Source organism: Myotis yumanensis, unplaced genomic scaffold, assembly GCF_028538775.1.
Source record: "Myotis yumanensis isolate MYYU_CA2020_CCGP unplaced genomic scaffold, mMyoYum1.0.hap1 SCAF_10, whole genome shotgun sequence".
NCBI classification, from domain to species: Eukaryota; Metazoa; Chordata; class Mammalia; order Chiroptera; family Vespertilionidae; genus Myotis; species Myotis yumanensis.
Window position 1 is genome coordinate 18,295,584 of NW_027223761.1, and position 72,089 is coordinate 18,367,672.

A 72,089-nucleotide genomic window follows, 5' to 3' on the forward strand; every position below is an offset into this window, starting at 1 on the left:
TGGACTTATAAGCCTATTTCTTTCACTAGGTAGGGGAAGTTTTCTGTCATTGTTTCTTCAAATAGGTTTTCAATATCTTGCTCTCTCTCTTCTTCTGGCACCCCCATAATGTGAAAGTTGGTAGACTTGAAGTTGTCCCAGAGGCTCCTTACACTATCTTCATTTTTTATTTTTATTTTTGCTCTTCTGGTTGGGTGTTTTTTGCTTCCTCACATTTCAAATTCTTGATTTGATTCTCAGAATCCTCTACTGTACTGTTGAATCCCTGTATATTATTCTTTATTTCAGTCAGTGTATGCTTAATTTCTGACTGGTCCATTTCCATGTGTTTGGCATTTTCATTAAGATCCTTAAAAGTCTCACTAAGTCCCTTGGAGGTTTCTAGAAGATTCTTGAGTAACCTTATAACTGTGGTTTTGAACTCTATATCCAGTAGTTTTCTTTCTTCCATTTCTTTCATTGTGACATGTTTCTTTGTCTCTGCATTTTGACTGCTTCCCTGTGTTTCTATATATTGTGTAGAGCTGGTATGTCTCCTTGAGTTGGTAGAATGGCCTTGTTTAGTAGGTTTCCTATAGGGCCCAGTGGCTTAGCATCCTGAATCATCTGAGCTGGGAGCTCTAGGTGCACCCTTGTGTGGGCTATGTGCACAGTCTTGTTGCAGTTGAGTCTTGATTGCCGTTGCCATCACTGGGAGGAATTGACCTCCAGACGAATTGGCTGTGAGGACCAGCTGTGACTACAGTGGGAGAGCTGCTCTGCAGTAGACACCCCTATGGAGCAGGACTTGCTTTAGTGGGGCTTTGGTGCTCACTGAGTCTGCCCCTTGAGTGAGTTGCTTATGGATGTGTAGAGTTTTAATCTGGTATGGTCTGATACTAACCCCTGGGTGCACTGGCTCTTGGGTCTCCAGGGAGGTACAAAGTCAGCCACTGCCTGGGGCCACCCAGCAGGAACTACAGAGATATCTACAGATTCCTCCTCTTTGTATTTTGTTTGGAAGTGCCCAGATGAGGCCCAGCTGTGAAGTAAGGCAGGCTGGTGCTGGTGCTGTGTCTTGGGCCTTTTATTGGTAGGTTTGGGCCTCCCTGACCTAGCTGGTGGTGTAATTCATTCTGGGTTGCACAGCCTGAGAATTGGGAGATGACAGTGTGGCCCTGTCTGAGGCTGAAAGCCTGAGAACAGGAGAGCTGAAGTCTGTGGGCAGCAGCAGATGGACATCCCAACTTAAGCAGAGAGTAAAAATTTAAATTTGCCCCCTTTTCACCTTTTTGTTCTATTCAGGCCTCCAATGAATTGGATGCCCACCTTGTAGAGGTGAGGGTGGTTTTCTTTACTCAGTCTATAAATCAAAATGGAAATGTCTTAGAAAAATCTCCACAGACCCACCCGTAAATAATCTTGACATTCCTTAGTCCAGTCAAATTAACACCAAAATTACCATCATAACAAGTAAAAGCAGATCTCTTCATAAATCAACCTAATGATAAAAAATATTATAAAAATCCTACTACTTGTAACTGAGGTCCCTGACTCAGCAGCACCAGCGTCATCTATGAGTTTTGTAGATGTATGGAATCTTAGGCCCCATCCTAGACTTACTGAATCAGAATCCATTTTAACAAGATCCTCAGTTTATGTGCTCATTAAAGTTCGAGAATTACTGATTAAACCACACAGTCTTAGTTCACAGACAGAGGTGGGGGAAAGCAGTGAGTTTATCCAAAACGCTTGTGTGACTTCTGAGTACCTTCCCTACATGCCTCTAGCCTCAGTTCTGGGGCTCAGGACCTCTAACCCTGGTTCTTGCATGACCTTTTAGGGGAAGTATTAGAGTCTCTCTATGCATGTTTTTGATTTTTCAAGATGCTACACCTGCTCATAAAGTTCTGATTTTTTTTCTTGCTCTCTTGGAGTGGGAGCTTTCTTAAAGTGAAAAAGAATTGTTCCTGACTAAGTATCTAGTTGTGCTGTGTGAACAGGGAAACTGATTGGCCCTGATCGCCAGCCGGGCCTATGGACCCCACCACTGCATGAATTTCGTGCACTGGGCCTCTAGTATTATAATAACTGTATATGGTGCCAGGAGGGCACTAGACTTATTTGGGGACTTTGTAAATTATATAAATATCTAACCAGTATACTATTCACCTGACACTAATATAAAATAATACTGAGTGTCAAAAAGAACATAGCTGCACAAATTCATTATGTTTAAAAAACTAGTGACACATATGCATTTCTGCCACATTAATACCACTGAATGTAGTGAGTATTTAGGTATGTTTGTTAGTTGTCTAATTTAGTGACAAAATCATTTTTGAACTTCTCCACTGAATTTTACTGTATGAACCTTTATTTAGCAAAAAATAACATTTCTTCAAGAACATAGCTCTTATTTGCCCTTCTCTATAAAAAGAAATGTATTCATTCGCATCCATTCAAGATATTAATATTTTTAATATTTTTCTCTTTTGCCAATTATTTCTTCTCTCTCAAACATTTTTAAAAAATCTATAATAGTCAGGAAGGACAATGACAAATAAAAGGATTTCTCAATTTCTGTCTCAGCTCTTCACTTATAATAGCTTTAGGGTTACCCAATTTCTGCTTGGAAATTTTCTTGGAATTTTTTGTTGTTATTATACTATTCTTTTATTCTTAGATTTATATAGTTTCTAAAAGTTGTATTCTCTGAGATTCTTTGTGACTCATTAATTACTTGCTTTGCTCCTAGCCAGGGTCAATTTTCTTTCTTAGATTTATTATCAGGGTTTCATCATCTGACTGTTTTCTTCCAGAGAGAAAGTAATACTACTCTTGCCCACCTACATGGAATGAGTCAGGCTCATATAAATGTGAACAAAATTGATATTTTTTAAAATGAGACAAAAGCTTTAAAAACATTGCAAGCTTCACCGCATTTTTATTTTTAAAGTTTTTAAAAAAACATATTTTTTTGCTAATAATTCTTTATTGTTGAAAGTATTACATATGTTCCCCTCTTCCCCCCCATTGAATGCCTCCAGCCCACCCCCGTCAAGCTTCACCACATTATTTTTAATTTTGAATGTCTCAGTTCTTGGTACTGTGTCTCAGGTTCTGGTACCGCAAGATCTGTTGCCTGCCTGTATGAAGGATTCATTAGATAAGCATGGAAGTTTGAAAATATTTTAAATAGAGAAATAGCACACACAACTAACCATTAGGATTTTCCTTATTCACTATGAATATAAATTTATTGTTTGCTTTGTATGATTACATAAATATTACAGGTTTATTGTAATAAACTGCAAACTTGCAGTAAAACAAAAGAAAAATGATGGAATGATTTACTCTGAGATTTCCATAGTTAACATTGATGATTATATTTTTATTGATCATTTTTAATGTGTGTGTATATGTGGCATATAAAGTATGTGTTTGATACCTGTGCTTTTATAGGAAATGTTTATATAAACATTTATTTTCTTTTCCCTAGTTTTCTTATTCCAACTATCATCTCTAGGAAAATATATTTAAAAATAATAACATTCCCATGGCTACTTCTGAGCTCTTATTTTTATATGCAAAAATTTTAATAACAATAGTTGTTTTATCGTATTATATGACAATATTTGTTATATACATAGCCTAACATTCACTAGTATCTTTATACAGACATCATTATAAAACTACATTCCTAAAGAAAGGTGCTTATATATCTAAAAAATAATTTCTCTGTAGAGTCATTGCCTGGCTAACTGTATACTATATTACACTAGAGTCTGTTACATTGATCCTTGTCAGAAGTTCTTATTGAGAATGAACATTTCACAATAAAATTACACAACTCCCAAAACAGTGATTTGCTATTTGTAGACACATACATAACTACAGATCTGAAGACAGAAAAGTATCTCAACATTATAAGTAACTTCCAATTTGGAAATAAATAAATAGAGTTTAAGATAAATAAATAGCTGTTTAGATTGTAATAAAAATCTCTAAGATATCAATTCCTGTAAATGGACTAATTTTTTTTTTAATGTAGGGAATTACTTACCTAGCAGTTTTCTCAGTGCCTTTATGACATCCTTGTTCCTTAGACTGTATATCATGGGGTTAAATAAGGGAGTCACGATAGTGTAGAAAAGAGACAGCACTTTGTCAGTTCCTGCTGAGTCTTGGGTCATGGGTCTTAAATATGTGATGATACCCGATCCAAAGAATAGTGCCACCACTATAAGATGAGATGAGCACGTGGAGAAGGCTTTGCCCCGACTCGTGGCCGATGGCAATTTAAAAATTGTGGAGATGACTTTGCCATAGGAGAGTAGTATGAACAGAAATGGAACCATGACAAACAACACTGCCACTATGTAGACCATCATTTCATTTATAAAGGTGTTCCCGCAGGCCAACTTGAGTATTGGGGGGATGTCACAGAAAAAGTGGTTGATGAGGTTAGAACCACAGAAAGGCAGAGAGAAAATCTGGACGGTCTGCCCTATTTGGACTGGCACTCCACTGACCCAAGAGCCTGCCACCAGCTGGACGCAGACCTTGTGGCTCATCACTAGAGGGTAGTGCAGAGGGTTACAAATGGCCACGTAGCGGTCGTAGGCCATCACGGCCAGAAGGAAACACTCGGTGGCTCCCAGCATAAGAACCCAGCACATTTGTGTAGCACAAGCAACTAAAGATATTGTTCTTCGTTGGGTCCAAAGGTTCGTGAGCATTCTAGGGAGTGTAACTGACACATAGCAGATTTCCAAAAAGGAAAAATTGCCAAGGAAAAAATACATGGGGGTCTGGAGAGCAGGGTCCAGTTTGATAATGAGGAATATGGTGCTGTTTCCCATCAAGATAATGATATAGATGATTAAGAATAATCCAAATAGAAACCACTGGAGATGAGGAACTTCAGCAAAGTCCAAGAGAACAAATTCCATCAACTTAGTTCCATTTTCTTCTGGTGTTTTTTCTTGGTGTGTCATCTGTGGGAAGAGGAAATTTACTGTGTGCTTTTATTTTTATCTTCGTGGATCAGTGCCTGTTCTTTAAATTGTTGGTGGATGTTGAGATTGGTTTTCATGATCACTGCAATTATTGCTAATTTAAGAATATTACTATTGGTATATTCCCCACTCTCTCAGTGTAGATACTATAGGTTATCACTGTAAAATTCCTTGAAATTTCCTTTAAGATCATTGTTTGTATTTTCTGAATAGAACCCCAAATGAACCAAACTATGTCCTGCCCAGCATAGAGACTGGCAAAATTGGGAGTTGTTGAAGATAGACTCACAGCTTTGCCATATGATCTAACTTTTAATGAATTACAGCTCTTGATAATCCAGCTCTATGTCAAAAATTGTCTTCTGCATACATTTTCAACTGCCTGTGGCAACCTTTCATTTCTCTTCCATCACTCGATTATCTTGAACATACATGTCTTTATCGTACAGTTCATATTATTAGGTAGTTTACAAAAGAAGAGAGAATATTTTATTGTACATGGTGGTATAAAACAAATTAGTTTTTAGTAGAATACCGAGTGGGGAAAATAAGAGAGTTCTATTCTAGAAAATTTGCCTGGGGACACAGATAGAGATAGAAACAGTAAAGGGGGAAACTCTGGGGAGACAGAAATGGCCTGGAATGTGCATGTGTGTGGGCAGCGGGAGAAATGTGTTGCCTGTGATATTTACCCGGTGTGCCCCTCCACTATTTTTGTTGTTCCTTAAAACATAACACTTTAGGTAACCATTTCTCACTTTTTTTAGGGATAAAGATAATTGAAACTGACTAATGATGGCTACTTTGATCATTTGCACAAAGGTTTTATGATTGCAAGTCAGGGCCTAATTTTATTTTATTTTATTTTAATTTTTGTGTGTGTGTTTAATTGGACTTCAGTTTGAATCCTAATCCTAATTCCTAAATCTGTTAAGTAAAGTAAGTGTTTAATAAGGTTCGCTTCTTTATTTGTGATAATTAAATGAAATCATATTGGTAAAATTGCCCATCAATTTTAATTAAGATTCTATAATTATGAATATGATATTTATGTTCTTAAATTTTTAGTCCCCAGTGTCATATAAAATATTGCCTAGCAAAATATGTACTTAATAGAGTTATTGAGTTAGTTGGTGATTACTTTTTCCATTCTTTTCTTTCATCAGGGCAGAAATAAATGAAGTGAGCGACATCCCTCGGGTACAAAATTTAAGAGGCACTCACTCATTTTCAGGGCGGGCTGATTCTGCATGATACAATCCTGAAAGTGTGTTCCTCCTTAGATATTGCATCCCAAGCATCTCTTGGCTCAAGATGGGTCCCAGCCCTGCCTTTCATTTCTCTGTCCTGGTGAACCATGTTCACCAAACATAGGGAAACTATAGTGTCATGGATAAACAATATATTCCTACCAAGATGGACAGGATTTTAATTATAGCTTCCCACCTGCTAGCTGTGTGGCCTTATGCAAGTTGCTTAATTTCCCTTGGCTAACTAATGTATGAACACTTAGGATTGTTATATGAGTTAATGCATTTACGATATCCAAAGTAATTTGAAGCAGTCCTGGCATTTATGAAAGAATGGCTAAATGCTAGCTATTATTATTGTTATTTCATACTCATTTGAATTACATTTTACTATTAAATTTTCTAAGCTGCATGAAAAAAATACCCTCTAATTTACTTTTTCTTTGTAGCACATGTTTAAAGTGAGAAAAACTAAGATCTTAAAGCAATCAATCAGGGTGTTAAAACTTCTCCATTAATTCTCTGCCGATATTTTTGCTTATGTTATTATCTCTAATCTGTGGGGCTAATGCCAGGATTACTCTCACTACCCAGCCCATAGTCTTGCAACTTGGCTACTCCCTTGATGACTTTTCTTTTACCATCACTAATGATCTGGAGGCAAGGACTGTGACTATTTTCTTACCTGGGAACAATATAGGTCTTAGAAAATGCCTGATTCCCGAAGTAAGTAAAGCATCAGAAACTGTTTAAGTGAAATCATCATTCTTAAAAGGGAGAAAAGGATAAATATACAATGTAATAAAATTCCAATTTTTATGTATTGCATTTATGAATGGCAGCATTTAATAAAATAATTTAATCCTTATTTGAATAAAGTGATTTCTGGTACTAAAATATATATGTAGTTTCTAACTATACAAACCCAATTTTGGTGATGAAATCATAATTCTATTACATGAAACATGTCAGATTTGTTTATGTTTTTCTGAAGAGGGGAGCAAGGTTGAAAAAGAGGAGATCTACTTTTGTGCTTTAACAAAATTATCTATATTCCTCTAATTTCTTGTAAATATTTAAGTTATTAATCAAAGAAAATAAAATTCAGTGTTTAATGATTTTATTTTAAATGCCAGTCTCTATTCTTTGAATAAATCCAAATAATTAAGAAAATGTGTACAATATTATAATTTGTTAGCTATAAAGAACTAAGCAAGCTTCACACATATTTATATATTTGATATAAAATTTCAAATTAAACTTTGAAATTAATAAAACACCATATAAAACTTAAAAACATTTCTATTATATTAGAAGTCCTTAATTTAATTTTTTCTTTAAGATAAATATTTTTGAGATTTCCTAATGGTTGTACTTTATTCATGGATTGTTTTAATTTAAATCTCCTATTACTATATCAAGTTGAATACATAAATATTATACTTATTTGTTACATGTTGGCTCAAAATGAAGTATTTTATAATATTACCTGTACCTAGAAAATATTCTTCAATACTACAGTTTACAGTATTTCAAAATGATTTAACATCATTACTAGTTCATTGTAAAATTTAATAAAATTAGAATATGTAAGAGTTGCTTTAAAACAGACACATTTTCTACTGTGTTAAATATTAATTTTAAATTAAGAAATATGAACTAAAGCTTAATGTCTTATAAGTAGTTCATATTTACCTCTCTTATTTGGGATGTTGCTGATTTTTCCCACTATACAGGTTTTAAATATTTAAATTAAAGTAGGTGAAAATACTTGTTTCATCACAGATATTCCAGCCACCTTTAAAATATTCTTTTCTTTATAAATAAAAGGTGCTGTTTAAATAAAAGTAGTCATCTCTACCCCTGGGATCTCTTCCACCTAACACATTTAAGTTTTCAATTATACTTTCAAATTTTACTTCTAATAAAATGAGAATCTGGCATAACTCCAGGTGAGATAATGGAAAAGATGCCAAGAAAACAGGCTTCAATTCTGGGAAAGACAAATTTTTTTCAACACTTATACTGTTTTAAGATCGTGGGTTAGAATCAATTTCTTATAACAAAAATAAGCTGTTGCTTCCTATTATTTAGTAAATAGTGACTTCTAAGGGTTTATGCTTATGAAAAGAAAACATTTACAAGATAAGGAGCTCCTATAGCAGTGATGGCAAACCTTTTGAGCTCGGCGTGTCAGCATTTTGAAAAACCCTAACTTAACTCTGGTGCCGTGTCACATATAGAAATTTTTTGATATTTGCAACCATAGTAAAACAGAGATTTATATTTTTGATATTTATTTTATATATTTAAATGCCATTTAACAAAGAAAAATCAACCAAAAAAATGAGTCCGCGTGTCACTTCTGACATGCGTGTCATAGGTTCGCCATCACTGTCCTATCGTCATGTGATGCTGGAAAGTGACTAAGAAAGTTCATTACAAATTATCAGGAGCCATTTGTCATCATGGAAAACAGAGGAAGGTGGTGAGAAGCCTCAGAGGAACCAGATGGGACACAGCACAGCAAAGGGTTGAGAGCAGCCAGGGCTGAGCTACTGCAGATGCACAGCCAAGAAGCAGCTCAGCTGAAACGGAGTTCTGAGCCTGATAATGAGCACAGAGTAATATCATGCATGGATAGAAGGATCTGCTGATGCCACAGAGTATAAATTCCAGAAAATGGCTCAAAAGCGAGGATTTACTTGATGAAGAGAGCTTACCAATTGGCAAATTATGGACATATAAAATACTACTGGGACAAGTTAGCAGCCTTAGTGGGAAAAAAAGAAACCTTATATTATCTTAATACCTTATATTATAACCAGAAAAACTCCAAATAATACACAAGCTTAAAGGTTTTAGAGAGTGAAATGATAAAATTATTCTAAGAAAAAAAAGGTTTTTATAATTTTGGAGTAAGGAAAATTTAACTATAACTCAAAATTTAGAATAAAGGACACAAAAGTTGAAAAAACCCTTCCTATGTAATAATAAATAATTCTGTATGATAAAAAGAAACAAACTCCAAAAATAAAGTCAAATAGAATTCATATGATGGAAAAATAATTACAAATGCTATCTCAAATAAAGTGCTCTTGGCTTATTCTTAAATACTGAGGAACAGTCCAAATTATAAATAGAAAAATGAACTAAACAAATGAAGAAACATTTCACAGAAAAGATAGAAAAATAACCCCTTAAACATATAGACAGATACTCAACGTTATTTGTAAAATTTTAAAATTTTATATTTTAATCTGAAAATGATTTAGTTTTAAAAAATCTGAGATATTTCTTAAGCATCCTATCTAATAATAGAGAAACATGGTAATTAGCCATACCTCCGCTACCCTTCCCATTGGCTAATCAGGGCGATATGCAAATTAACTGCCAATCAAGATGGCGGCCGGCAGCCAGGCAGCTTGAAGCGAACAGGAGGCTTGCTTGCTTCAGTGATGGAGGACTCCAACATTTCCCGCCTGCCTTGCTGACCTCTGAGCTTGCAGTTTAAGAAACATTGTTACAAATATAGAAGCTAAACAAAACCCCAGAAACCTGCTTTCAGCCAGCCGGGCTTCAGCCAGCAGGTCCGCAACATTGTTTCAATTATAGAACAAACCCAGCTCCCTGCTTTCAGCCAGCCGGGATCTCAGAGCTGGAGTGAGCAGGACCGCAACAGTGTTACAATTATAGAACCCAAACAAACCAGATACCTGCTTTCAGCAGCTGAGGCCTCAGAGCTGGAGCCAAGCCTCAGAGCTAAAGCTGGCACAGAATAAAAAAAAAGAAAAAAAGGACAGGTTGGGAGCTTCAGTCACCCACCAGCCTGAAAACGGCCCTCAGCCCCTCACCCAGGCTGGCCAGGCACCCCAGTGGGGACCCCCACCCTGATCCAGGACACCCTTCAGGTCAAACCAGCCAGCCCCCACCCATGCACCAGGCCTCTATCCTATATAGTAAAAGGGTAATGTGCCTCCCAGCACCGGGATCAGAGGAGCCATGAAGTCTCCAGGCACTGGGATCAGCATGACAGGGGGCAGCGACCAAACCCCCTGATCGCCATGAGGTTCTGTGTTTGACAGGGGGTGGGGCCACAACCTCCCTATCCACCCTGCTCTGTTCGTGACAGGGGAAGGTGCCCCCGCCCCCTGATCAGCCCTGCTCTGTGCCTGATAGGGGGGAGCTCCCCAACCTCCTGAGCTCCCTGCAGCTCTGTGTGTGACAGGGTGTGGCGCCCCAATCCCCTGATCGGCCCTGTTCTGTGTGTGACAGGGTGCGGCGCCCCAACACCCCTCCCCCACCGGTCCTGCTCTGTGTGTGACAAGGGGTGGTGCCACAACCTCCCTATCGACCCTGCCTTGAGTGTGACAGGGGGCAGTGCCCCAACCCCCTGATCGGCCCTACCCTGAGCGTGACTAGGGGCAGCGCCCCAACCCCCTAATTGGCCCTGCTCTGTGCATGACAGGGGGCAGCGCCCCAACTCCCCAATTGGCCCTGCTCTGAGCCCGATCAGGGGCTGCACCTAGGATTGGGCCTGTCCTCTGCCACCTGGGAGCAGGCCTAAGCCAGCAGGTCATTATCTCCTGAGGGGTCCCAGACTGCAAGAGGGCACAGGCAGGGCCGAGGGACCCCCTCTCCACCCTGAGTGCACAAATTTTTGTGCACCGGGCCTCTTGTTATATATAAAAAAATGAAGCAGGCACCATTGACCAATTGTGTTTATTTTTTGATTTAATCACTAAAACACACATACATATGAAATTATGCAGTAATATAATATTGCAACAAGTTTGTATTTGCAAAAGATTTTAAACCAACTAAGTAAAAATAATCATGTAGGTTATCTCTTACTGACTTAAATGACCTTAATTTTGATATTTTCATGTATTCATTTTTCTTCTAGAGCTCATGATGCCTCTAAAATATGAGTTTTATAATTTATGCAAACTTTTCTAGTGCTTTCAACAGGAAGACTGGCTTGCTATGACTCAATGAATTGTAAGCAAATATGGACGTTATCTCTTTGTTTTAAATGTTGGAAAATATAGGTGGCTTGGTTTTCAGTAAGTTCTTACATAGGCTTGTTTCATTTATCCAAAACAAATCAGTACTATTGCCACTCTGGAATATATTTTTGTTGCTAATTATTTTTTGAGGTAAAAGGCAACTCATTTTTCTGAATTAGTTTCAGGAAAAATAGAAGTGTGGCATAAAAATAATAAAGAGTATTGGATTATGGTTCATTATAAATATAGGTTACATAACATGTAGAAAAGTGAAGAAAATATATGTAATGGGCAATTCTAAATATTGTCTTTTAACCTTAACTAAAAGGATATATACAGTAAGATTATGGCTTGTTTTTCTCAATAATATACTCGACCTATGTTGTATGTAATTGTGTTTTATTAATTTTTATCACTGTCTGGTTCTCCCCTGTATGAAGCTGTCAAAATAGTCTTTCATACTAATTTGAGAAGGATTTAACATTACAAATGATGAAATGATGAAAATTCTCAGATGTGTGCCTGGCACACATATGCATGTATTTCTGCTGTTACATGCCTGGGAGTAAGATTCTCAGGGGAATGCTACTCAGCCATCAGAAAAAGATGAAATAGTGGCATTTGCAACAACATGGATGGGTCTTGAGAATACCATGCTTAGTGAAATAAGTCAGACAGAAAAAAGTTATGAACCTTATGATAGCACTCATACATGCAAGGTAAAACTGAAAACAGCAAATGAACAAACAAGACAAACACACAAAACCTCATAGACACAGACAACAGTATGGTGTCACCAGAGGGAAGGAGGTGGGGAGTTTGAAGTAAAGGGCAAAGGGCGTCAAATAAATGGTGACAGAAGATTGTGCACTTGAAACCTATATAATCTTATTAACAAATATCACCCCAATATATTTCATTAAAAGATAGAGTACAGTAAAATTAAATTGAAAATAGTTTCTCCAGATGAAAGCAGCTTGTCTGCTAGAGTGCTGTCCCAACCCACATGCCTGCAGCCATGAGAGCTCCCATTGCTCCATACCCTTTACAGCTGCAGGATGGTTAGTCTTGGTTTATTCACTTACAACTTTTTCTTTTTCTGAGGAGTGTGTCATAGATCCCATTTGGTTTTAAGTTGCCTTTTACTGTTTACTAATGAGTTATTTTTATTTTCCCGGTCATTTGGATTATCCTTAATCTTGTGTAAAATCCCTAAACATGTTTCCTTTCAATGTTCCTCCTGAGTTTTCTGTGTTTTGAACTTGGAGTACTTCTTCATAGGTGGTGTCGTGGGCTCTCTGCATTGAAAAGTTCACTCTGAATGGCTTCTTTGGATGAGGAGTTACTTCATCATCAATTCTGTTCAACGTATCACTGTTTTTCACTATGGCTACTACTCTTATTTAAATGATTTTCCTCACAGGCAAGGCCATGAAAGTCATATACATAACCCTTGAAAAAAGTCATGTTGCATTTCATATTTAGGTTTACAAATTATAAGGATTTTTTTTCCTAAATTATGTGAAGTAAAGGTCATGTTCTTTTTTTTTTTTTACACATTATGCTCATTTCAATTAATGTAGTTTATTAAAATACCATCTTTTCTACACTGAAAACTTTTACATATTCAAGTGTCCTACAGTCATTCAACAAATATTCTCTAAAGGCTTTCCATACACTGTACTCTTTACTAGCTGATATCTTTTTTAAAGTAATTGGTAACAATAAATGGAGAGAAGAACTAAACTGTACACTACGGTTTTTAGAGAAACATATTGGGACATGAATTACTAGATAAAATATACTATATATTTTCTGTAAACAGTCTCAAATCAGCAGTGAATTTGTGCTGATGGAGACTAGTCCACTAAATATACAATTTTCTAAGATATTAGTTTTTTTTATTAGAAATACAATCACTTGGGATATAACTCTAATATCCAAAAGTCCAGCCACAAATGGCAAGTTCAAGAATGAGTAAGCACAATCAAGTCATATTACGGCAGAAAAGTACAAGATAATTTCTGGTTAGACAAAAGCCAAAGGGGAGTAGGGGGATAGATAATGCATTCAAATCAGTGGTTCATGTGTGTTTAATACTAAAAATTAAGAGAGACATTTTCTCAGCACCATCATGACATCCTTATTCCTCAGAATGTCTATCATGGGGTTAAACATCAGGGTAAAAATATGTAGAAAAGAGAGATAAATTTGTCTGTTCTGGAAAAGTGTTTGGATTTGGGTTATAAATATGTAATGATTTCAGATGCACAGAATAGAGCCACATATGTTGTGAAATGAGCAAGAGGAGAAAGCGTTTGTGACTTCATGATGGTAGAGATGATTTTACTGTAGGAGCCAAGTGTCAACAAAAAGGGGATCATCATCAACAGCACAGCAACTGTCAAGACCAGCATCTCATTCAGAAAAGTGTCCCCACGGGCCAACTTGAGCATTGGAATGATGTCACAGAAGAAGTGATTAGTTTGGTTAGAGCCACTAATAGGCAGAGAGAAAATATGGCATGTTTGCCCTAATATGACTGGAATTCCACTCATCCAACAGCCAGTCATCATCAGCAAGATACAGGGCTCATGGTTCATAACCATGAGCAGAATGTGACAAATGGCCACATGGTGGTCACAGACCATTAGGAGAAAGCATTCTGTGTTTCTAAGCATAAAGATAAAACATACTTTTGTGACATGGGCAGAGAAAAAAAGGATACTTTTCTGAGTCCAAAGATTTATGAATATTCTGGAAAGAGTAACAGAGACATAACAGATTTCCAGGAAGAAAATATCACTGAGGAAAAAATACATGGGAGTTTGGAAAGACTGGTCAACTCTGGTTATGAGAATAATAGTGCTTTTTCCCAAGAGTAGTATCACATAAGCAAGAAAAATGTCATAAAAAGAAACATTCCGTGATTGGGAATACAATAAAATCCTCAAAGAACAAACTCCATCATTGAAGTGAAATTTGATTTTGGTTGGTATTTTGTGGTGTTCCATCTGTAAAAATAGTGAAATTAATCATTTATCTTTTTTATTGACTAGAGAAATTGAGGGATATATATATATATATATATATATATATATATATATATTTCCTGTTCAAATTCCAGCATTTTATATCATAATATTAAAGAGAAAAACTGAATCCAATGGTGAACATATGCTAAATCTAAACATAGCAATACAATAAAATATACAGTAGGTTTGCATTTTAGTGGAATTGAAGGGTTCTAGAAGCACACATTTCTATTTTTGTTTGTGGATAGGGCTCAGTCTTTTTATTCACTTTTTATTCCACATATTACAATCTACAGCAGAAACATTTATATCTGCTATAATTCCCAATGGAGTGCTCACCATAAAAGTTTGAATTTTACTTTTTGGTAATACAACTCTTACATATAACTTTTTGTAAGTACAGTGTGTATCATTCCTTAACTATAATACTGCTATCGCTCTTCCTAACTGCATGCACTTTGCTCTGACATTTTATTTCTGTTTCATTTATCTGTCAAAATCAAATAAATAACATTATCGCTAGGCATTATATTTCAAGATCTTTCACTCACCCAATACCATCATGCAATAGTCAATAAATATATTTTTAACTAAAAGTGGTTAATTAATAATGAACTTATGAAATACATTGCATATATAATATTATTTCAGGAATGTTGTCTAGTCCATATAAACTGATATGATTAGTTGTTCTCATTTTAATAATATATCTGAGATAAAAAATAAAAAAACAAATTAAGTAGTATAAATTATTATAAAATATAATGATTAGACAGTTACTCCCCAAAAGTCAAATATTGAAGTATTGTCTTAAAGTTTTTAGTTCTCTTTTTAAGATATAAAGAGCTGTGAAAATTAATTTAGACAGAGCTACTTCAACATAGAGTCAGTGTTGCCGTCCCAGAGCAATTGCCTAACATGACTTATAGTCCTCAAACCTTTGGAATGTTTGACTGGGAAAAATAGCCTTTGAACTGGACCAAAGTAACACTGTATTCCAATTATTTTCAGAGCTAACAGGGAAGCAGAATCCTCACTACAGACTGAAAATTAGACAATCTTAGAAGTAGCACTACCATATATAGCTACTGATATACATTCTGAGGAATAAGGATGTCATGGTGGCCTTGAGAAAATGGCTCCATTAATTTGCATTAAACATGCACTAGCCTCTGATTTGAATGCATTATCCGTCCCCCCTTCCCATTTCAGCTTTGGTCTAATCAGAAGTTATCTCAAACATGGTAGTGCTAATTCTAAGATTGTCTTTAATTTGTTATATACCAATTATACCTCAATTAGAAAAATAAAAATTTTTCTTTGTGTGTTTTACATACTATAATTTCTTTGTAACAAGTCCAGACTCTGAATTTCTATAGGTGCAGTTTGGTTGCACCTATAGAAATTTCTTCCTTGGCTCATTAGCATCAATAGATATCCCTTCTATTCATATATTTATTTCCCTTCCATTTTACATAAATAACCCTTGCCTCTATCTCACAACCCCAAACACTATTTGGATTTCTGTCTTAATCAGTGCTACCCAAGTAGCTATTTTCCTTAACCTCAAATAAATTCTGTTACCTCTCACTTTGGCTCTTTATTTTTAAGGTTAACAGAAACCCATCTCCCCCAAAATAATAAGGTTGGTTGGAAAGAAAACAAAAAGTATGTTTTAAAGCACATAAACATACAAAGAGTAAAAAAAAGATGACAAAAAATGAGAAATTTCATGTTTGTATACTATTTTACACCTACTATTCTTAAGAAAAAATTACTTCTAAAAATATGTTTTAGTGAAAAAAATCATAGAATTAATCTTTAATGTAGCATATATATTTTTTCTATAGTAAGTCATAGAAACAGATATAAATAAAGAAAAACCAGTATCTTTTCTTATTAAAAGGGATTTGGTCCAAATTAGTTTCAGTTATTTACCTGATTAATTATTAACACAAACATGCTGTACTTATGTAGGATTCTATCATCTCCAAAATGTTTTATTATCAGATCCATTTCAATTTCCTGTATCATAATGAAGGTGAGAAATCCAAATTGTCAGCTTTGATTGGAGTGCAAATTTTGAGCTTACATCCATCTTCTTTACATAGTGAGTATGATGAATCTTGATTCTCAGAGTTCTACAGTGTTCTAAAATAAATGAAAGATATCAATACAAAAATCAGAGTGAAATAAAATAAGTCATCCTCTTTCTTTCATATTTAGTTATAGCTGCTTTTTTATTTGTTATGTAGTTTTTATTTACTGAATAAAAAGTTATATCTTTTGAGTTACATATTACATTATTTTTGTAATGGATCCAAACAATAAATAAAAACATAATAATAAATAAATCAGAAATTATTGGAAATCCGGCCTCTATGAAGAAGCCAATATTTTCTTTTTCTTTTAAAAATATATTTGTATTGATTTCAGAGAGTCAGGGAGAGGGAGAGAGAGATAGAAACATCAATAATGAGAATCATTGATCAGATGCCACCTGCACAACCCATACTGAGGATTGAACCCACAACCCAGGCATGTGCCCTTGACTGGAATCGAAGGTGGAATCCTTCAGTCCACAAGCCGACGCTCTATCCACTGAGTCAAACCGGCTAGGGCAAACAAATATTTTCTAAAATACAGAGAACAAAGTAGTTGGTGGTTGCCCAGGCAGGGTTGTGGGGTGGGCAAAATAGATGAAGGCGGGCAAAGATATAAACTTGGAGTTATAAGATCAATAAATCAGAGGATGTGACCTAGGTGACTATAGTTAATAATACTGTATTGCATATTTGAAAGTTGCTAGGTGAGTAGGTCTTAAAATTCCTCATCATAAGAAAATAATGTTTCATTACTATATATGGTAATGGATGTTAAGTTCTAGGTAAATATGGTCCTAGATTTATTGCAGTGATCACTTCACAATATACTAGTAGATGAACATCAACTCATTATCTTGTACACCAGAAACCAATATAATGTTATATATCAATTATAGCTCAATTAGAAAAATAAAGTTTTTTTTGTTTTACGTGTTATAATTTCTTTGTAACAAGTCCTAAATATAAATAAAAATATAATAATTAAATCAGAAATTGTTTGGAATTCTACACTGTGAGGAAGGCAATATTCTCTTCTCGTCCTCATCCTGCCAGATACTCCCAATGTGAATACACGCCCACTACTGACAAACTCATGCAAAATCCTACATCTATCCTTCTTTGTTTTCTAAACATAGAGCTATGACCTACACACATGTGCATTCTTTGTCATATGTCAACAAAGCTGGGTTGTCCTCAGAGAAGTGGATCTGATCCATTGTCTTGAGATGCTCTGCAGTGCTGCTGCTGCAGATGTTTTCCAGTGCGTTAGTGGGTTCCAGCTGAGAGGGTCTTCCCTTTGCTTCCAGCTTGCTTTACACAACAAAAAACCTTTAATAAGCATTCTTGAACAAACACATGTAATGCTCTTTCTTGGGCAAATATTATTTCTACCACTTGAGGTTACTTCTATGAAATTTTTTTTTAATTAAAAGGATAACTATTTTGATTTTACTTTCAAAAGAAAAAAAACCCCACCAAATTATTGTTTCCAAATGATACAGAAATCATTCCAGATGATTCACATAAAATCATTTTAATGAAGACTATTTACGTGGTGTATTACTTTCTTTGATCTACTGTAACAAATTACTACAGATTGAGTGACTTAACACAGCAAAATTAGGTCTCTCACAGTTCTAGAATTCAGAGTCCCAAATCACAGTGTTGGCAGGTTCTCACTCCCTCCGAAGGCTTTCAGGAAGAATCTTTCCTGTTTCTTCCAGCATTTGTTGGCTCTTGATCTTCTTGTCTGTATGGTTCTTGGGTGCATCCCTCCAATCTCTGCCTCAATCTTCACATGGTGTTCTCTGTGTCTCTATCGTTTTCTAAACTTTCTTTGCCTTTCTGTCTCATAAGGACACTGGTCATGGGATTTAGTGTCCACCTTAAGTCAGGATGATCTTATTTCCTAAATTAGATGCAACTGCAAAGGCCTTTTATTTTTCCAAATAAGGCCACATTTTCAAGTTCTAGGTAAATATGGTCCTATATTCAACCCAATACACATTGATATGGATAGGTTAGAGTAAAAATTTCAGATACTTCTAATACTAAGTAGATATTACTGAAGCAAAACTCGAAGTGGTAGGGGGAGGGATGATATTATCAGAATCAGTTAGTGCTGGAATAATAGAGGTGACACCCTCAGGATTGTAGTCTTAAAGCACCATGAACAGTAACAGGAGATAGAAACAAGGAAAATACACAAACAAACAAGCAGAAAACACACACACACTAGGATTCCCCTGCTTCCACCATCTCAGCTGCTGCTGGTTTTCCCTTGTTGGCCAAATATAATCACAATGCAGTAGAGGTCAGTAAATATATCTGAAGAAATGGAGAGGTTAAAGAAAATATATCACAGAACATGACTCTAATCTCTGGTTATATAACACTTGAAATACAAGTATCATTGTATTGCTCAGTCATCTCTTTCCTCACTAGTTCATAGTGACTGGATAAATCTTCAAATTAGATTGTTACAATTGAGATAATTTGTGCTCTGATTATGCAGAAGGCCTTTACTTAACTATATGAAACGAAGGCCCCTTAACATAATGTGAGGTTGCTATGATGATATTAATGATCATTACTTAAAAATGGCTGGAGGAGCAAAAGGGGAGAAATGGAGGAACATCTGTAATACTCTCAACAATAAAAACAAATTTTTAAGAAAATGCAGAAATATCTGAAAACAACAATATAGGAATGAAGCTAGATTTTTTCCTGTTGTATCTATGTGATAAATATATAAGCAAACCTGTTAGGAAGTTCAAGTCTTTGAGTCATCGTAAGAACTTAGTTGCTAGATTTTTCAGTGCCATCGTGATGTCTTTGTTCCTCAGAGTATATATAATGGGGTTCAATGTTGGGATCAAAATGGTGTAGAAAAGGGAGATCAGTTTCCCAGTTCCTTCAGATTGATTTGCTTTGGGCTGTAAATAAGTAATAGTACCCGTTCCATAGAATAAGACTACAACAATCAGGTGAGATGAACAGGTGGAGAAGGCTTTAGCCCTCCCTCTGGCTGAAGACAATTTCAGAATGCTGGAAATAATTTTGCCATAGGAGATAACAATCAACAGAAATGGAACCATGATAAATATCACTGCAACTACATAGACTGCTATCTCATTCACAAATGTGTCCCCACAAGCTATCCTGAGTAATGGTGGGATGTCACAGAAGAAATGATTAATTGTGTTAGACCCACAAAAGGGCAGAGAAAAAACCTGGCATGTTTGGCCAACCATGACTGGAACTCCACAGACCCAGGAGGCAGTCACCAGCTGGACACAGACCTTGTGGTTCATGACCAGAGGGTAGTGCAGAGGGTTACAAATGGCCACGTAGCGGTCATAGGCCATCACGGTCAGGAGGAGACACTCTGAGCCTCCGAGCATATAAACAAAACACATCTGTGTAGCACAGGCAAGCAAGGAAATGTTTCCTTTCTGGGTCACAAGGTCCATGAGCATTCTTGGGATAGTGACTGTTACGTAACAGATTTCTAGAAAGGAAAAATTGCTGAGGAAAAAATACATGGGGGTCTGGAGAGCAGGCTCAATTTTTGTTACCAGTATTATGATGCTATTGCATATGAGGATAGTCAGATAGATGACTAAAAATATCCCAAAAAGAATCCATTGGATATTGGGAATGTCAGAAAACCCCCAAAGAACAAATTCCATCATTGCAGTGAAATTTGAGTTTCCTGTTTTTAATCTGTTCTCCATCTGCAAATATGGTAAATTCAAGATGGTTAATTCATTGATGTTCTTGAACCACATCTCCCTGGTTTTTTAATTGGGTTAAATGCATGAAAGTATTTCTATAAACTCTAAAATTATTTCCATCATTACCTTGCTCTATTTCTAGGAAATGGTATTTGAAACTTCAGAAATGGACTGATATCCAGTTAAAATAAATCCAAGAAATAAAATCCTAATGTATTTTATACTAAGAGAAAAGATATCAAAAGGAAATGAGAAGTGTGCATTATTTTTTAGAGCTTATTGTGTAATATTAATATCTAATCATTGCACCACTTTTAATAGTGTAATTATGGTGCAGGCTTTTACATATCTATGTCTATATATCTATATCTATATCTATATCTATATCTATATCTATATCTATCATCTATATCTATAAATATATTATTGTTTACAGTTTACATGTGTCTCCCGTTCCCCCAATTGACACCCAACCCCTGCAGTGATGCAGGCTTTTTCCATTGTTTCTGTTTTGGTTCATCATTTTTATTCTGTATTGATTGACCTATTCCATCTTCTTTCAATGTAAAGCTTTTCTCTTACAGTTTTTCTTTATTCTTATTCAAAGTGAGCTTTAAGTCTTCCCAATTATATAATCAATGAGAATCAACTTTCTTAAAACAAATGATTTTAAGTTTGGGAATAATATATTTAATATTAATGTTCTATTCTATGTACCACACCTATCACTTAGGCTAAGTACAAAATGCAATTCTATCATCCTGTTAAATAACTTTCCCTATTAACATCTCATACACAGTGTATGCACTGTCTGATAACTATAAATAAACCTTTAACTCAGTCAAGAAATATGTCTGATTCACCCACAATTGTAACCAAATGCAATTTCCTTTTTCTCTTTTCCCTTCATAATTTTTTCTAATAAAATATAACTTTTATGAAACCCAATTATATGTTCTGGACATGCAAATAGCTGGAATAATGAATGATACTGAACACACACACACACACACACACACACACACACACAATCGTGCTTTAGTTTATGTTAAAGTCCTTCAGTATCAGACAGTCAACACAGTCTGACAATTTCTATTACACTTTATTAATATTTTATTTGTAACTTTCCAAAACAAATATTATGTTTTCTGATCTCATCAAATCTACTACACCTATTGCCACCTTCTAGCCCCATCAGCTGTTTTTGGCCTTAATACTTTGATAAACAAAACTAATAAGATTATTTCTATTTAACATATTTCTAATTTTACTATATAATTAAGAAAAGTAAAGAACTGCATGATTTATCCTAAGTAATTTTTAATTTTTAGATAAAGATCCTAGAATTTAAGTGCTTTCCTGTTTTATTCTTTGTATGTTGATCCTTAAGTTTATAACTATCTTTAAATTAAATAAGCTTGAAACACATATACCACTTACCTTTATGGATTTGAATGAACTTGACTTTGTGAGTGTAGGTGCTTTCTAACCTGTAAACTTTTTAAGTTCCTTGGTGCCTTGGTGTCAGTCACGGTAACTCTACAATTCTTGCTAGCTTCAACGCTGGCTGTTCTTAAATAGGAAGTAGCCATGCTCACCCTGGGGGACATCTTTCTCCCGTGGTAATTTCTAGGTGACTGCTTCTGTTTGGCAATCATCCGGGTTTATCACTTGACACTGCTTTCTCTGTAGATGACCTGTCTTCTTCAACCCCTTCTTGGCATAAAGCTCCCCAGTGTGGGGTAGCCCCTGGGTGAAGAAATACCACTCAATCACCTAGTTTCACTTTCAAGATAAATTTAAAAATCCTTCTATGTATTGTATTTCAGATCCTTCATAATTGGTGTGGATTGCTTTTCTTTATTTATTCTTATAATTCGTACATATCTAAAGCATCCACAGTTTTAGAAAAATGTGCACATGTTTTGTCACATGGACATGGCACACTTCCTCTCTTCCATACATTGGGCAGTTAGATCCCTTTTCAGAAGTGTAAGTCTCTGTCCCTAGATTAACTGTTGTGGAAAGTAGAGCATCTCGTGTGTGCTGGTAAAATTCTGGATGATTTTATTCATGTTATGAACAAAGGGAATATATTGAAATGATTCTGAGACACAGACAACAGCATGGTGTTACCAGAAGGAAGGAGGGTGGGGGGTTAGTAAAGGATAAAGGAAAGTCAACTATATGGTGACAGAAGATTTGGCTTAGGGAGGTGAGCATATAGTGCAATATACAGATGATGAATCTCTTAGAATTGTACACTTGACACCTACATAATCATTAACTAATGTTACCCCCAAAAATTTAATTAAAAATAAATAAATAAAATTTAAAAATGCAATATCTGGGAAACACCATAAAGTGAAGAGTAATTGAATAATTGTAAGCCACTCAAAAATAAGCATTGTCCTGACTGATGGTTCTTAGTTATGAGAATAATAATGCCTTTTCCTATGAGTTGTATCACATAAGCAAGAAAAAGTCATAAAAAGAAACATTCCGTGATTGGGAATACAATAAAATTCCCCAAATTCAAACTCCATTATTGAAGTGAAATTTGCTTCTGGTTGGTATTTTGTGGTGTTCCATCTGTAAAAATAGTGAAATAAATCATTTATCTTTTTGACTTTTTTTATTGACTAGAGAAATATACATATATTTCAAATTCCAGCATTTTATATCGTAATATTAAAGAGAAAAACTGAATCCAATGGTGAACATATGCTAAATCTAAACATAGCAATACAATAAAATATACAATAGGTTTGCATTTTAATGGAATTGAAAGATTCTAGAAGCATGCATTTCTATTTTTGTTTATGGACAGAGCCCAGGTTTTTACTCACTTTTTATTCCACATATTACAATCTACAGCAGAAACATTTATACCTACTATAATTCTCAATGGAGTGCTCACCATAAAAGTTTGAATTTTACTTTTTGGTAATACAACTCTTACATATAACTTTTTGTAAGTACAGTGTGTGTCATTCCTTAACTCTAATACTGCTATAGCTCTTCATGACTGCATGCACTTTGCTCTGACATTTATTCCAGTTTCATTTATCTATCAAAATCAAAAAATAAACAATATCACTAGGTATTATATTTCACGATCTTTCATTTACCCAATACCATCATGCAATCATTAATAAATATATTTTGAATTAAAAGTGGTTAATTAATAATGAACTTATGAAATAAATTGCATAGATTATATTATTTCATGAATGTTGTCTAATCCATAAAACCTGATATGATTAGTTGTTCTCATTTTAATAATATATCTGAGATGAAAAATAAAAAACTTAAAATTAAGTAGTATAAATTATAATAAAATACTAGAAGCCAGGTGCATGAAATTTGTGCATGGGGGTGGGGCTGTGTCCCTCAGCCGAGCCTGCACCCTCTCCAATCTGGGACCCCTGGAAGGATATCCATCTGCCCATTTTGGCCCGATCCCATCAGGCAGTCGGACATCCCTTTCACAATCGGGGACTACTGGCTCCCAAACGCTCGCCTGCCTGTCTGCCTGATAGCCCCTACAACTTCTGCCTATCATTGTGATAACGCCCTAACCACTACCATGCCAGCCTGATCTAAACCTAACTACTCCCCTGAAAGCCCAATTGCCCCCAACTCGCCTACCCTGCAGGCCTGGTCACCCCCGACTGCCCTCTATGCAGTCCTGATTCCCCCCAACTGTCCTCCCCTGCAGGCCTGGATCCCCCAACAGCCCTCCCCTGCAGGGCTTGTCCCCCCAAGCTCCCCTCCTGTGCTAGCTTGATTGCCCCCTGTTGCCCTCCCCTGTAGGCCATCTTGTGTCCACATGGGGGAAGCAATCTTGTGTGTTGGAGAGATGGACAATTTGCATATTACCTCTTTATTATATAGGATAATGATTAGAAATGATTTGACTCCCTAAAAGTCAAATGCTAAAGTATTGTCTTAAAGTTTTTAGTTCTCTTTTTAAGATATAAAGAGCTGTGAAAATTAATTTAGACAGAGCTACTTCAACATAGAGTCAGTGTTGCCGTCCCAGAGCAATTGCCTAACATGACTTATAGTCCTCAAACCTTTGGAATGTTTGACTGGGAAAAATAGCCTTTGAACTGGACCAAAGTAACACTGTATTCCAATTATTTTCAGAGCTAACAGGGAAGCAGACATCCTCACTACAGACTGAAAATTAGACAATCTTAGAAGTAGCACTACCATGAATAGCTAATGATACACATTTTGAGGAATAAGGATGTCATGGTGGCCTTGAGAAAATGGCTCCAATAATTTGTATTAAACATGCATTAGCCTCTGATTTGAATGCATTATCTGTCCCCCCTTCCTATTTCAGCTTTGGTCTGATCAGAAGTTATCTCACACATGGTAGTGCTAATTCTAAGATTGTCTTTAATTTGTTATATACCAATAATACCTAATTAAAAAAATAAAAGTTTTCTTTGTGTGTTTTACATACTATAATTTCTTTGTAACAAGTCCAGACTCTGAATTTCTATAGGTGCAGTTTGGTTGCACCTATAGAAATTTCTTCCTGGGCTCATTAGCATCAATAGATATCCCTTCTATTCATGTATTTATTTCCCTTCCATTTTACATAAATAACTCTTGCCTCTATCTCACAACTCCAAACACTATTTGGGTTTCTGTCTTAATCAGTGCTACCCAAGTAGCTATTTTCTTTCATCTCAAATAAATTCTGTTACCTCTCACTTTGGCTCTTTATTTTTAAGGTTAACAGAAACCCATCTCCCCCAAAAAGAATAAGGTGGTTTGGAAAGTAAAGGTTAGAAAGAAAACAAAGAGTATATTTTAAAGCAAATGAAAGTACAAAGAGTAAAAAAAGAGATGAAAAAGAAATGAGCAATCCCATGTTTGTATACTATTGTACGCCAACCATTCTTAAGAAAAAATTACTTCTAAAAATATATTTTAGTGAAAAAATCATAGAATTAATCTTTAATGTAGCATATATATTTTTTCTATAGTAAGTCATAGAAACAGATATAAATAAATATAAACCAGTATCTCTTCTTATTAAAAAGGGATTTGGGGCCTCCTGGTGCTTACCACAGGCTGTGTTCTTACACTGACTGTACAGAAATAGGAGGCAGAGTAAACTTACCCCATATACACCTCAGCTCAGGCTCTTTGCCTGGTCTGTATTGTGAATGGGGAGACATTGAAAAAAAAAAGGAATTTGGTCCAAATTAGTTTCAATTATTACATGATTAATTACTAACACAAACATGCTGTACTTATGTAGGATTCTATGATATCCAAAGTGTTTTATTATGAGTTCTGTTTCAATTTCCTGTATCATAATGAAGGTGAGAAATCCAAATTGTCAGCTTTGATTGGAGTGCAAATTTTGAGCTTACATCCATCTTCTTTACATGGTGAGTATGATGAATCTTGATTCTCAGAGTTCTACAATGTTCTAAAATAAATGAAAAATATCAATACAGAAGTCAGAGTGAAATAAAATAAGTCATCTTCTTTCTTTCATATTTAGTTATAGCTGCTTTTTTATTTGTTATGTAGTCTTTATTTACTGAATAAAAAGTTATTTCTTTTGAGTTACATATTACATTATTTTTGTAATGGATCCAAACAATAAATAAAAACATAATAATAAATAAATCAGAAGTTATTTGAAATCCTGCTACTATGAAGAAGCCAATATTTTCTTTTTCTTTTAAAAATACATTTATATTGATTTCAGAGATGCAGGGAGGAGAGAGAGATAGAAACATCAATGATAAGAGAATATCATTGATATGCTGACTCCTGCACACCCCCTACTGGAAATTGAGCCCATAACCCAGGCATGTGCCCTTGACTGGAATTAAATGTGGACTCCTTCAGTTCACAAGCCGACACTCTATTCACTGAGCCAAACCAGCTGGGGCAAACCAATATTTTCTAAAACACAGAGAACAGAGTAGTTGGTGGTTGCCAGAGGCAGGGTTGTGGGGTGGGCAAAATGGATGAAGGTGGGCAAAGATAGAAACTTGGAGTCATAAGATCAATAAATCAGAAGATGTGACCTAGGTGGCTATACTTAACAATACTGTATTGAATATTAGAAAGTTGCTAGGTGAGTATGTCTTAAAGTCCTCATCATAAGAAAATAATGTTTTATAACTATATATGGCAATGGATGTTAAGTAGATTTATTGCAGTGATCACTTCACAATATACTCGTAGATGACCATCAATTCATTATCTTGTACACCTGAAACCAATATAATATTATATATCACTTATACCTTAATTAGAAAATTAAGAATGTTATTTTTAGTTTTATGTATTATAATTTCTTTGTAACAAGTCCTAAATCTAAATAAAACTATAATAAGTAAATCATAAATTGTTTGAAATTCTACACTGTGAGGAAAGCAATATTCTCTTCTCGTCCACAACCTGCCAGATACTCCCAATGTAAATACACGCCCAATACTGACAAGTTCATGCAAAATGCTACATGAGATGAGGGAGTTCTATCCTTCTTTGTTTTATAAACATAGAGCTATGACCTACACACATGTGCATTCTTTCTCACATCTCAGCAAAGCTTGGGATGTCCTCAGAGAAGTGGATCTGATCCATTGTCTTGAGACGCTCTGCAGTGTTGCTGCTGCAGATGTTTTCCAGTGTGTTAGTGGTTTCCAGCTCAGAGGGTCTTCCCTTTGCTTCCATCTTGCTGTTGCACAATAAAAAAAACTTTTAATAAGCATTCTTGAACAAACCCTTGTAATACTCATTCTTGGCAAATATTATTTCTACCACTTGAGATTACTTCTATGAATTGTTTTACTTAAAAAGATAACTATTTTGATTTTATTTAAAAAAACACAAACCACCAAATTATTGACCACAAATAATACAGAAATCATGCCAGATAATTCACATAAAAGCATTTTAATGAAAAGACTATTTATGTGGTTTATTACTTTCTTTGATCTACTGTAACAAATTACTACAGATTGAGTGACTTAACACAACAAAATTAGGTCTCTCACAGTTCTAGAATTCAGAGTCCCAAATCACAGTGTTGGCAGGTTCTCACTCCCTCCGAAGGCTTTCAGGAAGAATCTTTCCTGTTTCTTCCAGCGTTTGTTGGCTCCTGATCTTGGCTCCATGGTTCTTGGGTGCATCCCTCCAATCTCTGCTTCAATCTTCACATGGTTTTTTCCGTGTCTCTATCTGTTTTCTAAACCTCTATGCCTTTCTGTTTCATAAGGACACTGGTCATGGGATTTAGTGTCCACCTTGAGTCAGGATGATCTTATTTCCTAAATTAGATGCAACTTCAAAGGCCTTTTATTTTTCCAATTAAGGCCACATTTTCAAGTTCTGGATTATATGGTCCTATATTCAACCCAATACACATTGGCAAGGATAGTTTAGAGTAAAAATTTCAGATACTTCTAATACTAAGTAGATATTACTGAAGAAAAACTCAAAGTTGTAAGGGGAGGGATGATGTTATCAGACAGTTAGAGCTGGAATAATTGAGGATACACCCTCAGGATTGTAGACTTAAAGCACCATGGAGAGTGACAAGAGATAGAAACAGGAAAAATGCAAAAACCAACAAACAGAAAAAAAAAAATGCTAGAATTGCCCTGCTTCCACCATCTCAGCTGCTGCTGGTTTTCCCTCGTTGGCCCAATATAATCACAATACAGTAGAGGTCAGTAAATACATCTGAAAAAATGGGAAGGTTAAAGAAAATATATCACAGAACATGACTCTAATATCTGGTTATGTAACACACTCAGTTAAGTATCATTGTATTGCTCAGCCAATCTCTTTCCTCACTAGTTCATAGTGAGAGGAAAGATGAATCTTCAAATTAGATTATTACAATGCAGATAATTTGTGCTCTGATTACACAGAAGCCCTTTAGTTAACTCTATGAAACTAAACCCCCTTAACATAATGCGAGGTGGCTATGATGATATTAATGATCATTACTAAAAAATCGGAGTGGGGGCAAAAGAAAAGAAATAGGGGAACATCTGTAATACTCTCAACAATAATTTTTTTTAAAAAATGCATAAAATGTTCAAAACAATAAAATAGGAATGAAACTAGATTTTTTTCCCTGTTGTATCTATGTAATAAATATATACACAAACCTGATAGCAAGTTCAAGTCTTTGAGTCATCGTAGTAACTTAGTTGCTAATTTTTTCAGTGCCGTCATGATGTCTTTGTTCCTCAGAGTATATATAATGGGGTTCAATGTTGGGATCAAAACGGTGTAGAAAAGGGAGATCAGTTTCCCAATTCCTTCAGATTGGTTTGGTTTGGGTCGTAAATAAGTGATAGTAGCCGTTCCATAGAATAAGACTACAACAATCAGGTGAGATGAACAGGTGGAGAAGGCTTTAGCCCTCCCTCTGGCTGAAGACAATTTCAGAATGCTGGAAATAATTTTGCCATAGGAGATAACAATCAACAGAAACGGAACCATGATAAATACCACTGCAACTACATAGACTGCTATCTCATTCACAAATGTGTCCCCACAAGCTAGCTTGAGTACTGGGGGGATGTCACAGAAGAAATGATTAATTATGTTAGACCCACAAAAGGGCAGAGAAAAAATCTGGCATGTTTGGCCAATTACGACTGGAATTCCACTGACCCAGGAGGCAGTCACCAGCTGGACACAGACTTTGTGGTTCATGACCAGAGGGTAGTGCAGAGGGTTACAAATGGCCACGTAGCGGTCATAGGCCATCACGGTCAGGAGGAGACACTCTGAGCCTCCGAACATCAGGACAAAACACATTTGTGTAGCACAAGCAAGCAAAGAAATGTTTCCTTCCTGGGTCACAAGGTCCATGAGCATTCTTGGGATAGTGACTGTTACGTAACAGATTTCTAGAAAGGAAAAATTGCTGAGGAAAAAATACATGGGGGTCTGGAGAGCAGGCTCAATTTTTGTTACCAGTATTATGATGCTGTTGCATATGAGGATAGTCAGATAGATGACTAAAAATATCCCAAAAAGAATCCATTGGATATTGGGAATGTCAGAAAACCCCAAAAGAACAAATTCCATCATTGCAGTGAAATTTGAGTTTCCCGTGTTTAATCTGTTCTCCATCTGCAAATATGGTAAATTCAAGATGGTTAATTCATTGATGTTCTTGAACCACATCTCCTTGGTTTTTTAATTGGGTTAAATGCATGAAAGTATTTCTATAAACTCTAAAATTATTTCCATCGTTACCTTGCTCTATTTCTAGGAAATATTAGAAACTTCAGAAATGAACTGATATCCAGTTAAAATAAATCCAAGAAATAAAATCCTAATATATTTTATGCTTAATTGGAACTTTATGAAAAGGAAAAGAGAAGTGTGCATTGTTATTTAGAGCTAACTGTGCAATAATAATATCTAATCATTGCACCCCTATTAAGGGTGGATTTATGACCCAAACTTTTTCTATTGTTTTTGTCTGAGTTCATCATTTTTATTCTGTATTGATTGACCTATTCCATCTTTTTTCAATGTAAAGCTTTTCTCTTACAGTTTTTCTTTATTCTTATTTCAAATGAGCTTTAAGTCTTCCCAATTATATAATCAATGAGAATCAACTTTCTCAAAACAAACCTTTTAAGTTAGGAAATAAATATACCCAATATTAATGTTCTACTCTATGTACCACACCTATCACTTACGCTAAGTATAAAAAACAATTCTATCATCCTGTTAAATAACTTTCCCTATTAACTTCTCATACACAGTGTATGCACTGTCTGATAACTATAAATAAACCTTTAACTCAGTCAAGAAATATGGCTCATTCACCCACAATTGAAACCAAATACAATTCTCTTTTTCTCTTTTCCCTTCATAATTTTGCCTAATAAAATATATCTTTGATTAAACCTAATTATTTGCTCTGGACATGTAGATAGTTGGAACATATGAATGAAAGTAAATACAAACACAAATATACACACACAATCTTGCTTTATTTTATGTTAAATTCCCCCAGTATCAGACAGTAAACATAGTCTGACTATTTCTATTACACTTTATTAATATTAGATTTGCACCTTTCCAAAACAAATATTATGTTTTCCTATCTCATCAAATCTACTACACTTGTTGCCACCTTCTAGCCTCATCAGCTGTTTTTCCCTTATTACTTTGATAAATTAAAACTGATAAGAGAAATATTTTTTCACAGCTCCCTGTTTCATCAGTACTAGTTTTCAAAATTACATGAAATGAATAATTTTATTGTAAATAATATTACTATTTCTATTTCACATATTTCTAATTTTACTTTATAATTAAGAAAGTTAAGAACTGCATGATTTATCCTAAGTAATTATTCATTTTCAGATAAAGATCCTAGAATTTCATGCTTCCCTGTTTTATTCTTTGTATGTTGATCCTCAAGTTTATAACTATCTTTAAATTAAGTAAGCTTAAAACAAAATTACAGCTTACCTTTATGGATCTGCATGAACTTGACTTTGTGAGTGTAGGTGCTTTCTAATCTGTAAACTTTTTAAGTTCCTTGGTGCCTTAGTGTCAGTCACGGTAACTCTACAATTCTTGCTACCTTCAATGCTGGCTGTTCTTAAATAGGAAGTAGCCATGCTCACCCTGGGGGACATCTTTCTCCCGTGTACCAATTTAATTTCTAGGTGACTGCTTCTGTTTGGCAATCATCCGGGTTTATCACTTGACACTGCTTTCTCTGTAGATGACCTGTCTTCTTCAACCCCTTCTTGGCATAAAGCTTCCCAGTATGGGGTGGCCCCTGGGTGAAGAAATACCACTTAATCACCTAGTTTTACTTTCAAGATCAAGTTAAAAATCCTTCTATGTATTGTATTTCAGATCCTTCATAATTGGCCTGGATTTGCTTTCCTTTATTTATTCCTATAATTCGTACATATCTAGAGCATCCACAATTTTAGAAAAATGTGCACATGTTTTATCACATGGACATGGCACACTTCCTCTCTTCCATGCATTGGGCGGTTAGATCCCTTTTCATGAGTGTAAGTCTCTGTCCCTAGATTAACTGTTGTGGAAAGTAGAGCATCTCGTGTGTGCTGGTAAAATTCTGGATGATTTTATTCATGTTATGAACAAAGGGAATATATTGAAATGATTCAGAGACACAGACAACAGCATGGTGTTACCAGAAGGAACGAGGGTGGGGGGGTTAGTAAAGGATAAAGGAATGTCAAATATATGGTGACAGAAGATTTGACTTTGGGTGGTGGGCACATTGTGCAATATACAGATGATGTATCTTAGAATTGTACACTTGACACCTGCATTATCATTAAACAATGTTACCCCAACAAGTTTAATTAAAAAATAAATAAAGTTTAAAAATGCAATATCTGGGAAGCACCATCAAGTGAAGAGTAATTAAAAAATTGTAAGGCACTCAAAAATAAGCATGGTCCTGTCTGGTGGTGCTTAGTTATGAGCATAATAATGCTTTTTCCTATGAGTCATATCACATAAGCAAGAAAGATGTCATAAAACGAAATATTCAGTGATTGGGAATACAATAAAATCCCCAAAGGACAAACTTCATCATTGAAGTGAAATTTGCTTCTGTTTGGTATTTTGTGGTGTTCCATCTGTAAAAATAGTAAAATTAATCATTTATCCTTTTGATTTTTTTATTGACTAGAGAAATTGAGGACTATATCTTTCCTGTTCAAATTCCAGCGTTTTATATCATAATATTAAAGAGAAATCTGAATCCAATGGTGAACATATGCTAAATCTAAACATTGCAATAGAGGAAAACCAAGATGGCGGCATAGGTAAACACTGTAGATTGTTGCTTAGCACAACCACTTCAGGAATACAACTAAAAGATGGAACGGACATCATCCAGAACCACAGGAAGGCTGGCTGAGTGGAAATTCTACAACTAGAAGGAAAGAGAAAAGCATACCGAAACTCAGAGGAGCTGCGGTGCGGAAGTAAATTACAGAGGTACAGAGGCGCACATGGAGAGGGCTTGTGGCTGAGGACACGGTTGTCTTTTTCAATTGGTAGGGAGTCTCAAGCTCTGAGCTCCAGTTCCGGGTGAGTCTCTGGGGATCCAGACTCATACAAGAGAAACTGGACTGTCTGGCATCGGTTAGAACTCGAGGACAGCTTTCTCTCGGAGGTGCTTGCAGCAATTGCCAGGACACTGAGAAGCGGGGCCTCTGAGGGCAGCCATAGCTGCTTGCTCCGCCCTGTTGATCCCCTGGGACCCCCACCGTGCCCAAGCTGTGTGCCAGCTTTTGCATATGAAAGGCCTGGCCCTTTGCAATCTGAAAATTACCTAACAAACTGGCAGCTAGCCCAAGGCCCCAGGGCAACTTGCATTGCTTCACAGCTGAGCTCCTACTGGGTAGCCTCAGGAAGAGGCTAGATTAGCACCTCCTTAGAGATCCAGGAGCCAGTGTGCCCAGTGGTCAGAGTGGGACCATCCAGATTACAACTCCTCAGATCCATAAAGGACACACTCAGGGGGCAGACTCAGTGAGCACCAAAGCCCCACTGAAGCAAGTCTTGCCCCGGAGGGGTGTCTCCAGCACAGGAGTTCTCCCACTGCAGACACAACTGATTCTCACAGCCAATTGGCCTGGAGGTCAATTCCTCACAGTGATACCTACAACAATCAAGGCTTAACTACAACAAGACTAAGCACAAAGCCCACAATGGGGTGCACCAAGAGTGTCCACCTCAGGTAATTGGGGATGCTGAGCCACTGGGCCCTATAGGACACCTAGCACAGAAAGCCACTCTATCAACACAGGGAAGCATAAAAAATGTGGAGACAAAGAAACAGGACACAAATGACAGAAATGGAGGAAAGCAAACTACTGGGTATAGAGTTCAAAACCACACTTTTAAGGTTTTTCAAGAACTTTCTAGAAACCGCCGATAAATTTAGTAAGACCCTCAAGAAGTCTGGTGAGACCGCCGATAAATGTAGTGAGACCCTCAAGAAATCTAGTGAGACCCTCATGGTTATGAAAAAGGACCAACTATAAATTAAGCAGATACTGACTGAAATAAATGATATTATGCAGAGTTCCAACAGCAGACTAGAGGATCGCAAGAATCAAGTCAAAGATTTGAAATACGAAGAAGCAAAAAACACCCAACTGGAAAAGCAAAATGAAAAAAGAATCCAAAAATATGAAGATAGTGTGAGGAGCCTCTGGGACAGCTTCAAGCATACCAATATCCGAATTATAGGGGTGCCAGGGAAAGAGAGAGAGCAAGATATTGAAAACCTATTTGAAGAAATAATGACAGAAAACTTCCCCTACCTGGTGAAAGAAATAGACTTACAAGTCCAGGAAGCACAGAGAACCCCAAACAAAAGGAATCCAGAGAGGACCACACCAAGACACATCATAATTAAAATGCCAAGAGCAGAAGACAAAGAGAGAATCTTAAAAGCAGCAAGAGAAAGACAGTCAGTTACCTACAAGGGAGTACCCATATGACTATCAGCTGATTTCTCAACAGAAACTTTGCAGGCCAGAAGGGAGTGGCAAGAAATATTCAAAGTGATGAATGCCAAGAACCTACAACCAAGTTTACTTTATCCAGCAAAGCTATCATTCAGAATTGAAGGTCAGATAAAGAGCTTCACAGATAAGAAAAAACTAAAGGAGTTCATCACCACCAAACCAGTATTATATGAAATGCTGAAAGGTATCCTTTAAGAAGAGAAAGAAGAAGAAAAAGGTAAAGATACAAATTATGAACAACAAATACACATCTATCAATAAGTGAGTCTAAAAATCAAGTGAATAAATAATCTGATGAACAGAATAAACTGGTGATTATAATAGAATCAGGAGCATAGAAAGGGAGTGGACTGACTATTCTTGGGAAGGAAAGGGGTATGGAGAATGTGGGAAGAAACTAGACAAAAATCGTGCACCTATGTATGAGGACAGTGGAGGGGGGTGAGGGTGGAGGGTGGGGTGGGAACCGGTGGAGGTGAGCTATGGGGGGGAAAAAGAGGAACAACTGTAATAATCTGAATAATAAAGATTTAATTAAAAAAATAAACATAGCAATACAATAAAATATACAGTAGGTTTGCATTTTAATGGAATTGAAAGGTTCTAGAAGCATGCATCTCTATTTTTGTTTGTGGACACAGCCCAGGTTTTTACTCACATTTTATTCCACATATTACAATCTACAGCAGAAACATTTATATCTACTATAATTCCCAATGGAGTGCTCACCATAAAAGTTTGAATTTTACTTTTTGGTAATACAACTCTTACATATAACTTTTTGTAAGTACAGTGTGTGTCATTCCTTAACTCTAATACTGCTATAGCTCTTCATGACTGCATGCACTTTGCACTGACATTTTATTCATGTTTCATTTATCCTTCAAAATCAAATAAATACATTATCGCTAGGCACTATATTTAAAGATCTTTCATTTACCCAATACCATCATGCAATCATTAACAAATATATTTTGAATTAAAAGTGGTTAATAAATAATGAACTTATGAAATAAATTGCATAGATAATATTATTTCATGAATGTTGTCTAATCCATAAAACCTGATATGATTAGTTGTTCTCATTTTAATAATATATCTGAGATGAAAAATTAAAAAATTCAAATTAAATAGTATAAATTATTATAAAATACTAGAGGTCCAGTGCACAAAATTCATGTATTGGGTGGGGCTGTTTCCCTCAGTTCAGCCTGCACCCTCTCCCATCTGGGATCCTTGAGGTAAATCCAACTGCCTATTTAGGACTGATCCCAGTGGGCTTGGGTCTAAGCAGGCAGTCGGACATCCCTCTCACAATCTAAGACTGCTGGCTCCCAACCGCTCGCCTGCCTGCCTTGCCTGATCACCTCATAACCACTCCACTGGCAGCCTGATAAATGACTTACTGCTCCCCTGCTGGCCTGATCGCCCCAACTGCCCTCCCATGCTGACCCGATTGCCCCAAACTGCCCTCCCCTGCAAGCCTGGTCACCCTTAAGTGCTCTCCCCTACAGGCCTGGATCCCTAACTGCCCTCCCCTGCTGGCCTGATCGCCCACTACTGCACTGCCCGGAAGGCCCTCTTGGGGGAGGCCATCTTGTATGTTGGAGTGATGGTCATTTTCCATATTACCTCTTTATTGTATAGCATAATGAGTAAACAGTTGCTTTCCAATAGTCAAATACTGAATTATTGTCTTAAAGTTTTTAGTTCTCTTTTTAAGATTTAAAGAGCTGTGAAAATTAATATAGATAGAGCTACTTCAAAATAAAGTCAGTGTTGCCGTCCCAAAGGAACATGACTTATAGTCCTCAAACCTTTAGAATGTTTGACTGGGATAAATAGCCTTTAAACTGGGCCAAAGCAACACTGTATTCCAAGTGTTTTCAGAGCTAACAGGGAAGCAGACATCCTCACTACAGACTGAAAATTAAAGACAATCTTAGAAGTAGCACTACCATGTATAGCTAATGATATACATGCTGAGGAATAAGGATGTCATGGTGGCCTTGAGAAAATGGATTACTTAATTTGTATTAAACATGCATTAGCCACTGATTTGAATGCATAATCTGTCCCCCCTTCCTATTTCAGGTTTGGTCTAATCAGAACTTATCTCATACATGGTAGTGCTAATTCTAAGATTATCTTTAATTTGTTATATACCAATTATACCTCAATTAGAAAAATAAAAAGGTTTTTATGCCAGAACCGGTTTGGCTCAGTGGATAGAGCATCGGCCTGCGGACTGAAGGGTCCCGGGTTCAATTCCGGTCAAGGGCATGTACCTTGGTTGCGGGCACATCCCCAGTGCGGGGCGTGCAGGAGGCAGCTGATCGATGTTTCTCTCTCATCGATGTTTCTGGCTCTCTATCCCTCTCCCTTCCTCTCTGTAAAAAATCAATAAAATATATTTTTTTTTAAAAAGGTTTTTATGTGTCTTTTACATATTATAAATACTTTATAACAAGTCCAAACTATGAATTTCTATAGGTGCAGTTTGGCTGCCCCTTTAGAAATTTCTTCCTTGGCTCATTAGCATCAACAGAAATTCCTTCTATTTGTGTAATTATGCCTCTTCCCTTTTACATAAATAACCCTTGCCTCTATCTCACAACCCCAAACACTATTTGGGTTTCTGTATTAATCAGTGCTACCCAAGTAGCTATTTTCTCTAATCTCAAATAAATGCTGTTACCTCTCACTTTAGCTTTTTATTTTTAAGGTTAACAGAAACCCATCTCCCCCAAAAAGAATAAGGTGGTTTGGAAAGGGAAGGTTAGAAAGAAAACAAAGAAAATGTTTTGAAGCAAATAAAAGTACAAAGAGTTTAAAAAAAAAAAGATGACAGAGAAATTAGAAATTCCATGTTTGTATACTATTTTGCACCTACTATTTTAAGAAAAAATTACTTCTAAAAATATGTTTTAGTGAAAACAATCATAGAATTAGTCTTTAAAGTAGCATATATATTTTTCTATAGTAAGTCATAGAAGCAGATATAAAGAAAGATAAACCAGTGTCTTTTCTTATTAAAAGGTATTTGGTCCAAATTAGTTTCAGTTATTTACCCGATTAATTACTAACACAAACATGCTGTACTTATGTAGGATTCTATGATCTCCAAAGTGTTTTATCATCAGTTCCGTTTCAATTTCCTGTATCATAATGAAGGTGAGAAATCCAAATTTTCAGCTTTGATTAGAGTGCAAATTTTAAGCTTAAATTCATCTTCTTTACATGATGAGTATGTTGAATCTTGATTCTCAGAGTTCTACAATAAATGAAAAATATCAATACAAAAATAAGAGTGACATAAAATAATTCATCCACTTTCTTTCATATTTAGTTATAGCTGCTTTTTTATTTGTTATGTAGTTTTTCTTTACTGAATAAAAAGTTATTTCTTTTGAGTTACATATTACATTATTTTTGTAATGGATCCAAACAATAAATAAAAATATAATAAATAAATCAGAAATTATTTGAAATCCTGCCACTATGAATAAGCCAATATTTTCTTTTTCTTTTTTAAATATATTTGTATTGATTTCAGAGAGGCAAGGAGAGGGAGAGAGAGAGAGAAACATCAATGATGAGAGAATATCATTGATAGGCTGCCTCCTGCCTACTGGTAATTGAGCCCGCAATCCAGGCATGTGCCCTTGACTGAAATGCAACCTGGAACCCTTCAGTCCGCAAGCCAATGCTCTATCCACTGAGCAAAACTGGCTAGGGCAAACCAATATTTTCTAAAAAACATAGAACAGAGTAGTTGGTGGTTGCCAGAGGCAGGGTTGGGTGGGTAAAAGAATGAAGGCAGGCAAAAGATAGAAACTTGGAGTCATAAGATCAATAAATCAGAGGATGTGACCTAGGTGGCTTTCTATATAATAAAAGCCTAAGCAACTGTCAAGGTGAAATGACCACAATAACCAGTCACTATGATGTGCACTGACCACCAGGTGGCAGATGCTCAACACACTAGCTGCCTCTTGGTGGTCTGTGTGCTCCCACAGGGGGAGTGCCACTCAGCCAGAAGCTTGGCTCAGCCTGGCAAGAGCATTGGCGGTGGCAGGAGACTCTCCCACTTCTGCGGCAGCGCTAAGGAGCAGTAAGCTAAGGAGCAAGGGCTCCAGGACTGCGAGAGGATACAGGCCAGGCTGAGGTACCCCTGCCATCCCAACCCCATGAACAAATTTTGTGCACTGAGCCTCTAATAGTTTATAATACTGTATTGCATATATGAAAGTTGCTAGGTGAGTAGGTCTTAAAGTCCTCATCATAAAAAAATAATGTTTCATAACTATATATGGCAATGGATGTTATGTAGATTTATTGCAGTGATCACTTCACAATATAGATGACCATCAATTCATTATCTTGTACACCAGAAACCAATATAATGTTATATATCAATTATACCTCAATTAGAAAAAAAGAGTGTTATTTTTTTGTTTTACATATTATAATTTCTTTGTAACAAGTCTTAAATCTAAATAAAACTATAATGACTAAATCAGAAATTGTTTGAAAATCTACACTGTGAGGAAGGCAATATTCTCTTCTTGTCCACATCCTCCCAGATACTCCCAATGTGAATACACAACCACTACTGACAAGCTCATGCAAAATGCTACATGAGGTTATGGAGTTCTATCCTTCTTTGTTTTATAAACATAGAGCTATGACTTACACACATGTGCATTCTTTCTCACATGTCAGCAAAGCTTGGGATGTCCTCAGAGAAGTGGATCTGATCCATTGTCTTGAGATGCTCTGCAGTGCTGCTGCTGCAGATGTTTTCCAGTGTGTTCGTGGGTTCCAGCTGAGAGGGTCTTCCCTTTGCTTCCAGCTTGCTTTTGCACAACAAAAAGCCTTTAATAAGCATTCTTAAACAAACACATGTAATGCTCATTCTTGGGCAAATATTATTTTACCACTTGAGGTTACTTTGATAAAGATTTTTTAAATTAAAAGGATAACTATTTTGATTTTACTTTCAAAAGAAAAAAAACCCCACCAAATTATTGCCCCCAAATGATACAGAAATTATTCCAGACGATTCACATAAAAGCATTTTAATGAAAAGACTATTTAGGTGGTGTATTACTTTCTTTGATCTACTGTAACAAATTACTACAGATTGAGTGACTTAACACAGCAAAATTAGGTCTCTCACAGTTCTAGAATTCAGAGTCCCAAATCACAGTGTTGGCAGGTTCTCACTCCCTCTGAAGGCTTTCAGGAAGAATCTTTCCTGTTTCTTCCAGCATTTGTTGGCTCTGATCTTCTTGTCTGTATGGTACTTGGGTGCATCCCTCCAATCTCTGCCTCAATCTTCACATGGTTTTCTCTGTGTCTCTATCTGTTTACTAAACCTCTATGCCTTTGTGTCTCATAAGGACACTGGTCATGGGATTTAGTGTCCACCTTAAGTCAGGATGATCTTATTTCCTTAATTTGTTGCAACTACAAAGGCCTTTTATTTTTTCCAAATAAGGCCACATTATCAAGTTCTAGATATATATGGTCCGATATTCAACCCAATACACATTGATATGGATAGTTTGGAGTAAAAATTTCAGATACTTCTAATACTAAGTAGATATCACTGAAGCAAAGCTCAAAGTTGTAAGGGGAGGGATAATGTTATCAGAGACAGTTAGTGCTGGGATAATAGAGGGGACACCCTCAAGGTTGTAGTCATAAAGCACCATGGACAGTGACAGGAGTTAGAAACATGAAAAATGCAAAAAACCAACCAACCAACCAACCAACAAACGAATAGAAAACACACACACACACACACACACACACACACACACACACTAGCATTGCCAAGCTTCCACCATCTCAGCTGCTACTGGTTTTCCCTCATTGGCCAAATATAATCACAATATAGTAGAGGTAAGTAAATATATCTGTAAAATGGGGAGGTTAAAGAATATATATCATGAACATGAATCTAATCTCTGGTTATGTAACACACTCAGATAAATATCATTGTATTGCTCAGCTGATCTCTTTCCTCATTATTTCATAGTGAGAGGAAAGATGAATCTTCAAATTTGATTATTACAATTGAGATAATTTGTGCTCTGATTACACAGAAGCCCTTTAGTTAACTCTATGAAATTAAACCCCCTTAACATAATGTGAGGTTGCTATGATGATATTAAAGATAATTACTTAAAAATGGGTGGGGTGGCACAAGAAAATGCAGGAACGTTTATAATACTCTCAACAATAAAAACAAATTTTAAAAAAAGTGTAGAAATTTCTGAAAGCAACAATATAGGAATGAAGCTAGATTTTTTTCCTGTTGTATCTATGTGATAAATATATAAACAAACCTGATAGCAAGTTCAAGTCTTTGAGTCATTGGAAGAACTTAGTTGCTAGATTTTTCAGTGCCATCGTGATGTCTTTGTTCCTCAGAGTATATATAATGGGGTTCAATGTTGGGATCAAAATGGTGTAGAAAAGGGAGATCAGTTTCCCAATTCCTTCAGATTGATTTGCTTTGGGCTGTAAATAAGTGATAGTAGCCGTTCCATAGAATAAGACTACAACAATCAGGTGAGATGAACAGGTGGAGAAGGCTTTAGCCCTCCCTCTGGCTGAAGACAATTTCAGAATGCTGGAAATAATTTTGCCATACGAGACAACAATCAACAGAAATGGAACCATGATAAATACCACTGCAACTACATAGACTGCTAACTCATTAACAAATGTGTCCCCACAAGCTAGCTTGAGTACTGGGGGGATGTCACAGAAGAAATGATTAATTGTGTTAGACCCACAAAAGGGCAGAGAGAAAACCTGGCATGTTTGGCCAACCATGACTGGAACTCCACTGACCCAGGAGGCAGTCACCAGCTGGACACAGACCTTGTGGTTCATGACCAGAGGGTAGTGCAGAGGGTTACAAATGGCCACGTAGCGGTCATAGGCCATCACGGTCAGGAGGAGACACTCTGAGCCTCCAAACATCAGGACAAAACACATCTGTGTAGCACAAGCAAGCAAAGAAATGTTTCCTTCCTGGGTCACAAGGTCCATGAGCATTCTTGGGATAGTGACTGTTACGTAACAGATTTCTAGAAAGGAAAAATTGCTGAGGAAAAAATACATGGGGGTCTGGAGAGCAGGCTCAATTTTTGTTACCAGTATTATGATGCTGTTGCATATGAGGATAGTCAGATAGATGACTAAAAATATCCCAAAAAGAATCCATTGGATATTGGGAATGTCAGAAAACCCCAAAAGAACAAATTCCATCATTGCAGTGAAATTTGAGTTTCCCGTGTTTAATCTGTTCTCCATCTGCAAATATGGTAAATTCAAGATGGTTAATTCATTGATGTTCTTGAACCACATCTCCCTGGTTTTTTAATTGGGTTAAATGCATGAAAGTATTTCTATAAACTCTAAAATTATTTCCATCATTACCTTGCTCTATTTCTAGGAAATGGTATTTGAAACTTCATAAATGAACTGATAAGCAATTAAAATAAATCCAAGAAATAAGATCCTAATGTATTTTATACTTAAGAGAAAAGATATCAAAAGGAAATGAGAAGTGTGCATTGTTATTTAGAGCTTATTGTGCAATAATAATATTTAATCATTGCAACACTTTTAAGAGTGGATTTATGGTGCAGGCTTTTTCTTTTATTTTTTTCTTTTTATTTTTTTTTAATTTCCTACAGTTTTACATATGTCTCCTTTTTCCCCAGTTGACACCCCCTGCCCCCAGTGGTGCAGGCTTTTTCTATTGTTTTTGTTTGGGTTCATCATTTTTAGTCTCTATTGATTGACTGAGTCCATCTTCTTTAAATGTAAACTTTTCTCTTACAGTTTTTCTTTATTCTTATTCAAAGTGAGCTTTAAGTCTTCCCAATTATATAATCAATGAGAATCAACTTTCTTAAAACAAACCTTTTTTTAAGTTTGGGAATAATATATTTAATATTAATGTTCTACTTTATGTACCACACCTATCACTTAGGCTAAGTACAAAAAACAATTCTATCATCCTGTTAAATAACTTTCCCTATTAACATCTCATATACAGTGTATACAATTTATGATAAATATAAATAAATGAACCTTTAACTCAGTCAAGAAATATGGCTCATTCACCCACAATTGAAACCAAATACAATTCTCTTTTTCTCTTTTCCCTTCATAATTTTTTTAATAAAATATAACTTTGATTAATCCTAATTATTTGCTCTGGACATGTAAATAGTTGGAACATATGAATGAAACTAAACACGCACACACACACACACACACACACACACACACAAATCTTGCTTTAGTTTATGTTAAAGTACTCTAGTATCAGACAGTCAACACAGTCTGATAATTTCTATTTCACTTTATTAATATTTTATTTGTAACTTTCCAAAACAAATATTATGTTTTCCTATCTCATCAAATCTACTACACCTATTGCCACCTTCTAGCCCCATCAGCTGTTTTTGCCTTATAATTTGTTAAATAAAATTGATAGGACATTTTCTATTTCACATATTTCCAATTTTACTTTATAATTAAGAAAGTTAAAAACTGCATGATTTATCCTAAGTAATTATTCATTTTCAGATAAAGATCCTAGAATTTCATGCTTCCCTGTTTTATTCTTTGTATGCTGATCCTCAAGTTTATGACTATCTTTAAATTAAATAAGCTTAAAACACAATTATAGCTTACCTTTATGGATTTGTGAGTGTAGGTGCTTTCTAATCTGTAAACTTTCTAAGTTCCTTGGTGTCAGTCACGGTAACTCTACAATTCTTGCTAGCTTCACGCTGGCTGTTCTTAAGTAGGTAGGAAGTAGCCATGCTCACCCTGGGGGACATCTTTCTCCCGTGTACCAATTTAATTTCTAGGTGACTGCTTCTGTTTGGCAATCATCCGGGTTTATCACTTGACACTGCTTTCTCTGTAGATGACCTGTCTTCTTCAACCCCTTCTTGGCATAAAGCTTCCCAGTATGGGGTGGCCCCTGGGTGAAGAAATACCACTTAATCACCTAGTTTTACTTTCAAGATCAAGTTAAAAATCCTTCTATGTATTGTATTTCAGATCCTTCATAATTGGTGTGGATTGCTTTTCTTTATTTATTCCTATAATTCGTACATATCTAGAGCATCCACAATTTAAGAAAAATGTGCACATGTTTTGTCACATGGACATGGCACACTTCCTCTCTTCCATGCATTGGGCGGTTAGATCCCTTTTCAGAAGTGTAAGTCTGTGTCCCTAGATTAACTGTTGTGGAAAGTAGAGCTTTTCGTGTGTGCTGATAAAATTCTGGATGATTTTATTCATGTTATGAACAAAGGGAATATATTGAAATGATTCTGAGACACAGACAACAGCATGGTGTTACCAGAAGGAAGGAGGGTGGGGGTTAGTAAAGGATAAAGGAAAGTCAAATATATGGTGACAGAAGATTTGGCTTTGGGTGGTGGGCACATAGTGCAATATACAGATGATGTATGTTAGAATTGTACACTTGACACCTACATAATCATTAACCAATGTTACCCCAATAGATTTAATTAAAAATAAATTAAATTTAAAAATGCAGTATCTTGGAAGCAGCATAAAGTGAAGTGTAATTAAAAAATGTTAGCCACTCAGAAATAAGCATTGTCCTGGCTGGTGGTGCTTAGTAGTTAGAGCATTGGCCTGTACACCCAAGGGCCACAGGTTGATTCCAGGTCAAGGGGTTTTGGGTTCACTCCATTGGGGCACAGTGTGAGGCACCCAGTCAATGTGTTTTTCCCACAGAGATGTTCCTCTTCTTCCTTCCCTTCCAATGTCTCTGAAAAGCAATGGAAAAATATCCAAAGTGTTATTCAAAGTGGTTATAAGATTTTACTCTCCTGTCAGCAGGTGTGAGAAGAACGATTGCTTGACCCACTTGCCAACATTTGGCATTGTTGGAGTGTTCAACATTTGCCATTCTAATGGTTGGTTGTGATGCTTCATTAAGTTTTGATTGCATTTCTTAATGACTAAAGATGTGCATATTTTATATACTTACTGTCTATATGTTTTTTGATGAAGTGTTCATTCAGTCCATTAGCTCTTTTTTTTTTTTTTTTTACTGGGTTGTCTTATTATTATTGGGGCAAGTATTCATTGTATATTCTTGTCATAAATCCTTGGTCAGAAATCCAGGGTGGGGCCAAAGTAAGTTTATGTTGTGAGTACAGGAAACATAGTATTTATTCTTGTATTTTTATTTTTAATTACTGTATTGTTTTCCATATGAATAATTGTAAACCTACTTTTTTCCCACCCTATATGTATGAAGAATATATTCCCCTTCTCTCTGGTTTACCTTTGTATCTCTTAATGCCATGCTTTGAAGAAAAATATGTTAATTTTAGTATAATAAAATGTGTTTTTATGAATTATGCTGTAGCACTTTATGGACTCTAGAAACCTGTTCAAAGATTGCCTTCATGAGAGGTATTCTAACGGTGAATAAGTATGACCTCCTGACCTGCCTTGACACATTCCCCTGGGAAAATTTGGAAAGGCTTTCTTCATTTCAATGCCTCTTCCCATTGTTCTGTGGAATCAGCAGAGATAAAACTGCCAATAAGTTAACATTTTATGTCTAGTGTTTTGCAGCTCAAGTGATCATCTTCATATGGGACCCACCTGAGCCATACCTGTGCTTCTCACCCAAGAATTCACGCTGACCCTGGGAAGCCCACCTTTCTCCATGGCGCTAACATGGATAGGGCAATCCCCAGGACTAAACAAGGGTTTCACCATTTTCATGGCCCTTCTGTGACTATTCGTATTTCTTTCATCTTCCTCTAACTGGATTTCTAGTGTGTAATGTCTGATATAAAATCCTAAGGTTACACATTTTATAAGGAAATAGAATTCTGATGTTCATATGTTGACTGAACACAGAACTTAGAATGCAGGCATTGTGTACACCAATACCCACCCTGTCTTCCATGCTTCAGATACTTTTATTTTTTTTATTTTTTTAAAATATATTTTATTGATTTTTTACAGAGAGGAAGGGAGAGGGATAGAGAGCTAGAAACATTGATGAGAGAGAAACATCAATCAGCTGCCTCCTGCACACCTCCTACTGGGGATGTGCCTGCAACCAAGGTACATGCCCTTGACCGGAATCGAACCTGGGACCCTTCAGTCCGCAGGCTGACCCTTCAGTCCGCAGGCTGACACTCTATCCACTGAGCCAAACCGGTGAGGGCCAGATACTTTTAATAGTTTCAGTATTCCATACATAATAGTCTGATCTTATTTGGGGAGAACACAGCTCTAGAGATTACATTGATAAAAATATATTAAGAAGCAATCCCCAGTAATTTTGATAGCTCTTTTACACAGAATTTAAGACTATCTCTAAGATCTATTTACTTATGATATTTTATAATCTCTTTTATATAAAGGACATAACTATATTTTCTTATAATTGGATACTTTATGACCTTTTTTAAAGTCTTTTTTTTTCAAATTTTCTCTTTAAGCTGTGGTTTTAATGCTAGGGAGAAATTGTACAGAAATTATGTTATATGTATTCTCTCATCACCTTCTAAAGAGCTCTGATGATGGATGTGATTGGAGAGATGAAGAAGGTATAAGTGAGTGAAGGCATTCTGTGTTTTGAAAGGAACATCATGGGGAACTTGGTGAGGTAACCCAAGATCCTGGAAAGGTTGGCGCTAATTTTACAGAATGCAGGATTATGTGGAGGAAAAGAGACATCGGGAGTACAGAGATGACTAATATGTGTTTTTTCTCATTTTGCTTCTCTAGCATTCAAATTTATATCTTCCTATCTTCTCACACAGCGATGCCTTTGTCATTAAGGCCCTATAAAGTTTCTTTAAAAAAAGAAAGGAAAATTGCTGATTTGTGCCTCAGTGAGAGAGCTAGAAGTGAGAAAAGTGATTCTCACACATCCCAGGTGTAAAGTTTTAGTATCCTTATTACTAAAAGCCTAAGTGGTCGTCACACCATGATGCCATCACACCGTCACAAGATGGCTGCACACACAGGTGGGCGGGGCTGGGCTTGATGCTGCGTGCGTGGCATGGAGCCTGCCTGGGAGTCCTGCCTCCTCCAGGCTCCCAGGCAGGTCCCCCGGGTTCATGAGGCGAGGCCTGCCTGGGGGTCTGGCAAGGCCTGCCTGGTAGTCCCCCAGATTCGCACGGTGAGGCCTGCCAGGGGGTCCTGGGAGTCCTGCCTCCCAGCTCTACTCGGCACGGAGTCAAGACCCCTGGCTCCAGCCTACCTCTTTGGGGCAATTTATTGAGGAGCCCCGGATGGGTGGGCAGGGTCTACCTCTTTGGGACAACCAATCCTGGGGCTCCCGCACTGTGACAGGGCACAGGCCAGGCTGGAAGACCCCCCACCCCCCGAGGACGAATTTCGCGCACTGGGCCTCTAGTTTTTATATAAACATCCTTGTTTCAATTACTGAAATACCTTTATTTTTCTCACCTCCAGAATTTTTATTATTTTTTCTATGCATTTAGAACTTGTAAAACAAAACTACAATCAAGTCTTTTAATTAATACAATAAAAGTAAAGGCAGTTATTTGGCATTCTAGAGGAAAACTAAATTCTGGAACTAAGTGTGCCCCTTTTTGCATATATGAATTCATCTTACCGAATTAGCTGATGAATCACCTATAAAAACAGGTGGAATGTCAACTTTCTTTAATGCATCAACTTACTGTTGTTGGATTCTAATTCTTCCTTGCTTTCCATGACCGTGCTTGATTTTAATACAATTAGTGATCATGAGCGGATAAAACATCAATAGTTATACCTTTGCTGCAAAGTTAATTCAATACCTATTATTTTTCAGACAACGTGTTGGGCTCTGGTGATACAAAGATGAATATTCTTTTTTTTTTCTTGATGAAAAATAAAATGTAGGAAATATTCTGGAATCTTAGAGAACAATGACAGCAACAACCTTTAATCACTCCACTATGTTATTTCAAATATTTCAATACCTTGAACTGAGTTTTGAGTTAATTTGCTATTTAAAAATAAAAGCATAGTTTATTTTATGTGAGATACAAATACAATATCACTCATCCAGAATACTTGAGATTCTTAGCAATATTGGAGAAGAACCAAAATTAATGTCTGGAGTCTGTGATAAATAAGAAACACATTTAGGGAAGCTACATTTTAAAGTCATAGAACAATCCATGCTGATAGGAATTTTCTTAATGCCACCCTAACATCTTTGTTTCTCAGGCAATATATCATGGGGTTCAACACTGGTATCACAACGGTGTAAAAAAGAGAAATAAATTTGTCCATCCCTGCTGAATAACTGGACTTTGGTCTCAAATATGAAATCATGCCTGATCCAAAGAATAAAGCCACAACCATGAGGTGGGAAGAGCAAGTGGAGAAGGCCTTGGCTTGCCCAGTTGCCGATGGCAGTGTCAGGATGGTGGAGATAACTTTCACATAAGATCCAAGAATCAACATGAAAGGAATAGTGACAAGTAGAACAGCAAGAACATAAATCAACATCTCTATCATAGAAGTGTCCCCGCAGGCAAGCCTAACTATTGGTGGTATGTCACAGAAAAAGTGATTCAACTGGTGAGATCCACAGAAGGGTAGAGAGAAAATCTGGTAGGTGAGCCCTATGTGCACTGGAATTCCTGTCATCCAACAACCAGCTGCCAAATGGATGCACAGTCTATTGTTCATGATGAAAGGGTAAAGTAATGGCTTGCAAATGGCAACATACCTGTCATATGCCATTGCAGTCAGAATAAAGCACTCAGTGCCTCCCAAGACCAGAAAGAAATACATTTGAGTAGCACAGGCCAGAAAGGAAATACTTCTATTTTGTCTACAAAGATCTATTAACAATCTGGGGACAGTGACTGACACATAACATATTTCCAAGGAAGAAAAGTTCCCAAGGAAAAAATACATGGGATTCTGAAGGGAATGATCAGCCTTGATTATTAGAACAATGAGGCTATTTCCCATCAGAATAATCACATAGATGCTCAAAAACACCCCAAAAAGGAATCCTTGCAGGTCAGGAACATCAGAAAAGCCAAGCAGGATAAAACCCATCAATGTAGTGTGGTTTTCCCATGGGGGATTTTGTCCTGTAGATTCCATGTACGAACAAAACAGTCCCAGTGGAGAAGTCCCTTCAATTCACTGGCATGGGATAGATAATCCAGGTTTTTGTTTGTTGGTTTTGTACTTTTGTTAATATATTTGAAATCCAATATCTTAAAATTCTGATATGGCAAAGCAGAAAACAATGTTAAACTGTATTTTTCCTGTTCATATTAACAACATGGAAAAATGAAGAACACTGCAAAACAGACATGTCGGGTAGCTTAGTCTTGGGGTAAGAACTTCTCGAGGTAACTTGTGAGAAATGTTTCTCCTTCCCGCCCAATCTGCTCTATGATTGCTTTTTATTTGCATTTTTGTCTGCCTAGCACCTGCTGGTTTACAGTCTGTTTAGATGATTTTTTTCATCATGTTTGGTTTTATGTTTCCTCTGTGAACTTCATCTCAGATGACTGAAGGGCAAGGTCATCAGAAGACACCAGTGCAATCCCAGTTCAGGCCAGCCTGGGCCACATCAGATCTGGTAAAGAGACATAGACACTCATCAGAAAAGTAAGAAATATAGGCTTGTTCCATCATCAAAAGATTCCACTTAAATACCCCAGAAACTTATATGAGTAATAACATATCACAGCAAGTCTTATGTTCATTTGAATTTTAGAATGTGAAATAAAGATATAAGAATTTGCTTTAATATGTCCTCAGCCCTGCCATGACCCCCAACAATCTTAACAGCTTTACTTATATTCTGAACCTTAGGTATACTTTAGAAGTAATTAGCTAACTTTAGGGCTTTATGGGATAATTAAACAAAGAAAAGGTAAAATAAAATGTGTAAGGAAATTTGATCATATGGTTCACCCTTGACACCAGACAAAATATAAAATTTGTTTTTGTACACCTTTTTATATCTTTAATTATGTATAAGCTCTTGAATACATAATTAATATTACAAATAGAATATATATTATATATAATGCATATTTAAAATATCTGTATTTGAATAGCCATTAGAAAACACAGTGCTAAATTCAGTGTAAGTTTAGCCTAATCGGCTCCTTAAGCATTTTAGACCAAATACGTTCAGTCTTTCCTCCACAGATTTCCACCCAGCCTTCATTGGTGTTAAACCTTGACCTTTTTCACAGTGAGACACGCTCCAAGATCTACATTGTCATGAGTTTTGAAGTTTCTCTTCCATTTCCCAGACTCCAACTTCATCTCCTCTACCTACAGAATACTTTCCACTTTCAAGACCCCCAGTTCCTCTTCCCTATCACAAATCCTGAGCTACCGAAACAACTTGAATATCTACTCTTTGTTTCTTGCTTCTCACTAACCCTACATGCTTCCCTTCTTAGCTCAGTGAATTCTCTATTCTGACATTGTTAATTTTTCACTGCATACCCTAAAGACAAAAGCTCTCTCCTACCTCTTCTCTGCTATGGCTCAGAAATTTCAAGAGGAGGGATCAAGGACCTGGGGCATTTCAGATTCAAATGCTATGTTCTACAAGCGGAGAATAAGTACACTCCTCCAAGCCTTCTCTTTCCATCTCTTTGCTTTTCTGGTCTGTCTTTTTTTCCCCCATCATTTTTCACCTTTTGGTAGTTACTTCCTCATTTTAGATTTACTCAAAATTTTATATCACCTTACTTATATATGTTTTCTCTAAGTGACACCTATGAAAAAGAACTGCAACAAAAAGAGAATTGAATTTTCAGTGATTCAGATAGGTTAGATAAATGTATCAAGAAGTCAATCAATATATATTTTGCAGCATATATTGTCATTTATTATGGGTAAATACTAAGTGTCAGAATGTGTTAAACACTAAGGATGCTAATGGTAAATAGTATGAGCCCAGTTTCTGCCTTTACAGAGCTTACAGACTAGCGGTGAAGTCAGACAGGTTAGAAAGGTTATTACCCTAGAATGTGCAGCATCTACATAGGAAGGAGCGTAAGGTGTTATGGGGACACCAGGTGATTTCTTAAGGAGGTGACATTTACTCTGAGACGGGGTAAGATCTTACATATCACAGAAGCATTTTGTTATTTTTTACATTTAAGAAAATAGAATAAAACACTTTCGAGAAAAAACTTCCCTCATATTATTATTTAGATTTGCATTCCAATAGCTAGCTGAATTCTTATATGGAGGAGTGGTTCATAAATATTTCTGTCGGGAAAATTTAACTAGATTCAAGTACTCGCTGACCAAAGAACTTGACATTAATTGACTTAAAATGGAAATTAGATATACTCTATTCTGATATGTCCTTATTTAAATGATCAGAACTTAATTTCTCTTGCTTGAAAATATACGCAGTAATAATAATGTGTGACTCAGGGAATTGTTTTCAGGGCTAAGTAATATAACCCATGTTAACTGCCTGCTTTAAAATAGGCAGTTTTGCTTCTATTAGGCATTGTTTTTATGATTAGTAACATACTTATTAACATACTTATTGTATTTATCATTATTATTTTAACTTACATATTTTTTTCTCTCTTCTCAAACTTTTCTCATCTTTTATCCTGCCATGGAGTAGCTTTTTCTTAATCTAGAAGAGGAGAAAATGTACAGGAGGGTGTTTTGGCAGCAATACTAAGCTTAAAAGGAGTATGCTGCCGGTTTGTACCCATTCCATGCTGTGTGGGTACACACCCGCAGCCAAACCAAGGGGGGAACCACTGTCATTTCCTGGGCTTTGTGTTTAGTTTTCTCTCTTCTGTGCCACTTTCCTGTACTTAGAACACAGAGGAGAAGTAGGCTTTGTTATAGAAAAATAAGCAAAATTAAATTAAAAGGTATAACTCAAATCCTATTTAATATAAGCATCCCCAGAGATAACCTTACTTTTTGAAATTGATCTTGTCTCTCCATTAGTAACTAATTGCAGTTTTGCAGTTGTAATATGGGAATGCCAGATCCTCCATTACCAATTTTTCTGTTTCAGCGAGAACCAACATAGCCATGGAGACTAGAGAGGCCTGATTATTTGGAACTATTTTTTTTTTATTGTCAACAATTTTTGAACTTTTTTTTATGTACTAATCACCTTGTTAATGACTTCACATGCATTATCCCATTTACTACATTCTGAATGAAGTAGGTACTGTTATGATTCACATTTGACATAGAGGCAGAAGTAGAGAGAAATTAAGTAATGCCCAATATCAAAAAGCTGGTGTGACCCAGCTGACTTCAAACTCAACAGTGCAATGCCAGGCCACCAATACATGTCCTTTCCCCCACCAATATATTTATTGAAAAATTTTGCATATAAGTGGATCCACATAGTTCAGACCTGTGTTGTTCAAGTTACAACTGCATATTCAATCTGTTTCATTTGAACAGTTTTGCTTTTTCTTCTTGAGCACTTTCCACAGCAGCTCTGCCCCCCACAAGCACCCTTTCACCAGGCAAGTGTGTGCCCACATCTGTGAGACGCAGCACTGGTCCCGGGGACTGTGGTTACTCCGCAGCCTCCTGCCCACAGCAGCGGCAGCGCTGGCCTGACCATCCATTCCGGCATTTTTGCAGAGTCTGCATTTTTAATCAGAATTCAATGGGCTTCATAGAACATTCAATAGAAATATTATTTTAAATTTAATGCTTTGCCAAACCGGTTTGGCTCAGTGGATAGAGCGTCGGCCTGAGGACTGAAAGGTCCCGGGTTCGATTCTGGTCAAGGGCATGTACCTTGGTTGCGGGCACATCCCCAGTGGGGAGTGTGCAGGAGGCAGCTGGTCGATGTTTCTCTCTCATCGATGTTTCTAACTCTCTATCCCTCTCCCTTCCTCTCTGTGGAGAAATCAATATCAATAAAATATATTTAAAAAAATAAAAAATAAAATAAATTTAATGCTTTAAGAATAATATTAATAAATTTACAAAATATGAAATGTCACAACAGCAAGGCGATTTTATGTTCATTTTATATCTCATTTGCTATTATAAAAATGAAAGACTGAGTTGATAACTTATAGCTACCATCTACATTTTAATTTTAGGAGATTTATCTCATAAATTAGTCTGATTGGAAGAAAGTATTTTCTTTGATGACTTAATTTTTGAGATGAAAAATAATGTACTACCATAAAATAAGCAGAATAAAATAATTACTGCTTACTTATTTATATTATGGAGACATCACCATGTGTTGCTTCTTTCATAAAGATATGATCTATGTAATATAAATTTTTGGTTTAAATTATTCGAGTAACAAATTCAGCCATTCTTATTTTTCCTGAAGTTTATACTTCACTTTAAAATCTATCAGTGTACCTTGGGTAAGAAGTAATAGCCTCTTATTCCTTGTGACGGCATCTTCTCTCCAGGACATGTTGCATAGTTAACTCAGTAATCTGTTTATCAGGTGGTAACTTAGAAAACAACCCAGGCTGCCTCTGGTTGGATTAGTGCTGCAGTGAGGACGCTCTCTATGGAATACGGTCTGAGCAGCACTAGCCCCCTGGCCACTCCTCTTCACCTTCTCCCATCCTCTCCATATTTGGAAAGTGGAGGCAATTCCCCATTGGGAAAGGTTGTATTAAGACCAATGAAGGTATTAAGCAAAGAAGATAAAGAAGATTCATGGACACAGACAATAGTTTGGTGATTGTCAGAGGGAAGGGGAGATGGGGAGAGGTAACAGAAGGTAAAGAGGGGATAAATGGTGATGGAAGGAGACTTGACTTGATAAACACACAATACAATATACAGATGGTGTATTACAGAATTGCATACTTAAAACCCATAGATTTACTAATCAATGTCATTCCAATAAATTCAACTAGAAAAGACATTATCAGTCTTTAAGTTGGCCTTTATCTACATATGAAATCTAAGGATACTAAATTTGAAATTCTTAAAAACTATTTCTTAACCTCAAAGAATGTAGCATGGAAATATTCTAGATTTCATGCATCATCTAGGTTGTTTACATGTTAAGGCTCTCTGTTCATGACATGGATAGGATTTATCTGTAGTTACAGATATTAACATAAGGAAAAATGAATTTGGACAAGAGGATAGAGTATAATAAGTCTCAAGGTTTCTATATAAGAAAGTGAGGATGGAAAAAGGACCTTATGAGGGCTTTAAAATTAAGAGGACAGAGAAGATAGAGTGACTTGTTACTATTGCTGTAAATAGTTGGTAAACTATGTAACATAATCACTACATGCACCAGCTTTTCTCTATTTACTGAAACTTTCAATAAATATCTAACTGCATAAGATATGGTGCTGTAACCTTCAGGAGGCACTGACAACATTGTACTCTGTAGCTTGGTCTCATGTCTGACTGCCAAACTCCTGGTTATCTTTTAGACTGAGTTGCTGTGTCCCATTTATGAAAAGTGACCCATTATTTTTTGAAGGCAAAGTTAACTATCCTATCTAATAAAGAGGGAATATGCAAATTGACCATCACACCATCACAAAGATGGTGGTGCCCATAGCCACAAGATGGCAGCTCCCAGTCCCCTCAGCCCCACCAGAGTCCCCCAGTCCTTTCAGCCCCACTGGGGGTGCGGCCAGACCCGCCCTCAGCCCCCCAGCTGCCCAGGGCCGGCCCAAGGCACAGGCAAGCCTCGGATGGCAGCTGCCCAGCTGCCCAGGCCACCAAAGGCTCAGGTAACCAGGACAGTCTGAGGCTTGTGCTGCCAGTAGTGGTAGTAGCAGAGGTGTGATGGAGGCATCGCCTTCCCCTGGTCTCCAGGTGGCCTCCCCCCCCTGAGGGCTCCTGGACTATGAGAGGGGGCAGGCCAGGCTGAGGGACCCCCCTCCAGTGCATGAATTTTCATGCACCAGGCCTCAAGTTTCTAATATAATGCTCTCTATTTTCCCCTTATTATATTACATTTAAATTTTTATTCCATAATTTGTCTTCTTTTCCTTTCATAAAGTCCTTGATTTCAAGGGAATCTGTGTTATTTACTTCCCAGTACACATCCACCTCTACAAATGGAGCTATCTACATAGAACACTTTGGCTTTTTAGGGACTCAGTAATGTGCAACCATGTCATTGCATCTTTCAAAATCACTAATGATATATATTGTGTTTTCTTACATTTTAAGAAATGAGTAAAATGCTTGAAAGGTGGTATGAAATAAGAACACAAAGTACATTAGTGAGGGCAAGGGTGGAAGCAGAGAGATGAGTTAGGAGGTGGTTGCAACAATCTATGTGGGAGTTAATAGTGGCCAGGACCAGGTTTGTAGTAGTGTAGCTATTGTAATCAGTGGTTGCAGGATTTACATAGACCTTATGCTCAAACATTTTCTTCTGCTTTGACTCTCAATTTTGTCATACATAAATTGAAAATTGTCAGCAATGCCTGGCTGTGTTGCTCAGTGGTTGAGCATCAACCACTGTGACACCTGGTGGTGCCCATCAAGCCTGAGTTACAGGCTTGAACCCCAGTAGGGGGCATGTAGAAGGCAGCAGATCAATGATTCCCTCTCATCATTGATGTTTCTATCTCTCTTTTCCTCTCCCTTTGTCTCTGAAATCAATAAAAAAAAATTTAAAAAGAAATAGTATTAAAAAAAAAACCTCAGCCACATTAGAAAATATAACATATTTATAATTCTCCATGTCTTTTATCCACATGTCTAGTGAGTCACCAAAATCATGTGAACTCTGTCTTCTATCTATCAATGTATAGTCAGGTCCTTTCAGTATTTTAGAATACAGTTACTGTTTGTTTTTAATTGAATTTTATATATATATATATATATATATATATATATATATATATATATATACATATACATACATACAGACACCTTATTAGATATTTAAGTCTTTAGTTAAATTTGAGTTGATTTTTGTGAGTGGTATAAAATATGAATTCAATTTCATTTTTTTGGATATCCAATTTTCCTGGTACCATTTATTGAAGAGGCTATTTTCCCCCATTGTGTCTTCTTGGTGCCTTTGCTGGCCACATATGAGTGGATTTATGTATGGAATTTCTATTTTGTTTCACTGATCTATGTGTCTATTTGCATGCCAATACCATACTGTTTTGATTTCTAAGTTTTGTAATATTCAGGATGGGGAGAAAGTAGGTTTGCAGTTTGAGTATGTGAAACTCAGAGATCATTCTTGCATTATTATTATTTAGTAATTATTGTATTATTTTGCATATTAACAACTATAAGCTTACTTTTACCCTACCCTTCAGTTTGAAATCAGGAATTGTGATGTCTCCACCTTTGCTCTTCTTGCTTACTGGGAATTGCAAAGCTAGAATGGTGTTCTGTGTTGCTCAATGCATAATTAAGCCCGATATAGTTGGATGCTAGTTAATTCACAGTTTCTTTTAAAGTTTTTTAATAAATTGAAGCTCTCAGAATAAGTAGCAATGTGCAAATGCATTGTTATTGCTACCGGTGCTTTTTTCCTTACGCCATTTATAAATGCAAGAATGCAACATCAGAAATCAATTTGAATCTAGGCAAGGGGTAAAAACAGTCTTGCTAAAAACATCTACACTAATAAAAGACAAACATGCAAATTGACTGTACCTTTGCTATGCCTTAAGCCATGCCCACCAGCCAATCAGAGCGACTATATGCAAATTAACACAACCAAGATGGTGGCCGGCAGCCACGGAGCTGGAGCAATCAGGAGGCTTGGTTGCCCCAATGATGGAGGAAGCCAAACTTCCCGCTTGCCGTGGGCTCCGAGCTCCACTAAGAGCAACAAAGTTTCAATTATAGAAGGTAAATAAACCCCAAATACCTGCTTTCAGCTGGCTATGGCCACAGAGCTGGAGCGAGCAGGAGGCTTCCCTCCCGCCCACCCTGGCTGGCTCTGAGCTCCTCTCATGGCTACAAAGTTTCAATTATAGAAGGTAAATAAATCCCAGAATAAAAAAAAAAGAAAAAAAGGAGCGGCTGGGAGCTCTCATCACCAGGGGGCTTGGCCAGCCTCAAAACGTCCCTCAGCCCCTCACCCAGACTGGCCAGGCACCCCAGTGGGGACCCCCCACCCTAAAGAAGCTGTGGGCAGCCTGAAAACAGCCATCAGCCCCTCATCCAGGCTGGCCAAACCTCCATGTGGTGAGGGTCCCTCCTAGGGGGGGGCTTGACCAGCCTGCAAATAGCCATCAGCCCCTCACCCAGGCTGGCCAGGCACCCCAGTGCCAACCCCCACCCTGAAGGGGGTGTGACCAGCCTGCAGACACATCAGCCCATCACCTAGGCTGGCCAGGCACCCCAGCGGGACCCCCACCCTGATCCGGGACACCCTTCAGGGCAAACCAGCCAGCCCCCTCCAGTGCACCAGGCCTCTATTCTATATAATAAAAGGGTAATATGCAAACTCACCCTAACAGCAGAACGACTGGGAATGACTGGTCACTATGACACACACTGACCACCAGGGGGCAGACACTCAATGCAGGAGATGCCCCCTGGTGGTCAGTGCACTCCCACAGAGGGAGCTCTGCTCAGCCACAAGCCAGGCTGATGGCTGTCAATACAGCGGTGGTGGTGGGAGCCTCTCCTGCCTCCTCAGCAGCGCTAAGGATGTCCAGCTGAAGCTTAGGCCTGCTCCCCGCTGGCAAGTGGACATACCCCGAGGGCTGCCGGGCTGCCAGAGGGATGTCTGACTGTCAACCTAGGCCCATTCCCCCAGGGAGCAGGCCTAAGTCAGCAGGTGGACATCCTCCAAGGTGTCCCAGACTGCAAGAGGGCATAGGCTGGGCTGAGGGACCCCCTCCCCGCAAGTGCACAAATTTTTGTGCACCGGGCCTCTAGTTCTTGAATAAAGGCAAATATTCCTGACAGGAACAATGCTGTAATTGACCACGAAAGGTAAGGAGAACGGAGTCACAGCCTGCATTTTTTATAAAGGAAGTGAAATTAATAAGGGACAAATCACAAGATGTCTGCGATCCCTACACTGGAAACAACCTCTTGGACAAAATCTGCTCTCAGTGACTCAAGCTTTTATCCAATCAAGGTTCTCAATAGCATGTCAGAGTCTTTAAAATCCTGTGTGTGAGTGCATGTGTGTTTCATATCAAGCATATTGTTTTCATCTAAACAGATCAATAGTAAATAACTACTTTATTTAAGTCTCACCTGAAGTTATCAGCCTCATCTTCAGAAGAAAAATGTAATATATATTTTTAAAGAGAAAAATCAAAATTAAGAAATAGGAAAAGTGAATTTTGCAAATTTTGTAACCCCTAGTAAAAAATCACTGGCAATGGCCCATTTAAAAATAAGATTTGTTTTTTTGTCACTCTGACCTCTTTTGGCACATTCTATGAGCCAATGCTAATCATGCCTATTTGGGCTCTATTATTGGAGGATAAAGCTATGTCATTACACTCAGCCACAGATATGATTTACCATTCACTCTTTAAGTGTGTTATTTATTCTTTTTTTACTATTTCTTACCAAATCTAGCACACAGCTTATTCTGACACACAATCCTCTTAAGTAGCACATGATTTGGGCATGATAATTTATAAAATAAAACCTCAACTTTAACATTTTTATGTGGCTCATTATATTTTCCAGTTTTGTAAATAAAGCTTCTATTGCCATAGCCCCTCTAAGCCTGTACCTTTTTTCATCTTTATGTTTCTCTTCCCAGTGTATTAATGAATCTGACACAGCCTCAACACCAACTTAGCTAGTATATTATATTTTATTATGTTTGTTTGTTGAACAACACATGGTAAATATGATCATACAATTTCAAGAGGTTGAGGGTGTGGAGTCTAATTCTGACACTCAGAGTTTTTGACATACATCTCCATCAGGTTGATCTGTTTGCAAAACCTCAAAATTCCTTGGACAATATTCATCACCTCTTTCTTCAGTTCTTGGGGCAATCAGTTTGTTTTCTTTATTGATAAAGATATATATGTGTGCTTATTCCCCCCTTCCTGCCCCCTCCCCATTCATGCCCTTACCCCCTGGTGTCTGTGTCCATTGGTTAGGCTTATATGCATGCATACAAGTCCTTTGGTTGATCTCTCCCCCTTACCACCCCTCCCCTACCTTCCCTCTGAGGTTTGACGGTCTGATCAATGCTTCTCTGTCTCTGGATCTGTTTTTGTTCATCAGTTTATGTTGTTCATTATATTCCACAAATGAATGAGATCATATGATATTTATCTTTCTCTGACTGGCTTATTTTGCTTAGCATAATGCTCTCCAGGTCCATCCTTGCTATTGCAAATGGTAGGAGTTCCTTCCTTTTTATAGCAGCATAGTATTCCATTGTGTAGATGTACCACAGGTTTTTAATCCACTCATCTGCTGATGGGCACTTAGGCTGTTTCCAAATTTTAGCTATGGTAAATTGTGCTGCTATGAACATAGGGGTGCATATATCCTTTCTGATTGGTGTTTCTATTTTATTGGGATATATTCCTCAATCAATTTTGATAGTGGCTGAAATACCTAGGACTCTTAGAGATTTAAGGGTGGTACACGGATATATGCAATGTTTTCACAACAGGATTTAAATCACAAAAATGTAAGAGAACCTTAAAGATAATACATTTCAATTTCTCAGCTAGAGCAGTAAATTATATCTAAAATTAGCAACACATATTCACATTTCTGCTTTCTGATCCACACATTCTATTTGACTTGCATTCCATACATTTTTGATAAAGCTATTAACAATGTTTCTCTGAAGTTATATATTTCAATAAAACTGCATATTTTCAATAAAGTTTTTTGCACATTCCTCTTGTACAGAGTATAGATTCTCACATCAATTCAACTACTTTGTATTTGATTTTTTTTGCCCCGTACCCCACCACTTAAGCATTGCCTTTTGAACATAATATTATTTATTTCTGTTCATTGAAACTTGTTGACTATGAAATAACACACTATCTTTGATTCTATTTGATCACTGTGGAGTTAAATGGAATTATTTCTTCACTTAATCTTGGCTCCAGCCTTTAACCTAATTATTATTTACAATACATATGCCCTCTCCTCCCATTTTTAATAGATCAATGAAAGTTACATTGCCCACATTACTGTACAACTACAAACTAAATGCAATATTATCTATACTAATAAAAGCGTAATATGCTAATTAGACCGATGTCTTCCGGACGACCTTCCGGATGTCCTTCCTGACAAAGCTGGGCCCTGGCAAAGCCGCTGCCCACCCCATGGTCCTGGGCACCTGTGGCCAGCCCTGGTGAAGCCGCCCTAGCATGGTCCCCTGCTGCTGAGGCTGGTCTGGGTGAAGCCAGCCTGGGTCCCAGATGCCTGCGGCCAGCCAGAGGGAGGGAAGCCCTGGTCCCGGGAGCCTGTGGCTGGCCAGAGGTTGGAATCCTGGGTCTTGGGTGTGGGGCTGATGCAGAGGTGGTTAGGGGTGATCAGGCAGGCAGGCAAGTGAGCAATTAGGAGCCAGTGGTCTCAGTGGTCTTGGATAGCAAGAGTGATTAGGCCTGTGGGATTGGGCCTACACCAGAAGTTGGACATCCCCAAGGGGTTCTGGATTGGAGAGGGTGCAGGCTGGGCTGAGGGACCACCCTCCCCCCCAGTGCACTAATTTTGTGCATCAGGCCTCTAGTTTTTATATAATAACATCAACCTTTACTCATATTTTCCTGCCTAAATACAGTGCTCCTTCTACTAATGATTATATTTAGTAGTTTATTTGGAATTTGTGACTCTAGAATATTGATTCTTTTACTTCTTTCAGCTTGCTTGCTTACTTTCCAACTTGGTCACAGGTTTTGAGAGCTATTCTCTATTTGGCCTCATCTAATTACTGATAAAAATGTTGATTAAATATAGCTTAAAGACATACATTTCAAACTTCATTAATTTTAATAAATGAATTACTCAAAACTTTTGAATAAGGCAAAACATTGATTGATATGTGTATATTTGGAGAATGTAGTAACAGTAAACATTCAAGTAAAATAAAGAACTGGGAATATAAAAACCAGAAGCAATGGAGATAGTATATCAAAAAGGCAAAAATAACATTACATTCATGGGAGGGTTTAATAAATATTGTCAAGTCCTGAAGAAAGAAGAGAATGATAATATCACACACATCCCATATAATAAAAGCCTAGGTGGTGTGACACCCTCACGTGACACCCTTGCACGACATGGTCACAAGATAGCTGCCACAAGATGGCCACATGCACAGCAGAGGTGAGACCTGGCAGCTTCTCCAGGAGGTGCAGCCTGGGGGTACTGTGACTCTGCGTGGTGTGGAGGAAGCTGGTCCCGGTGTCTCCACCGTCTTGCACAGAGGAGGAGGGTCCTGGCGGAGGAGGCAGGTCACAGCAGGGGAGGGCCGTTGTGGGCGATCAGGCTGGCAGGCAGAAGTGGTTAGGGGCAATCAGGCCGGCAGGCAGGTGAGCGGTTAGGAGCCAGAGGTGCCGAATTGTGAGAGGGATATCCGACTACCGGCAATCTGGGACATCCCCTGAGGGGTCCCAGATTGGAGAGGGTGCAGGCTGGGTTGAGGGACACCCCCTCCCCATGCAAAAATTTCTTGCACCAGGCCTCTAGTACAAAATCAAAATTAGAAGTCTCTTAATGCCTTTATTTTTTTAATTCTCATACAAGGATATTTTCCCATTGGTTTTTAGTGAGAGTGGAAGAGAGAGGGAAAGACAGAGAAAAATACTGATGTGAGAGAAACACATCTATTGGTTGCCTCCTGCATGAGCCCTGATCAGGGTCCAGGCCAAGGAGAAGCCTGCAACCAAGGTACATGTCCTTGACCAGAATCCAACCTGGGACCCTTCGGTCTGCCGGTCAATGCTCTACCCACTGAGCCAAACCGTCTAGGGCTCTTAATGCTTTCATTATTTAAATTTCTTTTGAGTTAAAGAAGTAAAAAATAGATGGAAAAATTTTCATATAAATGTATTGAACAATAATCAAGAACATATGATAAATGTGATTTTGTAAATATTAATGGATTTAAGAAATAATTGAAATTTATATAAGAAGCTTATATTTAATGAATTAAAAAGTAAGAAACATCATTAAAGACAATAGCTCCCAACATTGAAAATATCTGTAGACCTTTTAAATTAGATTAATTAAATGTAGAAAAACTGAACTAGAAAATAGAGATGTCTTAAAATATGACATGTCTAAAATCCCAAATATCAGAGTAACTGGGTTCATCATTCAAGCATTTTCTATTTCTGTTTTACTGAAATTAAAGCATTGAATGGAAGGACTATATTAGTTTTTATTTGTGAAATATCCTGGTCCCATATGTGATTCCATTAAATATACAAGGCAGGGAAAGCAGAAAAAAATCCAGCCAATGAGCAGCCAGCTGGTGCAGAAGAAAGTAGGCAAGGTACCCAGGAAAGAGTGAACCACCCCTGAGACAGCCTGATCATTCTGCTGCAGGGGCTCCAGGGCCAGGTACCTACTATATACCTGGGGGGTGAGAGCATGGCCCACAGGTCCACAGACAACACCAAAAGCTTCATGAACATTTGTTTGGCCAAGGTCACCTATGTGGACCATTGAGGGCATTATGAATGGTCAAGCTGGATGACCTCTGTGTGACAAACCATAAGCTCTACTATGCCATATCCCAGATGACTTGTTCATCACAATATCTATCAGCAAGGGTAAAGGAAAGGTGGGGAAACATTTCTCTCCAATAACTGTAAATGTGGCTGTCTCCTCTGCAAGCACTGGCCTTCACTCAGTTTCCTCCAGGGTTCTACTAACCCAGCTGCCTGTCTACCTGCATATTAAGAATGCTTAGATTTAATATTAAGATTAATTTTAATATATTAACTTTAATATATTTTTATTAGAAATTTATAGAGGATTTCTATATGCAAGAAATCCATGAGCCATGGTAAATAATATGTGGCACATTCAGCCATTTAAGTCTTCATGCAATAAACTCTTTGCAGCAGCCAAATGTGTATGTGTGGGCATTACTGTGTGTGTGTCAGTCTGGGAGAGAGGAAGCGAGAGAGAATTGGAAATTTTTGAGGAGAAGGGAAGGAAAAAGAAGTAACTGGAACATTCTAATCAGACAGCAATTTTCTCAAATCACACTTTTGCACAAAATCACACTTATTTTTTAGGGAATATGTATGTGTGTATATATGGGTAATGAGGCATATAAAAGCTGGAGAGTTTATAGTGGTAATTAAAACTATAATCTCAAAATTTAAATATTTTTCCACAAGATACTTTAATACTCAAAAATGGATAACATTTTCAATTTAACATTGACGGGTAATAGATAATATTCTCTTAGAAATCACAAATGGTGAAAAAAGAATACATGAGAAAAAGATGAATGTGTAATTATCAATGTTTACTATAGCTAGTTTTATGTGATATTGTGACTTTTGTCTCTAAACATTCAATATCTTTGTTTCCCTAGGTAAGATTTTATTACAAATAGGCCTTATTGTTTAGAACCCATGAAAACACAAAATGGTTACATAAAATTTTTATGGTTGTATATAAGTTTGGTATTATACTTGAATATTAAAGGACATAAATAAAAATATTCTTATGAAAAACTATAGGCTTGAATAGGCTTTGCAAGTTCCTTAAATATTCTGCTAGGTCCAGAAAATTAACCAAACAATCACAGAAATGCAGGGATCCTTTCCCTGGTAATTACATTCCATAAAGCCTTCTTCACTTCCTTATTCCTGAGGCTGTAGATCAGAGGGTTCAACATGGGAATCACCACCGTGTAGAACACGGAGGCCACTTTGTCCTGACCCAGGGAGTAGCTGGATGTTGGTCTCAAATAAGTATAGATGGCGGTGGAATAGAACAGAATTATGGCTGTCAGGTGAGAGGCACATGTTGAGAAAGCTTTGTGCCTGCCCTCCCCTGAATGCATACGAAAGATGGAGAAGAGAATGTAGGAGTAGGAGGTGAGGATGACCAGCAGAGCCCCCACCATATTTACTCCAGCAAAAGTGGAAAAGATGCTTTCATTCAGGCGTGTGTCAGAACACGAGAGCTTAAAGAGCGGAGGGCTGTCACAGAAGAAGTGCTGGATGACATTGGCACTGCAGAATGGCAGGCTGCTTACATAACTTGTGTTCACCATGGAGTTCAAGAGTCCCGCTGCAAAAGCCCCTGCTGCCATTTTCAGGCAGACTGTCCTGGTCATGACCAAGGGGTACAGGAGAGGGTTGCATATGGCCACATACCGGTCGTAGGCCATTAAGCCAAAGAGGATGCATTCAGTTGTGGCCAAGGCGATAAAGAAGTACAGCTGCAGAAAGCAGCCAGCAAAGGAGATGGTTTTCTTCTCTGACAATAAATCCACCAGCATCTTTGGGGTGACGGTGGATGAATAACAAACGTCCACAAAGGACAGGTTAGCCAGGAAGAAATACATGGGTGTGTGGAGTCTGGAATCAGTCCCGATTAAGAGGATCATCCCCACATTCCCGCAAACTGTCAGTGTGTAAATGACAAAAAAGAGCACAAAGAGGATAATCTGTAGCTCCAGCGTGTCTGCTAATCCCAGCAGGATGAACTCGGTCACCAAAGTATAATTAGTTCTGGTCATCTATTACACATATAGTTTGCTTAAGCTTATATAGATATAGATATTTCCCTCTCCAAAGGTTATAGGAAATAGTAGAAATGTTAAAGAGCCTATTCCTACATGAAAAATAAAACCCTTAGGTTAATAAAATATAGTAAGAAAAGTGACTGAAGGAAGAGGAAAATTAGTGGAGAAACAGAGAAGCATTTGAAGTTATGAAGCAATTGACCTTATTAAGTCTGTTGCAGGTTCCTCCGATGGCTGGTCTCAATCCACGTACTCCACTTAAGTTTCTTCATATGCAACAGATGTTCTCTACCAGCCCACATTCAAAATGCCAAGGATAAAAATATTGCTGCCTTAGTCTCCCCCAGTCTCTGAAAGGTGTGTGCATTTAACACAAATCCATTGTTTATTTCTCAAGACCACTTTGTTTATTCTACAATTCCAAAATTCATGCATTGCCTCCCAGAAATTTTTTGTGTACCTCAAGCAACAAAAACAGTGCCCATTTCAAATAACTAATAAGTTGATATATATTGTATATTATAGGATGGTTTTGTAGAGTTTTAAAAATGAACTAAGTAATTATTTTTGATATAAAGTACACAATCAAATTAATGTAATGTAGTTCCACACACAGTACCTGTCCCCCGCAATGAATAACAGCATGAAATCTTTATGAGCTTCCTTCCTCAGTGTATTACTCATGCAGATTATTATTTTTTGTTTTTATTAGGGGTTCTCAGTTGGAGCTTAAAAATAAAGGAGAAAGATTTCACTCTGTAAATGAAATGCAATGAATATTTGAATTACCTTTTGGTTAAAATGAGAGACTCCTTCTGAGTGAATACATGTTGCTGCACTTTTATTTTGTTTTCTTGGAAGAGAATTGGATGACCATGGGGACTATATTATTGGGTTTAATTGTGTAGTCAATCCTCTAATGGCAGAAACTCCCAGGCTCAAAATAAAATAAAATATAATCACACAGAGTTATGTGGAATCAAACATTGCATCATGAAGTGGTTCCTGACCTCTATATAACCTTAAAAACTTTCACCAATGTAAAAAAGAAATTGGCTATTTATGGTGCCTCTCTCTTTGTATTTTTTAGCCTATTTCAAATGGGTTGTAGTCCACTACCGAATTATTATTCTTCCCCTTACCTGAATGTGTGTGTGTGTGGAGATGATGAGTCAGTTTAAACTTCAATCCAATTCTTTTCTTGAGTGAAATTAATGACAAGGAGGAACTAACTAAATACATTGTATAGTCTTTTAAAAAATTATACCCTGATCAAACAGGACAATGAAAAAGGAAATCAAGTTACTTTTTTATTATTTTGAAATTGTGTTAGCTTATTGAAATTGTTGTCCATTATTCTCATCATAGAAGGGGATGGTAGCACAGTTTTTCCAGATCTAAATATCGAAGTAAAACCAGGAAACCAGGTTGAATAAAGCACATTGGGTGTCCATATGAAAGGGGATTCTTCTGGCAGAGAGAACTCATCATGCGTTGAGTTCTGTATTACATTTTCCCACTTAAGTTTTTAAGTGTTTGAAAGAGGTGTGATTATTTTGAACACTTTGCACATGAATAAAGCAGGGCTTGAAGCTATTAAATGACATTTCAATGGACGAACTGTTCGGATGTGAAAAAATGGACTTGAGCACATTCTTCAACAAAAGCATTCATACCCAGCTACCTAATTTTTCTGTCTAGTTTCATTTTATCTCCGTTAGAAGATTTTATATATATAACATATATAATACATATATACATATATACATATGCACACATATACACATACATGTGTGTAACTTCTAGTAAATCTAATTTCCCTAATATCAGAGCATGTAGAGTTCTTGTGCTTCTAAGGAAAGATCTATGACATCATGAAAGATACTGAATGAGGCAGGTGGGGAGGTAGAAGAGGGTAAAGTGGGGATAAATGGTGATGGAAGAAGACTTTACTTGGGTGGTGAACACAATATAATATGTAGATGATGCATTGTAGAATTATATATCTGAAGTCTATATAATTTTATTAAGCAATGTCACCCCAATAAATTCAATAAAAATAACAATGTAAAGATATCATTATCATGCCATTAAAAACTACCCTCTGATTGGCATCCGTGCAAACTGTTTTCAATTTATCTTTATTGTTGTATTTCAGATGTCTCCCATCCCCCCCCCCCCCCCCCCCCCCCCGCATTACTCTGTTCCACCAGGATCCTTCCCTACTCCAGAACTTCGCTGCAGTATTGTCTGTGTCTATGGGTTATGCATATATGCATATACATTCTTTGGTTGATCTCTTCCTGCTCACCCTCACTCCCTCCCATCTGAGATTCATCAGTCTGTTGGATGCTTCCATGTCTCTGGACCCATTTTGTTCATCAATTTATTTTGTTCATTAGATTCCACAGTTAAGTGAGATAATGTGATATTTTTCTTTCCCTGACTGGCTTATTTCATTGAACATAATATTCTCCAGGTCCCTTCATGCTGTCTCAAAGAGTAAGAGTTTCTTCTTTTTACAGCTTTATAGTATTCCATTGTGTAGATGTACCACAGGTTTTTATACACTCATCTATTGATGGGTACTTGGGCTGTTTCCAGATCATAGCTATTGTAAGTAACATTGGTATGAACATAGCAGTGCATAAATTATTTCTGATTGGTGTTTCTGGATTCTTAGGATATACTTAGTTATTTACTGTGTTTTTCTTCTGATTATTTTATGAGGTGATATAGATATTGACTTTCACAGAAGGTGCATAAGAGATAAACTTTAGTGTTCTGAGGATTGTAGTCTCTTCAATGGGTATAAATTTGGTATTGATCAAAAGGATTTGCAATTTATGACATGTAGGGTAAGTTTTATATTATCACATGTCACTTACTCCACCATTGCCAAAATAACTTCTATGAAAAAAAGGAGTGAAACTACAAAGAAAGAGAATTACAGGCCAATATCCTTGATGAACATAGATGCTAAAATCCTCAACAAAATTCTAGCGAATCGGATCCAGCATTACATTAGAAAGATCATACACCATGACCAAGTGGGATTTATTCCAGGGATGCAAGGCTGGTACAATATCCTCAAATCAATAAACGTGATACATCACATAAACAAACTGAGAGACAAAAATCACTTAATCATATGAACTGATGCAGAAAAGGCATTTGACAAATTTCAACACCCTTTCCTGATAAAAACTCTCAGCAAAGTGGGATAGAGAGATCATACCTAAACATAATAAAATCTTTATATGACAAACCTACAGCCAACATCATACTAAATGGGCAAAAACAAAACATTTCCCCTAAGAACAAAAACAAGACAGGGATGCCCACTTTCACCACTCCTGTTTGACATACTACTGGAAGTGCTAGCCATAGCAATCAGACAAGAAGAAGAAATAAAAGGCATCCAAACTGGAAAAGAAGTAAAATTGTCATTATTCACAGATGACATGATATTGCCCATCAAAACTAGACTTAATAAATGGATTTGGCAATGCAGCAGGATACAAAATTAACACCCAGAAATCTATGGCTTTTTTAATACACCAATAATGAACTCACAGAAAGAGAAACTTAAAAAACAATCCCATTTACCACTGCAACAAAACAATTAAGATACTTAGGAATAAATCTAACAAAGGAGGTAAAGGACCTATACTCAGAAAATTACAGGATGCTGAAAAAAGAGATAGAGGAAGACATGAACAAATGGAAGAATATACGGTGTTCATGGATTGGTAGAATCAAAATCATTAAAATGTCCATACTACCCAAACCAATCTATATAGATTTAATGCAATCCCCATTAAAATATCAAAGGCATATTTCAAAGACCTAGAACAAACTCTCTAAAAATTCATCTGGAATAAAAAACAAACCCCGAATAGCTGCAGCAATCTTGAGAAAGAACCAAGTTGGAGGGATCACAATACCAGATATCAAGCTATATTACTAAGCCATGACTCTCAAAACTGCCTGGTACTGGCACAAGAACAGACAAATAGACCAATGGAACAGAACAGAGAACCCAGAAATCAACCCAAGCCATTATGCTCAATTAATATTTGACAAAGGAGGCAAGAGCACACAATGGAGTCAAAACAGCCTCTTCAATAAATGGTGTTGGGAAAATTGGACAGATACATGCAAAAAAATGAAACTAGATCACCAACTTACACCACACCCCAAAATAAAACTCAAAATGGATAAAGGACTTAAACGTAAGATGGGAAACCATAAATATTTTAGAAGAAGCCATAGGCAGCAAAATAGCAGACAGTTGTTCTGACAATACCTTTACTGATACAGCCCTAGGGCAATGGGAACTAAGGAAAAAATAAACAAAAGGGACTACATCAAAATAAAAAGCTTCTGCATGGAAAAAAGAACCATCAACAGATCAATAAGAAAGCCAACTGAATGGGAGAACATATTTGCCAATGTTATATCAGATAAGGGCCTAATCTCCAAAACTTATAGGGAAATCATACAACTTAACAAAAGGAAGGTAAACAATCCAATCAAAAAATGGGCAAAGAATCTAACTAGACACTTTTCGAAAGAGGACATACAGAATGCCAAGGGACATATGAAAACATGCTCGAAGTCGCTAATCATCTGAGACATGCAAATCAAAACGACAATATGGTACCATCTCACACCTGTTAGAATGGCTATCATCAACAAATCAACAAATAACAAGTACTGGCGAGGATGTGGAGAAAAAGGAACCCTCTTGCACTGCTGGTGGGAATGCAGACTGGTGCAGCCACTGTGGAAAACAGTTTGGAGTTTCTTCAAAAAATTAAAAATGGAACTTCATTTGACCCAGTAATCCCACTTCTAGGAATATATCCCAAGAAACCAGAAACACCAATCAGAAAGGATATATGCACCCCTATATTCATAGCAGCACAATTTACAATAGCTAAGATTTGGAAACAGCCTAAGTGCCCATCAGTAGATGAATGGATTAGAAAACTGTGGTACATCTACACAATGGAATACTATGCTGCTGTAAAAAAGAAGGAATTCTTACCATTTGCAACAGCATGGATGGAACCGGAGAGCATCATGCTAAGCAAAATAAGCCAGTCAGAGAAAGATAGATATCACATGATCTCACTCATTTGTGGAATGTAATGAACAACATAAACTGATGAACAAAAATAGAACCACAGACATAGAAACATTGAACATACTGTCCAACCTACGAGGGATGGTGGGGGGTGAGAGGGTTAGAGATCAACCAAAGGACTTGTATGCATGCATATGAGCATAACCAATGGACACAGGCGGAGGGGGGGATGGGTGGTCGGTGAGGGCATGTGCTAGGAGGTGGGAGCAGCTGGGGAGAGGTCAATGGGGGAAAAGAGACTCATGTAATACTTTAAACAATAAAGAATTTAAATTAAAAAAAGGAGTGAAAGCATAATTGTAAATGCATTAAATATATTTGTTTATCATTGACTTACCTGAAAAAGATACTCATTCTATTGTTGATTTAGATTTCCACATATCTTGATTATGTTAGGTAAGATTATTATATACTCTGTAATTTAAATATTTTTAAAAGACTATCATATGAAAGGTAGAATGAAACAATTCAAAATCTATTCAATTTTTAAAAAAATATTTATTATTTATTATTGAAAATATTACATATGTCCCCTTTTCCTCCTGCATTGACCCCATCTAGCCTGCCTCTGCTCTTACCCTCTACCTGTTCCCTGTCCCGGGCCTTCACGACCCTATTGTTTGTGTCTATGGGTGTGCATATATGCACACAAATTCTTTGGTTGACCTCTTCCAATCCACCCACCCACACACACACCCTCACCTTCTCTCTGAGTTTCAGCAGTCTGTTTCATGCTTCTATGTCTCAAGAAATAATCTAAATTTAAATAATTAAAGAAATGAAATAATAAAAAATTGCATAAGAAGCAAACATCCAATGAATTATAATAAAGTACCAACATTATTATGTGATAATAGTCCTCAAAGCAGGAAATATTTGTAGATTTTGTAAATAAGATTAATTACATGTAGGAGAGCTATACTAGAGAGTAGGAATATAAAATGATATGTCTGAAATATGATATGTCTGAAAACTGAAGTCTCAGAATAACTGAATTTCAACTTCCAAATATTGTTGCTATTTCTGTTTTATTGAAAATTTAAACATTTAATGGAAGGAATATAATATTAGTAATTATTGGTGAAGTAGTTGGTTCCATATGTAATTTTATTAAATACTCGGGACAATGAGGGTGGGAAGAATCCAGTCAATGATCAGCAGGTGGTGCAGGATAAAATAGGTGAGCTACTCAGTGAAACAGTGAACCACCTATGAGACCAGCCTGATCATTCTGCCGTAGGCCTCCAGGGCCAGTAACCGATGTGGGGCAGGGGGGTGAGAGCATGGCTGCTGGGTGCACAGACAACATTAATGCCTTTGTGAACATCCATTTGGCCAAGGGCACCTATATGGACCACTGAGGGCATTGTACGTATGAGTAGGGTGACCTGTTAGTGACAGAACATAAAGCCTGTTATGTTGCATCTCAGATAACTGGACCATCACCTCTTCAATCAGGTGCCACTTCAGAGGCAAGGGCAGGGGGAGTTTTATACGGGTTTTTCCTTCAAAAACTATACCAGTAAATGTAGTTGTCTCTTTTTAGCAAGCCTGATCTCCCTTTCCTCCAGAATTCTACTAGGCCAACTACTGTTTACCTTCCTATTAATGATGCTTAATTTTTCTTTTTAATTTTTTATAATGAAGGTATAATTGACATATAACATTATTTAGTCCGAGGTGTAAAAGATAATTATTCAATATTTGTATATATTATGAAATGATCACCATAGTAAGTCTAGCTATCATCATCACTATACATATTACAACATTCTTTTTCCTTGCAATGAGTTTCATATATCTACTCTCTTAGTAACTTTCAAATATGCAATACAGTCATATTCACTATAGTTACCATGCTGTACATTACATTTTGTGAGTTATTTATTTTATAACTGTAAGTTTGTACCTCTTAACATGCTTAGCTTTCATATTGATATTAATTGATTATGTTGGTAATTGCTAAGAGATTTCTATGAGCACATAATCAATGAGCTTATTGTAAAGAATATTTGTCCCATTCCTCCACTGAACATCGATCCCTCTCCTTTGGAACCCTGCACTGATAAACACTTTGCTGTAGCTGAATCTGTGTATATGTAGTTTTATGTGTATGTGTCTGTGTCAGTCCCATGAGAGAAAGAGAAAGAGAAAGAGAAAGAAAAACAGAAGGGTTGGAAATTTTTAAGAAGAGAAGGGAATAGCAGAGCTATCATTGATGCATTCTAATCAGACACACATTTGCACAAACTCACACATTCTTTAAGAAAGATCTATGTATATGGAGGAATAATGGAAATAAAAGCTGGAATTTACATTTTCAATTAAAACTATAGTTCTGAAATTTTATTTAAGCATCCTAACTGGAATAACTTGATCTATTAAATCAAAATATGTTAAATTTAAAGCATTTTCTACATATGTAATATATAACAATCTTTACAAATAATAAATGGTGAATAATAATGCACAGGAAAAAGATATGGATATTCCTCATTATTTTCTATCGCTAGTATCATGTGATATTGTGACTTTTGTTGCTTAAGACTTTATACCTTTATTTTCCTAAGCAAGATTTTATTACAATAGGCTTCATTTTTGAGGACTCTGAAGATGCAGAATGGAAACAGAATCATATATAAGTTTTAAAATTAATCTTATACTTATGTAAATTTAAGTAATTACCTTGTATGATATGTATATTTGAAAATTATAGAACATAATTACTTAAAAATATTCTAATTAAAAACTGTAGCCTTGAACCATCCTTTGAAAGGTCATTAAATATTCTATTTAGTTCAGAAAAACAATCAAATAATCACAATAATAGAGGCATCCTTTTCCTGGTAATTAAATTCCAAAAAGCTTTCTTCACTTCCTTATTCCTGAGGCTGTAGATCAGTGGGTTCAACATGGGGATCACCACCGTGTAGAACACGGAAGCCACTTTGTCCTGACCCAGGGAGTAGCTGGAACTAGGTCTCAGATAAGTATAGATGGCGGTGGAATAGAACAGAATTATGGCTGTCAGGTGAGAGGCACATGTTGAGAAAGCTTTGTGCCTGCCCTCCCCTGAATGCATACGAAAGATGGAGAAGAGAATGTAGGAGTAGGAGGTGAGGATGACCAGCAAAGTCCCAACTATATTCACTCCAGCAGTAGTGGAAAAGATGCTTTCATTCAGGGGTGTGTCTGAACAGGAGAGCTTAAAGAGCGGAGGGCTGTCACAGAAGAAATGCTGGATGACATTGGAACTGCAGAATGGCAGGCTGCTTACATAACTTGTGTCTACCATGGAGTTCAAGAGTCCATCTGCAAAAGCCCCTGCTCCATTTTCAGGCAGACTGTCCTGGTCATGACCAAGGGGTACAGGAGAGGGTTGCATATGGCCACATACCGGTCATAGGCCATTAAGCCAAAGAGGATGCATTCAGTTGTGGCCAAGGCGATAAAGAAGTACAGCTGCAGAAAGCAGCCAGCAAAGGAGATGGTTTTCTGCTCTGACAATAAATCCACCAGCATC

General features: G+C 37.0%; 6 protein-coding genes, 1 non-coding gene and 1 pseudogene across 7 annotated transcripts; 1 reads left to right on the forward strand and 7 right to left on the reverse strand.

Moving 5' to 3' along the window:
• Positions 1-4,037: 4,037 nt before the first annotated feature.
• On the reverse strand, positions 4,038-4,982 carry LOC139017899 (olfactory receptor 10AG1-like). Its single transcript, XM_070426512.1, has one exon. It carries the CDS (start codon positions 4,977-4,979, stop codon positions 4,038-4,040), a length of 942 nt encoding a protein of 313 aa, XP_070282613.1. The 5' UTR covers positions 4,980-4,982.
• A 14,203-nt stretch (positions 4,983-19,185) lies between these two features.
• Positions 19,186-20,131, reverse strand: LOC139017900 (olfactory receptor 10AG1-like). Its single transcript, XM_070426514.1, has one exon. It carries the CDS (start codon positions 20,092-20,094, stop codon positions 19,186-19,188), a length of 909 nt encoding a protein of 302 aa, XP_070282615.1. The 5' UTR covers positions 20,095-20,131.
• Positions 20,132-25,207: 5,076 nt separating this feature from the next.
• On the forward strand, positions 25,208-25,339 carry LOC139019138 (small nucleolar RNA SNORA51). The gene has a single exon (XR_011473033.1). It is a non-coding gene; the product is annotated as a small nucleolar RNA SNORA51 (small nucleolar RNA).
• Positions 25,340-28,326: 2,987 nt separating this feature from the next.
• On the reverse strand, positions 28,327-30,652 carry LOC139017702 (olfactory receptor 10AG1-like). The gene is given in 3 exon segments (XM_070426306.1): positions 28,327-29,250; positions 29,252-29,277; positions 30,637-30,652. Coding segments are annotated over 3 exon segments (966 nt in total).
• Positions 30,653-40,079: 9,427 nt separating this feature from the next.
• Positions 40,080-41,048, reverse strand: LOC139017901 (olfactory receptor 10AG1-like). The gene has a single exon (XM_070426515.1). It carries the CDS (start codon positions 41,028-41,030, stop codon positions 40,080-40,082), a length of 951 nt encoding a protein of 316 aa, XP_070282616.1. The 5' UTR covers positions 41,031-41,048.
• Positions 41,049-46,928: 5,880 nt separating this feature from the next.
• LOC139017902 (olfactory receptor 10AG1-like) lies at positions 46,929-47,885 on the reverse strand. The gene has a single exon (XM_070426516.1). It carries the CDS (start codon positions 47,883-47,885, stop codon positions 46,929-46,931), a length of 957 nt encoding a protein of 318 aa, XP_070282617.1.
• A 14,578-nt stretch (positions 47,886-62,463) lies between these two features.
• Positions 62,464-63,408, reverse strand: LOC139017903 (olfactory receptor 5F1-like). Its single transcript, XM_070426517.1, has one exon. The coding sequence runs from the start codon at positions 63,406-63,408 to the stop codon at positions 62,464-62,466; it is 945 nt and encodes a 314-aa protein (XP_070282618.1).
• Positions 63,409-71,384: 7,976 nt separating this feature from the next.
• LOC139017904 (olfactory receptor 5F1-like) overlaps positions 71,385-72,089 on the reverse strand; it is a 944-nt pseudogene continuing 239 nt past the window's right edge.

What these genes read in the sequence shown, in the direction of transcription:
- LOC139017900 (XM_070426514.1), bottom strand. Translation starts at nt 20,094, where the DNA reads ATGATGGAATTTGTTCTTTGGGGGTTTTCTGACATTCCCAATATCCAA.
- LOC139017902 (XM_070426516.1), bottom strand. Translation starts at nt 47,885, where the DNA reads ATGGAATCTACAGGACAAAATCCCCCATGGGAAAACCACACTACATTG.
- LOC139017899 (XM_070426512.1), bottom strand. Translation starts at nt 4,979, where the DNA reads ATGACACACCAAGAAAAAACACCAGAAGAAAATGGAACTAAGTTGATG.
- LOC139017903 (XM_070426517.1), bottom strand. Translation starts at nt 63,408, where the DNA reads ATGACCAGAACTAATTATACTTTGGTGACCGAGTTCATCCTGCTGGGA.
- LOC139017901 (XM_070426515.1), bottom strand. Translation starts at nt 41,030, where the DNA reads ATGGAGAACAGATTAAACACGGGAAACTCAAATTTCACTGCAATGATG.